This window comes from Anastrepha obliqua, chromosome 5 (genome assembly GCF_027943255.1).
Source record: "Anastrepha obliqua isolate idAnaObli1 chromosome 5, idAnaObli1_1.0, whole genome shotgun sequence".
Taxonomy (NCBI): domain Eukaryota; kingdom Metazoa; phylum Arthropoda; class Insecta; order Diptera; family Tephritidae; genus Anastrepha; species Anastrepha obliqua.
The window spans coordinates 56,039,334-56,100,281 of NC_072896.1; the positions used below are offsets into that span (position 1 = coordinate 56,039,334).

General features: G+C 37.4%; 2 protein-coding genes across 3 annotated transcripts; one reads left to right on the top strand and one right to left on the bottom strand.

The window, feature by feature from the left end:
- The first annotated feature begins 12,222 nt into the window (after positions 1–12,222).
- LOC129247075 (uncharacterized) lies at positions 12,223–45,352 on the top strand. Its single transcript, XM_054885976.1, has 8 exons — positions 12,223–12,380; positions 20,711–20,842; positions 20,905–21,207; positions 23,275–23,393; positions 34,772–34,844; positions 34,929–35,681; positions 43,932–44,456; positions 44,552–45,352. Exons 1-8 carry the CDS (start codon positions 12,375–12,377, stop codon positions 44,663–44,665), a joined length of 2,025 nt encoding a protein of 674 aa, XP_054741951.1. The 5' UTR covers positions 12,223–12,374; the 3' UTR covers positions 44,666–45,352.
- A 6,160-nt stretch (positions 45,353–51,512) lies between these two features.
- On the bottom strand, positions 51,513–57,966 carry LOC129248638 (very-long-chain (3R)-3-hydroxyacyl-CoA dehydratase). 2 transcript variants are annotated; one of them, XM_054888261.1, is made up of 7 exons: positions 57,898–57,966; positions 57,629–57,747; positions 57,369–57,540; positions 57,191–57,307; positions 56,925–57,138; positions 54,927–55,272; positions 51,513–51,932 (listed from the first exon to the last, which is right to left on the bottom strand). In XM_054888261.1, exons 3-7 carry the CDS (start codon positions 57,534–57,536, stop codon positions 51,608–51,610), a joined length of 1,170 nt encoding a protein of 389 aa, XP_054744236.1. In that variant the 5' UTR covers positions 57,537–57,540; positions 57,629–57,747; positions 57,898–57,966; the 3' UTR covers positions 51,513–51,607. The 2 variants fall into 2 exon arrangements, with proteins under 2 accessions (XP_054744236.1, XP_054744235.1); XM_054888260.1 differs by having other exon boundaries at positions 57,369–57,561; positions 57,898–57,965.
- Positions 57,967–60,948: the final 2,982 nt, after the last annotated feature.

Here is a 60,948-nt window from a genome sequence, read left to right on the forward strand (position 1 = left end):
AATTCTTAGCGTTAAGTAAACCAAATTATAATTTGTTTATTGAGGCTCTATGTTTCACCTAGAAACTGCGGGAATATATAATATATGACATATATGTAATATATATAGGGTTATTGAATAGGTGCGCTTCAACTTTTTTCCGATAGGGAGGGCGAACGACGCAATATTTTTTATTTTTCTCTTGTCATTTGTAAACTTCATTAGTATACATTTCATCATGGAACGCTACACACTTGAGCAACGATTGCAAATCGTGCAAATTTTTTATGAAAATAATCGTTCTGTTGCTGCTACTTTAAGAGCATTACGGCCATTTTACGGTCCATTTAACAAGCCGTCCCGTTTTGGGGTTATGTGAAGTCATTGGTCTACAGTAACAAGCCGGCGACGATTTGTGAGCTCAGAGCCAATATTGAACGCGAAATTGCTGGAATTTCGGCCGATTTATGCAAAAGAGTGGTCGAAAATCGGGTTCAACGATTGGACTTCGTAAAACGTGCACGCGGTGGTCATGCAAAAGAAATCGAATTTCATACTTAAATGTATATGTTCAAACTCGATAATAAAAAAAAAAAATTAGTTAAAAAAGTCAAACCGTTTGTGTTTTATTCAAAAAAGTTCAAAAGTTGAAGCGCTCTTACTGAAAAACCCTATATATATAGATAATGGTATTATATTAAATATTATATGTTTGGTGTTCGCAATTGTGCATACTTTTTCTTAAGTCGGGATACTTTTGAATTTAAAAATTATAAATTACAATTTATAATACATACATATGGAAGAGTTTAAACGAAAATTTTGAAAATATGTAATAGGACTATGAATAAGTTCGTGCGGTTTTTTTCGAAATTTGAAACTTTATTGACGTAAAATGGTTACAAATTTAATATTCAAAGTATTGTCCATCGCTTATTACTACTTTTTCCCATCTTTCTGGCAATTCACGGATTCCCTTTGTGAAAAATTCGGTCGGTTTTTGCCGCAATCCACGAATCGATCTATTTTTTGACTTCATCGTAATTACGGAAGTGCTGGTCAGCCAGGCCATGTTGCATCGATCGGAAGAGATAGTAATCGGATGGCGCAAGGTCTGGACTATACGGTGGACTATACGGCGGGTGGGGTAGGACATCCCATTTGAGCGTTTCTAAGTATGTTTTGACCACTTGTGCAACATGTGGCCGAGCATTGTCATGTTGCAAAATAACTTTGTCGTGTCTATCGGCGTATTGCGGCCGTTTTTCTCGCAGTGCTCGGCTCAAACGCATCAATTGTCGTCGGTAGACATTCCCCGTAATCGTTTCATTCGGTTTCAGTAGCTCATAATACACAACACCCAGCTGGTCCCACCAGATACACAGCATAACCTTCAGGCCATGAATATTCTGCGCCGACGTCGATGTTGAAGCATGGCCAGGGTATCCATACGTTGCCCGACGTTTTGGATTGTCGTAATGGACCCACTTTTCATCGCCAGTCACAATTCGATGCAAAAAACCCTTTCTTTTGTGCCGTTGAAGCAGTTGTTCGCATGCCATAAAACGGCGTTCAACGTCTCTTGGCTTCAATTCATACGGCACCCAATGGCCTACCTTTCGGATCATTCCCATGGCTTTTAAACGTTTGGAAATGGTTGATTGATCAACTCCCAAAGTTTTTGCAACCTCTTCTTGCGTTTGAGCCGGATCTTGATCGAGCAATTCCTCCAATTCGGTATCCATGAACTTTGGCGGCGCACCCTCGCGTTCTTCGTCTTCCAAGCCAAAATCACCACTTTTAAAGCGTGCAAACCACTTCTGGCACGTTCGCTCAGCTAGAGCATGCTCACCATAAACTTCCACCAAGATACGATGACTTTCGGCTGCTTTTTTCTTCATATTAAAATAATGAAGAAGAATTCCCCGCAAAAACACATTATTTGGCACGAAATTCGACATTTTCAAGTGTGGCAAAAATATTGTTGTTTACGCTTCAAATAAAAAACTTATACTGACGTTTGTGCCTTACGACAGTAGCTCTCCAATGAATGTTTGGAAATGTGGATCGATGGAATAATAATCAAGTTACGCCATCTGTTGTAAAACCGCACGAACTTATTCATAGTCCTAATTTAATTAATTTAAGTTTTATACTTCAAGAGTTTTAAATATGAAGAAAAATAATAGGATAATTTTAAAAATGAATTATTTAATGACGTGGTTATAGAACGCTTCATAATCTTGTTTTAGAATGACATTCTTTTTGTTTAAGCTAAAGGGCCTGGTTTTTTCTTCAGGGAAATGAAAACATGCGAGGATGAACTTTTGTAAAAACAAACAAACATTTTTTATAAATTAGTTCGATTTTAATCTAATAATGCGTTTGTCACTTTTGGGTTTGAAAGTTTTGCCAACTGTTTAAACTGCTTGTTTGATTGAAATTGTGTTTAAACTGTAATTCATATATTTCATCCATGTGCATATACACGTATATATACTCGTAAGTATATAAGTATATAATGGGCGCTTAGACCCGTTTTGGGTGTTTAGCCGAGCTCCTCCATTCAAGATTTCTCCTGGCGTAGCCCCACAGTTTGGTGCCAACTAACCTCTCTTAGCCTAAGCTTTTCACTCCTAAGTTTCACCTTTATGGTGCGTTGTCCTATAGCAAGGAAGAGCTCGGGTCCTATTAATGACGGAGCCTCTCTTGCCAATGCGTCCGCCACTTCGTTCCCAGTTATACTTCTGTGTATTGTGACTCAAATTAGTCGAATGCGATTATTCAAAATTTTGTACAATTAATTATATGTGTTATTGGTGACAAGATTGGTGGTTGCAAAAATACGAGCGGATGGAATTGGCACCATCATTTGGGTAAAAATCCCGAAGCATATGAATGATGGACCATATGGCAATCACAACCCACGATTTCCGTACATTATTCGCGGGCTACAGGCAATGATGGTTAACCCCTGTATCGTCGTCGCTCTGTTGAGGATAATGGCAGAACGATAACCTTAAAAGTTAAAATTAAGGTCGCTGTAGTCGCTAGCATCTAGATTGTTCCATATTCGTCGCTGTTTTCCGTGCCATTCAAAATGAGTCCAATTGAAAAATTAGCCACTAAAAATGAAGTGGTAGTGTTTGGTATCGCAAATCCTAATGTCAATGATGAAGTTTCACAATATCAGATAATAAGATGTGTCAGTAAAACGAGGCGGTTTGGATAATCTTTTCATTCCCCGCACACGAACGTCATCCTACTGTGGTCCATGTTGTTGTGCGTATTGAAAACCGTCAACAAAGGTAGCTCAGAGAGCTGAATTGACTATCAGCTGACAAGTTTTTTGGAAATTTTCGGGAACTCATCTTCAAACAAATTCCAACACTATAAATGCGGACTACCTGTTGTTTTATGCGTAAATGCGTATTCAACCGATGCATTGGGACCCATATATATGGTTAAACCACGCAATGACGAGTGTTTTTACTTATGCAAAATTTTACTTTAAATAAAAAACTTTATAGTTAATAGTTATCTAGTCCACGTGAGTTTTATTTCAAACGTATTTTTTTATATTACTTTAGAAAACTTTGTTTGAAATATCATATGGAATTCTAAGGTACTTTTACCTCATTTGCTTCCTATGGGTTAATGGGAGCAAACTTTGTACTAACACATATCAAATCACTTCACATTCTAATTTTCAAATAAGCGTGTTGTCAATGGCTGGCTCACTGTGTACACTGCGCTGAGACTAACTAATGAAATAAAAAAATATTTTTATCTAATAAAGTTTGCTTTTTTAGCTAACAGAACGAAATTCAAATTTTAAGGGAAATCTCTATTTTTTAATTGCAATTGTGTATAAAAGGAATAAAATTTTTTATTATACATTTTTATTAATTTTAATTACAAAAGACGATTTAAATTAACCCACAAATACAAACAAATAATACAAACTAAGGCTTTAAAAATGAATATTATATGTAGGTATTTCTTTTGTTTAAGTAAGAGCTTTCTCGTATCAGTTCCCAAATGTAGTGACTCATCATGTCTTCATTATATTGTCCTTGATACCGTTCTTCGAAGTTCATTATATCTTTGTGGAAGCGTTCCCCTTGTTCTTCAAAATATGCTCGAAGTTATCTTTACATTTATCCAGGTGACTATGTACCATGTGTACTTAAAGGGACATTATGCAACCCAGTTTGAAGCTGTCAAGCATATTAGAAACTAGCAAACCCGGCCCCCTTCGCTGGGCACACTAAAATAGAATAGATATGGTTTAGAACAGAAAATATATGCTTTTCATATTATTTATTTCTTTATTCTTTATTCAAGCGCTTTGGCATAAACAATATTTTTTGTTTTTCTATTTGTTTTTGAGTAAATATAAAATATAAATTGAAAATCAGGAAAAAAGAAGATTGTTTTTAAATTTCAAATCAACGCATATGAATAAACAATCGTCTTTTTTCCTGATCATCCATGAATTTTTCGTTTCAATTTATATGTTTTATTAAGCATTGGAGCTTTTTTAACCATTATCCATTTATATTTTTCAAAAAAAAAAAAACGAAAAAAATTGTTTTTTCCACGAACACATAATTTCATTCGGATTTCACATTAAATTCTCAAATTTCGTAAGAAATTATTCACTGTTCCAAAATCCACTCCAAAAAAATTCACAAACAATTTTTACATGTTGCACCTACGTTTTTTCCTTATGGCATCCAAATCAGAAAGAAATATTGACACATTGTAACTCACACTGTCAATTTGACAGTTCAGTTCCGCCCCAAGCGTTAAAAAAGTAAGCGACATTATGGCTGGCTCAAAAGAACGCTGTACCCGTTGCCACAGCTCCGAATTACAACCAAACTTTACAAAACCCATTTTCAATACTTACTTAACAATGCGCATAAGTTTGGTTTAATTCGGTGCAAAGACACGGCGGGTCCACGTTTTGGCATATATTTCGAGACCTTAGTCATCAATAGGTATGAAAATTACCCCGTATTAAAGCACTTATCAACAGCTTTCATTTGATACCCATATTGTACATACACAACCAAAGGTTACCCGGGTCCACGTTTTGACCTATATCTCGAGACCCCAGTCACGTAGCGGCATGAAAAATACTCTGTACTAAGGCATTCACCAACAGCTTCAATTTGATATCCATATTGTACATACACAACCAAAGGTTACCCGGGTCCACGTTTTGACCTATAGCTCGAGACCCCAGTCATGGAGCGGCATGAAAAATACTCTGTACTAAAGCATTCACCAACAGCTTCATTTTGATATCCATATTGTACAAACACATTCTAGGGTCCTCGTTTTGGTCTCTATCTCGAGACCCTAGTCCCGGAACGGCATGAAAAATACTCTGTACTAAAGCATTCACCAACAGCTTCCATTTGATACCCATATTGTACATACACATCCGAAGGTTACCCGGGTCCACGTTTTGACCTATATCTCGAGCCCTATCCACCAATAGGTATCCAAACTATACGGAAACCATCTTCAATACCTCCTTAACAATGTGTGTAAGTTTGTTTTAATTCGGTGCAGACACGGCCGGTTAGCGAACACACACAAAAAGTTGACTTTATTTTATATAGCAAACCCGGCCCCCTTCGCTGGACACACTAAAATAGAATAGATATGGTTTAGAACAGAAAATATATGCTTTTCATATTATTTATTTCTTTATTCTTTATTCAAGCGCTTTGGCATTAACAATATTTTTTGTTTTTCTATTTGTTTTTGAGTAAATATAAAATATAAATTGAAAATCAGGAAAAAAGAAGATTGTTTTTAAATTTCAAATCAACGCATATGATCATCCATGAATTTTTCGTTTCAATTTATATGTTTTATTAAGCATTGGAGCTTTTTTAACCATTATCCATTTATATTTTTCAAAAAAAAAAAACGAAAAAAATTTTTTTTCCACGAACACATAATTTCATTCGGATTTCACATTAAATTCTCAAATTTCGTAAGAAATTATTCACTGTTCCAAAATCCACTCCAAAAAAATTCACAAACAATTTTTACATGTTGCACTTACTTTTTCCTTATGGCATCCAAATCAGAAAGAAATATTGACACATTGTAACTCACACTGTCAATTTGACAGTTCAGTTCCGCCCCAAGCGTTAAAAAAGTAAGCGACATTATGGCTGGTTCAAAAGAACGATGTACCCGTTGCCAGTGCTCCGAATTACAACCACATTTTACGAAACCCATTTTCAATACTTACTTAACAATGTGCGTAAGTTTGGTTTAATTCGGTGCAAAGACACGGCGGGTCCACGTTTTGGCATATATTTCGAGACCCTAGTCATCAATAGGTATGAAAATTACCCCGTATTAAAGCACTTATCAACAGCTTTCATTTGATACCCATATTGTACATACACAACCAAAGGTTACCCGGGTCCACGTTTTGACCTATATCCCGAGACCCCAGTCACGTAGCGGCATGAAAAATACTTTGTACTAAAGTAGTCACCAACAGCTTTCATTTGATACCCATATTGTACATACACGTCCGAAGGTTACCCGGGTCCACGTTTTGACCTATATCTCGGGACCCTATCTACCAATAGGTATTCAAACTATACGGAAATCATCTTCAATACCTACTTAACAATGTGTGTAAGTTTGGTTTAATTCGGTTCAAAGACACGGCGAGTCCACGTTTTGGCATATATTTCGAGACCCTAGTCATCAATAGGTATGAAAATTACCCCGTATTAAAGCACTTATCAACAGCTTTCATTTGATACCCATATTGTACATATACAACCAAAGGTTACCCGGGTCCACGTTTTGACCTATATCTCGAGACCCCAGTCACAGAGCGGCATGAAAAATACTCTGGACTAAAGCATTCACCAACAGCTTCCATTTGATACCCATATTGTACATACACAACCAAAGGTTACTCGGGTCCACGTTTTGACCTATATCTCGAGACCCCAGTCATAGAGCGGCATGAAAAATACTCTGGACTAAAGCATTCACCAACAGCTTCCATTTGATACCCATATTGTACATACACATCCGAAGGTTACCCGGGTCCACGTTTTGACCTATATCTCGAGCCCTATTTCCAAAATAAAATATAATCCATGTTACTCGTGGATGATGTAGCTTTCGAATGGTGAAAGAATTTTTAAAATCGGTTCAGTAGTTTTTGAGCCTATTCGTAACAAACAAACAAACAAAGTTTTCCTCTTTATATATTAGTATAGATAAGCTCTTGGTAATTCTCAACCTTCCCGTTGCAAAGATAAGCATGGATCACAGCTTTAAGGCTAAGCTAGGCTGGTTTTTCGTGCCTACTCAAGAACTGTAAGAATTTTTCGCTGGCCATTATTTGCTTTATTTGTGGACCAACGAAAATATCAGGTTTAATTTTAGCCTCTGAAAATTTCGGGAAAAATGTTTTAAAATATTGAAAGGATTCAAAGTCTTGGCGAAGAGCTTCATGATACCTAATTTTATGTGCAGTGGAGACATTAAAACATGATCAGCCTCCACAATTGATTTATTTTTGACATTATGTTTTGCTATTTGAAACTTGGCCCATTGAGGCCATGACTGATGCTGATGCTGAGTTTTTTGAGAAATTATGTGCCTGTATTGTAGCTTAATTTCCTACGCGTAAGTTAAAGTAAGCTTCATTGGCTTTACAGAGTTTCATATTTGATGACAAACTAAATTTCTTGGCTCTCACTTTAATGAGTTCGGCGCAAATCTAACAAAAAAGTCAACGTCATTTTTACGCTTTTTGGGAGGCATTTTTAGGATTCGCAACACTTAAACGTGTTATGTTATTTCGAGTCGTATCTATTCAAGGTGGTGTGATTAAAGTAGTTGATTGCTTGTTTCATTTCGCCTTTAAATGAGAATGTCAGTAAAACGAAATGACGGACATTTTTGTTTATATTCAAATCTTTATTTGAAAATGAATAAGGGCTTATATTGTAATTTTGTGAATGGTTTTGTTCATTCTATGTAAATTTAAATTCAATAAAAATGCTGTGAGTAAGAAATGGAATGAGTAAGAAAAGGCGGCCGCCGTAGCCGAATGGGTTGGTGCGGGACTACCATTGGGAGTACTTAGGTTAAAAACTCTGTGAAGACCAAAATGAACATAACATTATATATCCATATATATGAAGAAATGGCAAAGTGTGCTGTGTGTTTAAAAAAATATGAACGCGGAAAAGAGCCTTTTTTTTAAATTCTAATTGGCGAAACTGAACCGCCGATCATCATTCAACCTAACCACCAGCTACCACTAAGTGTGCCATTAAGCCAACGAGCAACTGGAAAGAAATATATGTTCATCTCATTCAGGTAAAAAACGCAAACTAGAGTATCCCCAACTCTAGGAGGGACGGAGTTTCAAAACACGTTATATTTAATAGTATTTTCATGGATATACTAAATGATGTCTAAATAAATATATTATGAAAAAAAAATATAAAATTTTTTTATAATTCTTGAGTTTTAGACTGTTGCCATATGGCAACGCAAGGCACATACGAGTACTTAAATCAAAATTTTTGATGAATTATTTTGAATGAAATAAAACTTAATTTGTGTTAAGAAAACAAGTATTTATTATAGTTTAACTATTCTTATCTTGTAGTAGAGTTATTCATAGTTCATAGAGTTATACATTATTTTTATTATAATTAGTATTTCGTATGAAATTTTTCAAAACACTTGAGACACAATCCTACATTACACTTTGAACATGTGACCCTGCCTATAGTTTGACAATTTTCACCAGCACACCTTCGTTTCTTGTCAACAGACCGGGGATAATGATGTAATCCGTCAAACCTAACTCCTTCCAGTATCCTTCCTCCAAACTGAGAGGTTGATGGTCTGCCGCCCGCTTTTGGAGGATTCGCGTACTTTTTCAAATATGTTTGAGCAATTTCACGACGGAAATCTAACTGAGAAATATTCCTACCGGATTTGCGCATCAAAATCCATGAATTGTTTACTGAAACATCAATAAGCCAAGTAAAGATAGGCCACCACCATTTCTTGCTTCGAATACCAATCCTGTAATTATTTATGTGAGCATCCATGAGATCTGTGCCTCCCATTGATTGATTGTAAGCACCAATAAGATGGGGTCGAGGAATTTTGATTTTCTGTTTACAAGCCTTCGAGTATCGAGATGCTGTACCAAGCGGGTGTACTTTATGATCGGTGGAGGCGACTGTCACAACAGAGTTATCCATCCAGCGGGCTACAACGACGTCGCCTTGACTAGCATATTCATACGAACCTCTTTCTCTCTTCTTCATGGTTTCAACTTTAGCAATCGGACATTCTTTAGGTAATCGGTTTTGGCGAAGAGTACCAGTACCACCATAACCCATCTTTTTCAAGTGCATCAATAGTGGAATACCTGTGAAAAGATTATCAAAATAAAACCGCAGCTTTTGTGTCCGCATAGCTAGAGGTAACTCGTTTATCATAGTTAGCATTGGAGCTGTCGCTTTACCGAATTTCTGCTCATGTTCCAAATTAGAGCCTGGAATCGAACCTTGATACACCTCAAAATTAGCTAAATATCCACTGACAGAATTTAGGCACCAAGCTTTATATCCGAAACGAATAGGCTTATTCCGAATACATTGCTTACATCCATGTCTTCCGTAATATTCAATCATGCTTTCGTCGTAGTTTAGATCTTGTTCGATTGGAATGTGCTCAAGAAACTTATTTTTTAAAACGTTCATCAACGGTCGTAATTTACTCATTCTATCGTTCTTGTTCAATTGAGTATTATCACTCGCATGAACAAATCGCATGATTTGTATAAACTTATCTCGCCGCATAGCATTAGATACCAAAGAATTTCGCATATCATCGCCAGTTTCCCAGTACGATTTTTTACTTGGTAACTTGTTATAACCCGAGACAATCAAAATGGCAAAAAAACATTTAAGTTCCGCTATGTTTATACGGGGATCTGGGCAGTTCAAAAATAATGCGTACTTAGTGGTCTGGTCAATTAGAAACTGACAAACGCCCTCATCAAAAAATAATTCAAACATATCCGTACAAGTCTTGCCTTCGTAGTCCTGAGAAATTGTCGTTTCGAATTCGGTGGAGGGTAAATCTGGCAAGTCAGCTTTCTTCCATTTATAGCTGACTTTACGCTTTTTAGCTGGACCATGAGCTGTAACCTCATCTTCGGTTTCCTCAAAAGACGTTCTCCGCGTGACGATTTCAGCAGTAGCCAAGAGTTGTCTTCCAGTCAAGTTGTCAATGAATCCACCAGAATCCTCATCCGCTGAATCCTCGTCGGTGTATTCTGCAACCTCCGGTGGCTCAATGTAAACATCCTGAGCATCATCCCATTGTTCCAATTCATCTTCTATCTCATGCAATTTCAAGCTAACACAAAAAAGTTATTATTTAGAATAGTTGTACATCATATGGACTAGCGTTGCCATTTGGCAACGCTGAGAAATAACCTCGACAACAGAAAATTAGAAATTAGTTCACAAGAAATTGTTGTTGCTTTAGAATATTTATACATTCATAATACTAAAATATTTACAACCAAAAAAATATATGTACATTTATGAAAAATATTTCAACTTACCTTTTCCGATGCGACATTTTTTCGCGATTCACAAAATGCACTAGAAAAACCATAGACTTACTCGCCGAATTTAAGGAAAAAATAGAAACAAAATCGCTTCGTCAATGGTGAAAGCTTTCCGTTACACGAATATAATAACTTAAACAATCTAAGGTGGCTGGTTTTTGCTGTTTTGGATAACTGTAAATTCAACCTACAGTGTTGCCATATGGCAACGCTAGTACATAATGGGTTAATAGACCCGATCTACGAGTACAACAGCAACGTTGTCAATCAACTGCAAAATTCCTTTTGTACATATGAAAGATTACAAGGCCCTGAAATTGGAGGAAGCACTGATAATTTAAATGAATAACTATAATATTGTAGCACTTTGTAATTGGAATATTTTTACTACATTTACTATTTTTACACATTACTATGTATATGAAATTATGTTGAATAAAATCGTATAAATACATTATATTGAAAACATAATAAAAAATTAATAATTGTTATACATTTATTTACATATTATTGGAGTTAATATGATTGTGCATATTTTATTATACCTAGTCCATTAATTATAAAATTTTTTTCATTTACAACGCTAATATATATTATGACAAATCTGCGTGAAACAAGGTGCGTGTTACAAGTTTATACAATCTGGTACATGCAATTATATTTTAAGTTTTCAGCTACATCTAGAAAATTTTTCATTAGAGTTGTACTGCTCTGGAACTCATTGCCTAATAAATTAAAATTGGAATTAAATCCGAGGAGCTGCAAATTGGATGTGCATTCTGTTATTATTAAATAGTTAAGTTTTAAAAATATATTTAGTAATTAAGGCCTATGTTTTTCTGTTACTAAATTTTTTGGTATTGTAATTTTTGTGAAATGCGGCACTATAATATACTATGTCGTAATAGCGTTATAATAGTAAATATTACAATATATAAAAATATATAAGTGAAACATTGTGTGCTGTGCTAATATTTGTGATAAATTTTACGAAGTACTTAACCAAAAACCTCATCTTATGGAAAAATGTCATAGTGAAAAATATGATTTTAAAAATAACGGCTTAGTATTACAGTATGTAATTTTTTGGCCGGTATTCCATCCCTGCCCTTAGTCTGTGTAATGTATCGTATTGATATTTCTAAAAGTTGGTTGGCTTATTTAAGTTTAGAAATCCTATACTTATTGCCCTCGCAAAGAATATCTTCAGTTCGTACAAATTGTTGTTGTTTCTTTCTAATAATTTAATAAAAAAGCGATAATTGTGAGTATACGAGTACTTATATAAGTATGCTAATGGGGTGAAACAAAATAACTGCGAAAAATAAAGTACGTGAGCACAGATGTGTAACACACCTTAATTTGTTTGTTAATTATGATTGTTATTAGTTGTTCGTTGTCGTTTCTGTGGTAATCTATTGCTCATACTCTTATGCTCCCTCTCCTTGTTAATTTCTGATTGCAAAGAGTAAAAACCTATTGCGAAAACATTTATGCAAGCGTAGTTTTGAAAGGCTGACCAACATTTTACTCTACCCCAAAAATGTTAAATTGGACATATGCATGGCAAGAGTCTTGCGCGTTAGCTCACAATTTAGGAGTATTTAACTTTTCTTGATTTAGTTTACGATTAGTGTTCGTTTACTACAGTTGTGTGTCAATGCAAATGTAAACTCATAAGTACTAAGAAATCAAGTGCAAAAATCAAATACAAGTACTACATATGTATGTAAGTATGTGATAAAATGCCCATATAAGTATTAATATGCCGCTTTAAACGCAACCAAAATAATAAATAAATATATATATAAAGTGTAGTCCCTGTTATGCAAAAGTGAAAATGTTTATTTGGAAAATTCCTCATATAGATTTTACTTTGTCCGAAACTCTCCGACCTTACATTTTTGATCCTTTCCGTAAGATTTTCGGCGCATTCGATCTACGTTTAAGACGCTTCATCTTGATTTGGCTCCAAACATTTTCATTGGGACTAACACTGATTAATCCAAAGAAATTACGACATTTCGCTAGTTCCGCGACTGCTTGCCTTTTAGTGCGGGCTTCACTCAACAATGGGTTTTACAAAGGACTCAAATAATTGAAATTAAGCGCACGCAGACCCACGAATTGTTTTGTGATATTTTCACATATTTTTGCAGCATTTTCCAGTGGAGGTAGTACTACAAATCACTACACTCATTTTGTTAAACTAGAATCTGCATAAAGGATAACCAACCCCTTCTCAATAAAAACTCTCCGGGATATTTGCCTCTATTTCCTTTCTTACTTTCATGAATGAAAGTTTCCAAGGATATTTTTTCTCTTATGAGAACGAGCTTCGAAAAAAGGACATTGTGTTGAGGGGAAAAGGTAGTATTACGAATGCAAAAAGGGTGAATGTGATGACGTTTTGAAATAAATTTTCCGCTAATAAAATGTGAGTGAGCAGTACACAAAAAATTAGGAATTTTAACTTTTGAATAAAAAACAACAAATTTGTTTTTTGGTAAAAGTAAACTGGAGTTACTTATAAACATGATACAAAAACATTCCGGAATCGTTAGAGAATTTTTTAAAGGCAGCAGGTTCAGTTCAGCTGGACCAGCAGCTAAAAGTGTTACTAAGTGGAGTAGACAAATATTTTTTTTGAAGTATCTACAACATAAGAATATTTTAGGTGTGACCCGAACAAAAAAGAACACACTCATTTGGCAGAGGAACTTGGTTGTGGCCCTTATAGAGAATTAAATTTATCGGCCATGGAAAGTGTAATAATTTATTAGAGGCGGTAGGAGAAATAGTCCATAATGGATGTGCTGAATTTAGTAGCTAATGTTGTTGATGCAAATGAAACAAAGCTTGTGAATCAGTTGAAAAAATCGAGCTACCAGCAGAGAAAGAACAGCGTAACCCACGAAGAAGTGACACACGGATTTGGATGAAAACGAAAATGAAAACTCGAACCTGCCTCTTCACGAAAGGAAGTGCCAGTGCAAAAAACATTGCTTTGATGTCATAGTTGAAGAGCTTAAAACTCTACTCGAAGAATGCCATACCGTTAAGGATACCGTAGTTGAACACCAGCGGCACTTGACGGAGGGTACTTGATATCCTGTTTGTTGATCAAAAACAGTACGCTACAGCAATGGGACTATGTAGCAAGTTAGTCAGAAATTGAAAATCTAAAGGTGAAATTAAGAGCTTTAAGCAACTAAAAATTTATAATACCTTATCTTTGAACATATTGTTAGGAATAATTTTATGAGTAATACTTATATTTTTGTAAAATAATTTGTATTTTGCAATAACGCAAAAAAATAATTTTAGTTGAACAACTTTTTTATTAATTTTAAATATTGTTAAAGTTAAAAAGGAGGAAAAAAATTCGAGTTCGAAAAGAGTCAAATTTAAGCCAAAAACTGAAGGAATCGAAGCTAATGATATCGTTTTGAAAATTGGGAATATGTCAGAGAGGTAAGCATCTCGACCATAAGCAAGTTCTCTTTCTGATTTTTTCAGCACAAAAGTGTGCCGCCAAATTATTTGGGCGGCCTTAAAACGAAGTGGAAACATAGGACGGGAAAATAAAGTTTTTAGCGTGGACTTTTGTAGGAGAGATTTTTTCGTGTTATTTCATTTCATATAGTTAAAGAGATTTTGCTCTTATCGAATGTCATTCTTTCTTAATTAAACATATGTATGTAGTACATATATTTAGGGAGCTTTGTTGTTACAGCCCTATTTATAGATGGGAAAATAAAAAGTTGCCAGGACTTAAAACTCATGATTGCAACAATCAATATTCGAGCGGTCTTATAGAATGGCAACAAAGTGTGCAATATTTTGTTTCTAATGCCTTGGATCCCAGTTAAGTATGGGGGTTTTAAGTACCTTTAACAATTTTGTAAAACGGATTCGTTTAGTCTATAGTACTTCTCGCCCCTGAAAAGGTGGGAAATTAGTGGAAATTTAAAGGGAAGATATTATTAGTGCCCATAAGGACCGCGGCAATTAAAACGGGCTGGTTGTATCGTGAAAATGCCTGAATAAAGCTTTTTGTGTCTGTGCTTGTTTCTCCAACTCATAGATTTCTTTCGGTGCTACTATTCGGAAAGCTACATGGAGTATTTACTTTTTCTTTCTTTTTTTTAATTTTCACACAATTCACACCATTTAGAACTACGGCCAAATTTCGGGGGAAATTTTCACATGGAAGATTTAGAATTGAAGTACTTTTTCCTGAGAAAAAATAAATCCGCGGGCTAAATACTTTCCTCTACATGAGAGAGCGATTGCATTGTTTCGCAATAAGTTTGGATGAGTTCTGTCAAATTGCTGTCAAGATACCCCTATTTATCGGAAAGAGAGCGTGACACCACTAATGTTTTAAAAATGTTGCTTGCGTCACATTTATTTTTTTGAGTTCATCATATTTGAGACATTTTATTGATTGATCTCTCCCTTTTTCAATACCAAACTACCTTTGACAAAGAGTAATAAGTGTACCCAGTTTCCATGAAATATATGGTACATATTTATTTATGATCGAGTTATAGTACGCGCCCTAGGAAGAACGAGCGGGCAGATACGGTTAAATCTACTCCTCTCATAATTCTGAGCAGTTCCATTGCCACTGTGATTTTAAATATGCTCTCCAGCCTCTACCTTCTTCACCAAACTTGCTCCTACTTCTGTATATATTCCAAGGAGTTTCTCGGCGAAAAAATGGCTGAGAAACTGAGGTTCAACGATGCCGTCATTCAATTACTACGGTTGGATATCACTGGAAAAGTGAACTTCAAAATGTATTTTTGAATTATTTTTAATTTTTATTTTTCTTTGATTTTTTTATTGAAATAAGCTCAAATGTTATAGTTCTAATATATTATAATGAAGGCAATGTACTGAAATATTAGAGTTCCTGTATTTAAATAAAATAAAAAATTGTTGTAATATTTGAGTTAAAGTTTAATAAAATTTTGTGTTTACATTGAATTATACTCTTACAAATACTCGAAAAATAAATCACTTCGATTGTGAAATAATTTCTTCCGATTGCAAATTTGTTTCATACCAAGCAATTGCCAAGCTGAAAAACTATTATTGGGTTGCTTATATATTATAACATACATGCAATTTTTTTTCCTTGGAGGTACACTCTGCTACCAGAATGTGGTATTCCATCCCCTGATATGAAGAATACGAGCTTGTGCTCGAATGAAGCCGTTTAAATTGCTTCCACGCTTGCACTTCCACTCGAATTATTGGTTGCCCCAAACGCAGGAAATCAAAACAGCAGGAAATCTGAAATAAGAAGATTACTAATATGGCCCCATAATATGGAATCCGTTATATAACGTTCACAATAAAATACTTGAACGTGTTCAAAAATATTTTTTTGGAATACTGTTTATCAGATCTAAATTTTTATTTGCTCTTTTTTTAGTCCAGGGTGCAGACTAATAAGCCTAAATGCACTTCAAAGCAGAAGAGTGATATCAGCAATATCTTTTGTGTATGATGTTATTAATAGTAACTTTGATTGCCCACAACTTCTTTAATTGGCAAACATTTATGTTCCTGCTAAAAGTCTTATGGTACACGGCACCACACTTTTAAAGTTAATTACGCTATGAATGAACGATTTACTCGGACTCTAATTGAATTTAATAACCTAGTATTAGGCGAATATATTCCCTTTAATTTTACTTTTGGCCGATTCGGCTCTAGAAATGCATTACTTTCTACACCTATTAAATAAACAAATTTATATCTGGTCTGTGAGGTTACCAAATCAGTGACTCAATTAAATAAAAACACAAATACAGACATATCGAATAATCTTGAATAAAATTATTTTGAATTTAATTATTCAACAAATTGCTTTAAAATTTTATTCTTTGTGTACTGTCAAATCATATGCATTGTTGGAAAGAAAGTAGAAATATACAAGATTGTGTTTGCAGATACTCATTTGCGAATGGAACATATGTATAATATATCGAGGTCTCAGGAAAGTCGTCTTAGATGCTTAACAACATCATTATCTAGGCCATTTATGATTGGTTGTATAATATGATGTGTAAAACTTAACCATTTTGGAGATATTCAATTATAAAGATTATTTAAACAATATCTCTTTCTTTGTAAATATCCGATTTTTTTCTGTTTATGTCAATTAATAAGAATCATTAATAAAATGATAACTAAACCCTGACAGTAAAAAAATTTTGAATTTACGATTTTTCACTAAGTGTTTCATCGTTTTGCATCAATAAAAAAACTTTTCTGTGGAAACTGCTGAGTAAATTATTTAAAAACCTTGTATTAGTAGAGGTTGGTTCGTTTACTTAGGAACCAGCATTAACACCGATAACAATGCCAGCCTGGAAATCCAACGTAGAATCTGTCTTGCCAATAAGTGCTACTTTGGACTATGTAGGCAATTGAGTAGTAAAGTCATCTCTCAAGTGAAGTCCTGTGCCCGTCTTAAATGGCGCAGAAGCGTGTACGATGACAATATCCCATGAAGCGTCGCTTGGAGTGTTTGAGAGAAAGATTCTGCGGAAGATTTTTGGACCTTTGCACATTGGTGACGGCGAATATTGTAGGCACAGAACGACATAGTTATAGCACAGCGAAAAAGATCCAGCGCAAACGTCCCGGCTCTGAAAGTATTCGATGCGGTACCAGTAAGTGGTAGCAGAGGAAAAGGAAGGCCTACTTTGCGTTGGAAAGATCTGGGGAGGAAGGACGTGGTTTCATTTGGTGTGTCCAACTGGCGCCGGTTAGCACGAGAAAGAAACTACTGGTGCGCTTTGTCAAACTCGGCCAAAATCGCGTAAGCGGTTATCGCGCTAATTAAGAAGAAGAAGAAGTATTTTTTTTAGCTTATCCAAAAAGGTGTAACATTTAAATTAAAAGAGTAACCCAATACGGGTTACTAAAACCAAATTTCATTGCAATTCGTTCTTGACTTGACCGCCACTATTCCTTTTCCTTAAACTACTTTCCTTGACACTTGTTATTTGATGCTGTCTAATTTCATCAGCCGCGTTAAGTATCTTTTGTTTTAGGACATTCACTTCATCCATCGAGCAATGTCACAGTATACGAGGCGTTTCATTTGGCCTCACGCTTGAAAGTCTATCGGCATTAATCGGCGTCATGGTATAACCCACCTCTTCCAATCTATTTAATGGGATTATAAAAAGCAAGGCGGCCGCTGTAGCTAAATGAGTTGGTGCGTGAGTACCATTCGGAATTCACAGAGAGAACGTAGGTTCGAATCTTGTTGAAAAAAAAACACCAAAATTAAGAAAAAGATTTTTCTAATAGCGGTGGCCCCTCGGCAGGCAATGGCAAGCCTCCGAGTGTATATCTGCCATGAAAAAGCTCCTCATAAAAATATCTGCCGTTCGGAGTCGGCTTGAAACTGTAGGTCCCTCCATTTGTGGAACAACATCAAGACGCACGCCACAGGAGGAGGAGCTCGGCCAGATACCCAAAAAATGGTGTACATGCCAATTGTATATAATGGGTTATTCAATAGGTGCGCTTCAACTTTTTTCCGATAGGGAGGGCGAACGACGCAATATTTTTTATTTTTCGCTTGTCATTTGTAAACTTCATTAGTATACATTTCATCATGGAACGCTACACACTTGAGCAACGATTGCAAATCGTGCAAATTTTTTATGAAAATAATCGTTCTGTTGCTGCTACTTTAAGAGCATTACGGCCATTTTACGGTCCATTTAACAAGCCGTCCCGTTATGGGGTTATGTGAAGTCATTGGTCTACAGTAACAAGCTGGCGACGATTTGTGAGCTCAGAGCCAATATTGAACGCGAAATTGCTGGAATTTCGGCCGATTTATGCAAAAGAGTGGTCGAAAATTGGGTTCAACGATTGGACTTCGTAAAATGTGCACGCGGTGGTCATGCAAAAGAAATCGAATTTCATACTTAAATGTATATGTTCAAACTCGATAATAAAAAAAAATTAGTTAAAAAAGTCAAACCGTTTGTGTTTTATTCAAAAAAGTTCAAAAGTTGAAGCGCTCTTACTGAAAAACCCTATATATATATATATACTCGAAGTCTTCCATTAATTCGAGTAAATTGGTCCTTAAGAAATTTTCGTAGTTCTCGCCATTCAATCAACCAGGCAAAATGACTCAATCACACATTGACGCTCTGTGACTCTTTCATTCCCTTTATATTTGGGTTGTCTTTGCCTTTTGTAGCTCAATAGTGGACATTATGGTAGTTAGTAATACAAAGGTCATCGAATTACGACTCATCTGTCCCCAAGATTTTCTGGAAGAAAGACGAATATTCGACGTAGGCAGCAATCATAACTATGAAGAAGTCTAGTCGGCTCAATGGATCCGCTTCACCTATCACTTACACAGACGTAGTCGAGAACTGTCCAGTAGTATGCATTACAAACTACATATATATATATAATTGGCGCATACACCCTTTTTGGGTGTTTGGCCGAGCTCCTCCTCCTATTTGTGGTGTGCGTCTTGATGTTGTTCCACAAATGGACGGAACTACAGTTTCAACCATCTACAATAATACGGAACGGAGTATGGTGAGAATTCATTTATATGCGACTCTCATTAATTTCATCGTGTCAGCTGACACGGGCGTACGTTTTGTTTTTTTTTTTTACGAGGAGGAACCATCGAAAGCTTGTACCCCGTCACTGTATGACTTTAACCCCAACTAAACCTCCTACCGTCAAAGTACTGATCCCCTGCTGGTACAACAGTTAAGTAAATCGTCGGTAAGGTGGTTGAGCCCTAAGTTCTACGTTAGTTACTCTTCACATGCAGTCCGTCAAAAGTTGCATGTACTTTAATCCTCCCCTAGTTTCGTTTATTCTCGAAGGAAACCACCCTGTCCACCCCCTTCCACCATACGTACGTTTACGTGTGTGAGTGTGAGGACCATTACCCACGTCAACGATCTACAATACTACGGAACGGGCCGGTGGTGAAAATACATTTATATGGGGCTCTCATTAGTTTCATCGTGCCAGCTGGGCGTACGCTTACGTTGGTGAGTGTGAGCTCCATTACATGAAGCTCTTATGTGTGTGAGCATCATTAGTTCTTATTCTTCTTAATTGGCGCGATAACCGCTTACGCGATTTAAGCCGAGTTTAACAAAGCGCGCCAGTCGTTTCTTTCTCGTGCAAACCGGCGCCAATTGGACACACCAAGTGAAGCTAAGTCCTTCTCCACCTGATCTTTCCAACGCAGAGGAGGCCTTCCTCTTCCTCTGCTACCACTAGCTGGTACCGCATCGAATACTTTCAAAGCCGGAGCGTTTGTATCCATTCGGACGACATGACTCAGCCAACGTAGCCGCTGGATCTTTATTCGCTGCGCTATGTCTATGTCGGCGTAAAGCTCATACAGCTCATCGTTCCATCGGCTGCGATATTCGCCGTTGCCAACGAGCAAAGGTCAAAATATCTTACGCAGAATCTTTCTCTCGAACACTCCAAGCGTCGTTTCATCGGATGTTGTCATCGTCCACGCTTCTGGGCCATACGTTAGGACGGGCATGATGAGAGCCTTGTAGAGTGTTAGTTTTGTTCGTCGAGAGAGGATTTTACTGATCAGTTGCCTACTTAGTCCAAAGTAGCACTTATTGGCAAAAGAGATTGTACGTTGGATTTCAAGGATGATATTGTTATCGGTGTTAATGCTGGTTCCTAAATGAACGAAGTATTTTACAACCTCGAAATTGTAACTGTCAACAGTGACGTGAGTGCCGATACGCGAGTGCGCCGACTGGTTGTTTGATGACAGGAGGTACTTCGTTTTGTCCTCGTTCACCACCAGACTCATTCGCTTTGCCTCTTTATCCAATTTGGAGAAGGCAAATATCAATATCATCGGCATACGCCAATAATTGCACGCTCTTATGAAAAATTGTGCCTGAGCGATTAAGTTCTGCGACTTGCACGATCTTAGTTATAGCTAGTAAAATACGTGCTATTTTTTTAAGTTATCGTCATAAGTTTCTTCTACTTTCATAGGACGAAATGGATCAGTGGGTTTCAGATTCATTTTACTCATACTTTCCTGGTTTCACCGATGAGTATCAGAAACGCCAAGATTATTTGCGCAATCCGCAGCACGAGAACCAACAAAACCTTCTAAAGCACCAGGTAACTGCGCTGTTTAAGTAATTTGTTACGAAGCTTCTATTTTTATATTAAATTTTAAACAGAAGTTACAAATATCTTTAACGAAACCACCTGCTGATGTTTCTACGCAGAGTCCGAATAATCAGATCGACTCATCTTTAAATAATACCTACTCTCGATCCTCCATCAACCTGTCTTCTCAATCTGCATCAATACCCAACATCAAAACTGATTTGGAAATTATAGTTACAAATCCTAATTATCAACCTTCAAAATATATAATTTCTCGGCCAAATACAAATCGTCATAAAAAGCTCGAAAACTTGAGACATACAGCTTTATCATCGACTGAAGACGTTAACACAAATCGCTATAAAAGGTCCGAGGTATGTACATATGTATGTAAGCATATTTACAGTTATTACACCTGCTCAATGGTGTCAAAGGGTGATGATTTTGTTCACATAACGGTTGAATGTAACAGCATAAGGAAATAGAGAAAGATTTAGTCATATGTACTCGAAATTATGAGTTTGGTACAAATAATGAACCCGAAGAAAATAATTATGGCTTTGATGATGTAACTTGGTTGATTGAATTATTATTTTTAGACAGGCGGCTTTAGATTTAGGGGTTATGCAAACAAATAAGACGACAGAACGATGACTAATCATAGATGTGTTAGCCGCTTCATACTCCTGGTGAAACTGATCACATGGTTAGGCCTGCTATATCTGCCGGCGTTGCTCAAAAGCTAGAGATAAGAAGCATGAATCGGGAGAACAGAAGAAATAAGGAGAAGGTGCTGACATGTCAGTTGCTGCAAAAAGGATTTAAAGTCATGCCGAGTCTTGCAGCATACATACCTAGTGGATAACGTTTAATAAGAGCTCCCAAAAAATTCGAGAACTGAAGCTTTGTTAAAATTAGAAGTTCCCTTAGGGGCCTCTGATCCGTCGTGGTCAGAACGACCATTTTTGTTATTTGTTTATTTTGTTTCGGCAAGAGTCTTAAGAGTTCCGCAATCAGCAGAATCAGCACACTTTCCCGTTATGTGTAGGTGGTTTCGGGTTGTAGTAGAGTAAGATTTCCTCCATTTCTTCTGAAGTAGAAGGCTCGGTAGGGAGCCAGACACTGACCCGCGGACGCAGAAGAAAATCCTTCTTGTTCATCGCATCCAGCTTGGCTCCCTTCCTTACCTCACCTATCAAGGCACCAACTGCCTGATCACCAAGTTGCTTATAAATAACATAGTGCCACTCGCCACTCTCGCATCAATGAAGAGGTCAAGGGTTCTCCCTGACTTGCTCTCTGCTCGTATAGTAACTTCGCTAAGCGGTTGTGCCCCACCAATCCTGCATTTGTTTTCCTCCTCCTGACAGCGTTGACTTTTAACCACCCGATTGTGGGCGCATTCCCTCTCTTCCCGCTACCTTTCTCCGCACGCTGGTTATCAACTGGTCCACTCAAGCATTCGATAATACTTCTCAGAAAGCTGACATTTTGACTCTCGTACCACTCCAGGCCTCTATTACTTATGACAGGCAGTTTAAATATTAAAATAAAAAAGGGTAAGGATTAAAAAGCCTCCGTTGTTTGATGAAGGGCTAAAAATTTAAAGTAAAAGGTTTATATTAACAAGCTAAGGGCTCTGTTTCCTGAACGATGTATTACCATATTACAGTAATCACACTTTGTTCGGTTTACCAAAAGTAATTCCGGAAACTAATAAAGCCATCGAACGAGAGCTTCGGAAAACGAGAGCAATATATATATATATATATATATATATATATACAATATATGCATAAGTACATATACAATATATACACGGCGCTAACACCCTTTATTTGGTGTTTGGTTGAGCTTTTCCTCCTAATTGTGGTGTGCGTGTTTAAGTTTTTCACAAATGGAGGAACCTGCAGTAGTAAGCAGCCGCAGTGCAGTTAGTTTTTATGAAGAGCTTTTTCATGGCAGAAATACTCCCGGAGATTTGCCATTGCCTGTCAAGGGGGGACCATCATTACAAAAACATTTTCTACCATTTGGTGTTCCATGCCCGGGGCTTCCGAATGGTAGTCACGCTCCAACGTATTCTGCTACGGTGGCCGCTTTCTGTGTTATTTTCTACATACATATATTCGCTCTTACAATCTACCGTAAAAGGAAAATATTTTATTTTAATAAATTAAGATAATTATACATTTATTTTTGAAAGTAAATTAAAAGAGTCCTGACTTCTCTTTCGCTCTTTTATTTCATTTGATATTATTCAAATCGATCGAAAAACGCCGTTCTAAAATGAATAAAGTTCCATAGATAGAAAAGAGGAAGTTTTATATTAGGCAATAGATAAAAAGAAGTAGGAAGAAAATCTAATAATATTTTTTTGCATCAAGTCGTATGTAACTTTTAGAGCACTTCAACGACTTTAATAAAAATTAATTTTACAGCTTGAAACAGATCGGAGAAAACAATATCAATGCGACCTGATGCAACAAATTGAGGAAAAAAGACATTCGGTGAATCTTTTGCGCGAAAAAGAGCGTTTGGAGGAGGAGGCCCTAACCAGGTTTTTATAATTCTCTGGACTTTAAAACACAACCCGTTCAACCATTTTGTATTTTATTTAAATTCTAAAACGTATTTAACTCTTCGTTTTTGTATTAGTGACTCGGAGACTATTCGCTTTTATATTGCAAATATTTTTAAGCTTTAATTTAGACATAATGGTGAGATTTTGGGGCTTTGCCGTGAATTAAAATCAGGAAATGTAAGACAATTTTTTATGAGGGACAGTAAATTTAAATAAAATTGAGTTAGTTATTGGGTTTACACAGCAACCATATATTTAGAGAAAATTACCAAAACACAAAATTGCAAATTGCGAAAAATTGGATTACCAATCCTTGCAAGTTACTTCCTTTTCTACTTCCTAACACTAAAAACTAACTGAAAGCCGCTTATTTCGCTTAAATATTTGTGTTGACAGACCCACCTAAAATAATAAAAATATTTCAATAGAAACGACGATTTATACACTCTGTTGAGACGAAAGGTATTTTGTGTTTGCATAAACTTCATCCGCCCTCAAATTTTGCATAGCTGAACTCAGATTGTTGATACTCAACTTCATCATCCACAAGCTCTTCGATTTCGACTCCATTGCCCCATTCTTCCTCTGAAGAGCATCCTTGAGGCAGATATTAAACTTCGATATCTTCGAATTGATTATTCTTTTAATGCCATGGTGGCCACCGTAGCCAAATGGGTTGGTTCGTGACTACCATTCGGAATTCAGAAAGAACGGTGAAACACTAAAATTAAGGAAAAGTTTTTTCTAATAGCAGTCGTCCCTCGGCAGGTTTTGGTAAGCCTCCGAGTGTATTTCTGGCATAAAAAAGCTCCTCATAAAAATACCTGCCGTTCGGAGTTGGCTTTAAACTGTAGGTCCCTCCATTTGTGGAACAACATCAAGACGCACACCACAAATAGGAGGAGGAGCTCGGCAAAACATCCAAAAGGAGTGTACGCGTGAATTATGTATATATGTATGTAATGCCATGAAGAAGAGACAAAAATGTCTCGAATATGAAATCATTTTCCTGTTCTTTCTTCTTCTTTTTCAGACAAGAATGAACAATAGCAATGAAAATTTATATAATTATGTTCATGCATATATTTATTTATTTATTAATAAACAAACAGGATGCTTTCAGACTATAAGATAGATAGATACAAACATAGACTTTATGACAAGAGTCTTATGAGTAACTTCTTAAAAGTAGACTTAGATTAGAAAAACCAAAGTACTCGTATAAGGAAGAAGAATAGGCATTAAATTAAACTAGTGCCCTCCTAAAAGGAGCATTATTTTTTATATAGGGTGGGCCATGTAAAAATGGGCTATAAAAACTAATCAATATTTTTTCAAATTTTTTTTTTTATTTTGAAGATTGAACATTGTCATTTATGAATGAAAAATAATATCGTTCAAATGACTGCCACGACTGGCTTTACAGAAGGCCATTCGATCAATCCAATTTTTAAGCACATTCGCGATTGTTTGGGCTCCAATTTCATGAATGGCAACTTCGATTTCGTGTGTTAAATCATCAATCGTCTCTGGATGGTTCGCATAGCATTTGTCCTTAACGGCTCCCCACAAAAAAATAGTCCAACAGGCTTAAATCACAGCTCCGAGGCGGCCAATTGAAACCAAATGTCGTCCATGTCATCCTCTTCAATTTTTAGAAAAAACTCGTTGAGCATGTCACGGTAACGCTCGTCATTTACTGTAACCGCGGCTCCTCGCTCATTTTCGAAAAAAAATAGGTTGTCTGTAAAGTCGGTTTACTGACGATAGTTTAACGTGACAACGTCATAAGAAAATACTGATGTAATGGCTGCAATTTTCAAAACAAAATTTTAATTTTATTTGTTTGATAGATATTTTGTATGGATATAGAGAAGGAGGCAAATGGAATCGCAATGGAATTGATCAAGTTACATTTACACAAACGTGAAAAATGACGAAACATTTATCAAATTTATGAAAGATATGTTCAGTTTCGATTGTGCATCAGACGTTAATAAGTCAACAACACTAAGAGGCACCATCATCGATTTGACTTTTTCAATACACATTACACTCGAAACACTCCCATTCATTTCCTACTTTTCCTATCATCGTCCTATTCTCAACAGAGAAATGGTTCATTACCATGCACACACGAAGAAGGCATATGCAAATACAAATATGTGAATTTATATACATACATATGAGCATATACATACATATATAATATATGCTCAATCAATAGGAGGGAGCCAGATGTCGAACGTTGCCGAAGGCGGAGGCCGATTGTGCGTCTTTGTCGTTCGTTCCGAGCTCTCGCTTGCAGTTCAAGCATTAGCTTACATTTGCTTGCGCACAGAATAGATTCGTACATTTGATATGTCCATATGATTTGTATGCATCTTTACACATAGGTTTGTTCTTTTTGTTTGCAAATTGCGCGAAATTGTATATGCATGTTTATATGTATAGGCATAGGAAATATGTATATTATATATATATATATAATTGTTGCGTACATATGTATATATATTAGTCTATGAAAATTTCACCAAAGCATATGTATGTATTAGGGCGGGTCGATTTAAAAATCGCTCATTGCTCTGTGAAAATCGTATTCTAGGGATCAAAATAAGAAACTTTGCCGAAGGAACCATACATCTAAAACGAATTCTGATGTCCCCCAATTTGGGTCGAACTTTTAGGTAGGGGCAAATTTTGAAAAATCCCACTTTGACCCATTTAGAGTGCTCCAATCGAGTCCAAATGTATGACCGACCCCCACTAACTTTGGACGGCTGATCCACCCATGCCAGTGGCACACCCCCTGGAACTTCCCTGGGGCGTTCCCCATACAATCATTTCAAAATATCACCATTTTTGGACTTTATATGAAAAAATCAGCTAAATGGCTATGTTTTTTCTTTATTTTTATTTATTTATAATAATATCTATTTTTTCTCTTAAGAAATTTATTTAGTCAGAACATATGTAAATGAAAAAAATAATTTAAGTGAGTTATAGAAAAGAAAGTCTTGAAGTCTTTTTTACTTTCAAGTCTGGGCAATTTCGCACGGCTCTCTAATGTCGTCGCCATAACAGCCTCTACATTTTCCGGTATAACCCGTTTGGAAGCGCTAGCTAGCAATTGAACATGTCGTTCCGTTCCTTGTATGTGTGATGGAATTTTTGGATCATTAAACGGTGGATCATCTTGATTTAAATATTCTTTCAATGTATCGTACGGAATGCTTCGCGTGAATGGTGGTTCAAATACGATATTTATATCATTCAAATTGATCATTTCCGTATAACTTTTAAAGTTTATATCTGGTTTTTTATAAACTCTAAGTTCCATTGGCTTGTCAACATCGGTTCGATAGCGTAGAATTTTCTTGATGGCACATTCGCGCTTTTCTTTGCTTGGTTTGTTTGATAGATATTTTGTATGGATATAGAGAAGGAGGCAAATGGAATCGCAATGGAATTGATCAAGTTACATTTACACAAACGTGAAAAATGACGAAACATTTATCAAATTTATGAAAGATATGTTCAGTTTCGATTGTGCATCAGACGTTAATAAGTCAACAACACTAAGAGGCACCATCATCGATTTGACTTTTTCAATACACATTACACTCGAAACACTCCCATTCATTTCCTACTTTTCCTATCATCGTCCTATTCTCAACAGAGAAATGGTTCATTACCATGCACACACGAAGAAGGCATATGCAAATACAAATATGTGAATTTATATACATACATATGAGCATATACATACATATATAATATATGCTCAATCAATAGGAGGGAGCCAGATGTCGAACGTTGCCGAAGGCGGAGGCCGATTGTGCGTCTTTGTCGTTCGTTCCGAGCTCTCGCTTGCAGTTCAAGCATTAGCTTACATTTGCTTGCGCACAGAATAGATTCGTACATTTGATATGTCCATATGATTTGTATGCATCTTTACACATAGGTTTGTTCTTTTTGTTTGCAAATTGCGCGAAATTGTATATGCATGTTTATATGTATAGGCATAGGACATATGTATATTATATATATATATATAATTGTTGCGTACATATGTATATATATTAGTCTATGAAAATTTCACCAAAGCATATGTATGTATTAGGGCGGGTCGATTTAAAAATCGCTCATTGCTCTGTGAAAATCGTATTCTAGGGATCAAAATAAGAAACTTTGCCGAAGGAACCATACATCTAAAACGAATTCTGATGTCCCCCAATTTGGGTCGAACTTTTAGGTAGGGGCAAATTTTGAAAAATCCCACTTTGACCCATTTAGAGTGCTCCAATCGAGTCCAAATGTATGACCGACCCCCACTAACTTTGGACGGCTGATCCACCCATGCCAGTGGCACACCCCCTGGAACTTCCCTGGGGCGTTCCCCATACAATCATTTCAAAATATCACCATTTTTGGACTTTATATGAAAAAATCAGCTAAATGGCTATGTTTTTTCTTTATTTTTATTTATTTATAATAATATCTATTTTTTCTCTTAAGAAATTTATTTAGTCAGAACATATGTAAATGAAAAAATTAATTTAAGTGAGTTATAGAAAAGAAAGTCTTGAAGTCTTTTTTACTTTCAAGTCTGGGCAATTTCGCACGGCTCTCTAATGTCGTCGCCATAACAGCCTCTACATTTTCCGGTATAACCCGTTTGGAAGCGCTAGCTAGCAATTGAACATGTCGTTCCGTTCCTTGTATGTGTGATGGAATTTTTGGATCATTAAACGGTGGATCATCTTGATTTAAATATTCTTTCAATGTATCGTACGGAATGCTTCGCGTGAATGGTGGTTCAAATACGATATTTATATCATTCAAATTGATCATTTCCGTATAACTTTTAAAGTTTATATCTGGTTTTTTATAAACTCTAAGTTCCATTGGCTTGTCAACATCGGTTCGATAGCGTAGAATTTTCTTGATGGCACATTCGCGCTTTTCTTTGCTATCATCAAACAACATTGATAACAAGATATTTTCCGAATGCGCATAATATGAATTATCTTTAATTACTTGATTGACAATTTTGCGTAAACGAGGTTCTAGAAATCGTGACCAACCAATGAACTTGAAAAATAATGCACTGCCGTACAGAGCTGTAATACTTGATATTGAAGTACATTGGTACATAACATTTAATTATAAATTCAACCAGAATTCTTAAATTTGCATCTGGATTTTCCGCTGTCACATAGGTATAATCGCAATAATCTAGCGGCCTTGGTGAGCGACCTAGCATGTACAATTTTCCCTGGTTTGATGTTAGCCAGATTCACCGGAGCCACGCCGCTAGAAATTGCATGGGCCATGTCGTATAAGTACTTCGAAGGCATATTTTGCAACTCAATTTTCTGGAAGCCGTCCACCACCTGAAAATATATAATAATAAAATAATTAAAAATGGTTGACAATTATAATAAATGAGTGATAGCAATAACTTACCGGAAGAGTTTCATAAGTTTCGATTTGACGGCTCAGTTTTCCGGTTGCCGATCTTCGTCCAGTGCTGGTTGATTTATCCAAAGCTTCAAACAAATGCCGAAACGGAAGTTCGTTGAAGTGTAGAAGGCAAATGAAGAAGGCAATGGTATTTTTAACAGCAATTCGAATCGTCGTATAATTCCACCGTGTGGGCCAGTATTTGTTGGCTCACCGTCAGTGCATATTCCAATTAATGCATCCAGTGATATATTTTTATCGTTGAAAAAACCATTTAATTTGGTTGTTTTGTATTCAGCGGTTTCATGTTCCAGTCTTACGTAACCAATCAATTCAGAATTGGGTTCTCTCAAAATAACAAGATGAGGTTCTTTTACCATCCTAGTATGATACTTCTCATCAATTCTATCTATCGTTAAAGTATCATCTTTTCTGCCATCGAATGAAAACGCTAACAAATTGGTATCATCTAACCGTTTGCGAAGCACTTCTTGTCTGCATTTATCTTTTTCTCTGCGAACTTTCGATTTATCCATGATGAGAGGTTTCCCATGCTTATCTTAAATCTTGCAAAAGAGCGGTTCCCAATGCTGATGCTACTCTGTCAGGCACACCAAATCTGTCACATACCAAGGCAAAGTTAAAACAATCGTATCTCTCTGTGTATTGTGAACTTGTGCTTCTATCCATATCTTCTTGAACCGGTGGCGGTGCGTATGTTGAATCATCGGGATCTTGGTATGTTGGCATTGATGACATAGACGTTGCTCCTTGCTCTTCAGTTTCCATCACAAATGCATCCATTGTTAGTCTTCTCTGATTATGTTGATCGTGCATGAACTCTTTGAGGTGTTCGGGAACCCAGCCGCATGCACATGGAGCTGCCTTCAAATCGCATATTCCAATGTAAAAAGTTGTTTCCAGAGATTTTACATACTCTGTAAATTGTTGGGTGTTGTTTCTTCTCTTGATTTGCTCTTGATACTTGTCAAGCAATTTATTCAATTTACTAAATACACTTTTTTTCAGCATTATTTCCATACCAAGTTTTTCCCAAATTCCAATTAACTTATCTTGTACTTGTATAGTGAATGATTTATGGGAAAACTTTTTTTGTTCTGTTTTAGCACGTTCGCTTAAGTAAAAATAATATCTGAAGATATCCAGATGGGTTGGTAAATTAAGATCAGTTAATTTAGTAGACACACCAAAAACAGTAACATCATGCTTGGGTATAAGACTCATTGGGTTTTCGATAGTTGTTGATGTAGTTGCTTCATCTTGCGGTGTAGAGGATGGTGGATTCATTGTAAACTTTTCACTTATTATTTTTTTTGAAATATTTTTTTATCTGAAATTAGCACTTCACACTTTGAGTTCTTCACAACGACTTAATACATTCACAAAAACTGTTGCGTTATGTATATATGGTCTACGAGACGGGGTAATAAGAATGAAATGGTAATTTCAATTCTACCTGCTGTGTCTTGTGGTTGCTTAAAAAAACCAACACAAGCAATTTTACGATCTGCAATTGTGATACCTTCATTGTTTAAAAGGGTTGCGGTGCATTCCAGTGATACCTTAATTGTTGAAATGGTTGCAAAAACGCGCATTTCTTAAGAACGCCCCTACCCAAAAGTTCGACCCAAATTGGGGGACATCAGAATTCGTTTTAGAGGTATGGTTTCTTTGGCAAAGTTTCTTATTTTGATCCCTCGAATATGATTTTCACAGAGCAATGGGCGATTTTTTTGCCTCTCCACAAATCGACCCGGCCTAATATGTATGTATGCATGTTTATATACATATATAAGTATACAACATATCTTATAAGGTATGTGGTAAATATTACTATACATTTTTTCCTTCATATATGTAAATATAATACTAAATTAATAATAAAAACATTTAAACAACAGTTATTATTAACAACTAGTCGTCACTAATTATAAATTCGGTAAGGATGATGATGCTACATTTGGTTTTATTTTCAATTCTTCAAGTAAATTAAATTAATAACAATCAATAAGAAGCCGTATGCAAATACAAATATGTGAATTTATATACATATGCGCATATACATACATATATTATATATGCTCACTCAAGTAGGAGAGAGCCAGATGTCGAACGTTCCCAAATACGGGGGCCGATTGTGCTCTTTGTCGTTCGTTCCGCGCTCTCGCTTGCAGTTAAACCAAGGTAACGAAGCATGAGGAAGATAACGACAATTGAGCAAGATAACAACAAATTTTTTCGTGCGTGCAGCCGGCTAATTCGAATAAGACGTTATCACGTCAAAAGGCCCGATGATGCCGCCAGACCAAAAACCGCACCAAACAGTGACTCGTGGTGGATGCATTTGCTTCTCTACAATAACGTGTGGATTATCTGAGCCCCAAATCCGAAAATTTTGCTTATTGACGTAGCCACCGATGTGAAAATGAGCTTCATCAGAAAAGAAGAAGAAGACTCACCAATTTGGGAATAGGTTTTCAATATTTCACAATTTTGTTCAAGCGTATAGCGTCCTATTTCGTAAATGTCAAAGCTTTAAGTAAATTATGAATACATTTGACATGTCATTTGTGTTACCATTCTCAAAAAATAGGTGGTTCAAAAAGCAAACGCTATATGGCCCACCCTGTATAATAGAAAAAACTCCCTCAATGTCTGCCTTTGAGGGGCAATGAGTTTGTTTACATTTTGAAATTCGTAGTCATGTTTAAAGTTTTTATATTGTAAAGTGTCATACCACAGTTTATCAATAGGGATATTTCTGAAATTGCCTGTTTTTTACATCAATAACTAAAACTCCTTTTACTCAAGGGAAATTTTATTGTATTTTTTGCAATTAAAGATATTTTAGTAATCGAGCTTCTGGAAACGACATGTACATGTGTGTCGAATTTACCTTTAAAACATTCGGACATAGCTCAATAGGCATTAGTTATAGGGTCCAAACGGACTATATGACTCCGAAATGCAATTGGGTGAAGAAATTCCGAACAACAATAGAAGAAGAGGGGTGGAAAAAAGAGATAAATCTAACCCAAATACTCTTAATATATTTACCGATGGCTCGAAAATGGTAGACGGAGTAGGGACAGGGATCTATTGCGTAGAGCTAGGCATCAGGCAGCCATTTAAGCTTCCTGACCACTGTAGTATCTTTCAAGCAGAAGTCTTTGCGGTAGGAAAGGCTGCAGAAATACATAGCAATCGCAAACACATCAACAACTCCAAAATAAATATATACGTTGACAGCCAAGCTGCGATAAAGGCAATAAACTCATATGAAATTTCATCTAAAAATGTTCTAAAAAGCAGGGAAGCCATAGAGAGATTAGCCGCAGACAGACGGTTGCATATCTATTGGGTACCCGGACATAAGGACATTGCAGGAAACGAAATTGCAGATGAGATTGCCAAAAGCGTTGTTTACAGAAAATTCGAACAAGAAAACGACATACTGAAACCTTTAAATACGGTGTACAAAGACATCGCTGCGGACATGAAAATACGGATAGACAGGAGGTGGCGAAAATCATGTGTACACAGAGTGCAGATAAATACGTCCGATTCGTACTAGCTCTGCCAAGAAAAGAAAGCAGAACTATCGTAGGTATGCTGACAGGCCACAATTTGCTAGCGGCGCACGCATACAAGATAGGAATTACAAACAATAAAGCAGCAGATTTTGCAATGAACTGGAAGAGAGGGAAACGCTAGAACACCTTCTATGTTCCTGTCCTGCATTAGCTAGAACCAGATAAAAATGGTTAGGAGCTTTACAATGTGAGAAGTAAGAAAACCTCTCGGGGATAGAGCTCCAAAGTTTACTTACATTTGCAAAAAACGCAGACGTATTACAAGATGTCTACTACAAAGAAATGTAAGGGCCTAGCTCCATCTGGTAAGAATTAATAGGTCTATGTCATGGCTTTCAGCCAGCCAGGCCAACCTAACCTAACCTTGTTTAGTTTTTTACGCGCGGGCGCTGGGTGATCATTTGTATTTCCCCCCTTCCTATACTGTGCAAGCATGGAAGATACTTTTAAAGGTGTGCTCTTTAGCAGACTGTTATTCGGCTTTGAGCGAATTTGACAAAATCAGCTGATGGGCTGACAACACTTGGGAATGTGATTACACAAAAACTGAGGTTGTGTTGGTAATATATGAGAAAAAAAAAAAATCAACCAATGACACTTCGTGGCCGTCTGAACGACTGATTGGACGGATGTGTGAATATATGGATGTAAAATAATTGTGCAATTGTGTTAGTGCCATGCGGAAAAAATCAACACAATTTCCACTCATATTGCTTCGTTGCCATCTGGATAACGACTGCTTGGACCAACCACCAACACCATCTCAGTTTGTTTGTAAACGCATCCGAAAGTGACGTAAGGCCAGAGACGAATAACAGTCTGCTAAAGAGCACACCTTCAAATGTAGGGTCCGCCATATAACTTTACGGAATTAAAAATGCTATAAAAAAGAAACTGCTCAATATTTTTCCAAACTGTTTTTTTTATTTTGAAGTACAATCCTTCCGGTTAATGATGGAACACAACTTCATTCATATGGCTGCTGGTTTGTTGGCATAACACTGGTCTTTGACGGCACCCCGAAGATAATAATCCAACGGCGGCAAATCGCAGCTCTGAGGCGGCCAGCAACCATTGATGCACTGAAGACCAACATACGCGATGTCAAAGCTGAAATACAGCCGCATACAATCGAAAATGTGTTGAAAAATTGGACCGATCGTATGGGATGGTGCATGGCTAGCCGAGGCAGCCATATGAATGAAGTGGTGTTCCATCATTAACCGGAAGGATTGTACTTCAAAATAAAAAAAAAACAGTTTGGAAAAATATAGAGTAGTTTCTTTTTTATAGCATTTTTAGTTCCGTAAAGTTATATGGCAGACCCTATATAAAGGATGGATTTAATTACCTTAAAAATGAATTCTTAAAGATAATTTCAGGCTTCTATATTTATATATTTAAAAATGATTTGTTATATTTAATTCAAAATTAGAAGATTAATACATTTTAACTTAACATTTTGGTTAAATTCTAATTGAAATGTTAATTAAAAAACTAGCTAAGAAATTTAAGTGAATTATATAAGTACTATAGTAAAAGCTTAATTCTTCAATATAATCTTTAACTTTCAAATTATTCACATAATAAAAATTCAAATTCGTTGTCAAAATCAAAGCAAATTTATTAAAGGTGATATCAGTAGGCTAGCTTTTTTTTCTTACCGTGTACATTACACTTCTTTTCTACTTTATTTTCTGATATTTTAATGTAAAAAACTTTGTTGTTGGTCTAGTGCCACCATATTTAATGAATGCGGCTTGGCCAAAACTGTGTGCATCCGACCCATGAGCGAATTGTTCTCTTCATTATCTCAACATTTAATTACATAATGATTGTGTGAGTTTTGGTCAGCTCTAATGCCTTTAAAATTTTGTTAAGCCTGGTGCCCATTATGTTTTTAATCCAAACCGTTTTCCCTACAGATAGATTTTAGTAGCACGTTCCGCAGAATTCAATTATATTTATCATTTTATTGAAACCGAGTCAGTTCGTCTTTGCTTCTTTCATTAAAACCGAGGGAAATTTATCAAAAAATCCAATTGGCGCTTAATTGTTGTACCCTTACTTACTTTTACGCAAACTTCCTAAAAATCTTGTAGATGGATATCTGCCAACTACGTTTTCTTCCCCATTCACGCTTGTTTATGATTGAAAGAATAGTAGGCGAATTCCCTATGAGCTTTTATGCAGAATTGTGCTGTAAATATTTTATTTAAAGAATCTAAAATAGTTGAGGTCAAATACTTACTTTACTTTACTTTAATTTTACAGGCGCCTAGAAGAGAAACTTAGAACAATTGATTTGGAGGAAAAATTAGCAAAGAAGAATATACTCAACAAAAAGGTAAACCCATTAATTGTTGAAATAAATATATTTAAGTTCTTAATTTGTAATTCTGTATCTTATATCCTATTCATGATAATTTAGATTCAAAAATACACAGAAAAAAATCGTCTGATGAAGGCACAATTCCTTGCCAAGATGGAAAATGATACTATTATGTTTTGTGAAAAGAAAAATTACCCAGAAGCTGAGATAAAGGAGGAAAATGGTGATGTAAAAAATGCAAAATCTAGCGGTGAAACACATATCAATAAAAATAAAGTTTATAAATACTTTAGTAATTCAGCTCGCCATAAGCATGAAAAAGATTTATGCTTAAATTTGGATCCTTCAGATAGATATATGGAGGAGAAAGAATGCTTTCATCTCAGTGAAAAAGTTTGCCCAAAGTGCGATGCTCCACTAAAACTATATCAGAGCTATTGTCTTAACTGCCAGCAGCTACTGCGGACAAAATACATGGTTAGCCGAGCTCCTAAAAAAGAGGAAAAAGAAAATATATATAGTGATGAGATGAATGAAAGTATGCACAGTTTTGATGAAAAATCCAAAGAAGACGGATCCGTGGACTGCGCGCTTAGGGAGCAATCACTGCCTGCTGCTAATGGCAAGGAAAAATATGCAGATAGCTCTGTGCTAGCATGTCATAAATGTGCACGAATGTATACACTTTGCAACCTTTGTGTTACAAAAAACGCAGTTTGCAGAGCTTGCCATCGTAAACTTAATGTTTGTATGAGCTGTAGACGTAATTTGTGCAATTTCTGCTTAAATGAAATCGCGACCGGTCACAATACAGAACGAACTCATAGGAACGATACTCAACTTAGCAAAGAGGTTTGACTATATATGTATTTATATGTAGAAATGTATTATTGACTGTGGCATTTTCTCGCAATTTTCCCACGCTTTCGAAATTCGGGGGATTAGCATCACTAATTCCGAAGTAAAAAAAACAAAAAAAAAAAAAAAATTCTGGCTGAACTGGCTGACTTTGATTTGGCTATTCTTAAAATATCCAGTAATTAATCTAATGTTTTGTTAAATTTCCTTTGGGTTAGCGTTAGGGTTACTTAAGTTTGTTAGTTTATTAAGACAGTTTGTTTTGACTAATTTGGAGTGATGCAGAAAAAAGCTAATGTGTTTTTTTGTATACCATTAGCTTATTTTCTGTTGGCTGATGCTTATAATTTTTCAAGGCTCTTTGTTTTTTAGAATGTTGCTATTCCACTGATATACTGATGGTTTGTTAGGTTTGCTTTAAATAAATTGCATACATTTTTTGCTGTTTTCTGATTTGGCCCAATCGGCTTTGTTGGTGATGCATTTGGTACCATAATTGTGCCTGTAGAAGTCAGTAGAATTATCAATCGGGAAGTGGTTGCTTCCGTAAAGGTCTTTTAGTATTTCGCAAGAACGTTTTGGTGACAAATTGGCACAATAAAAGGTAATCTTGTAAAGGTTTGGTGATCTGTCACTTTCGGTAGTAATGGGCTTCAAGAGTTGAGATTCCCCTATGAATGAATCTATGGAGTAATTGAGTAAAGTTGGATGGACCTGGGGTAAATGAAATGTAATGTTTCGGTGGGGGAGCGGATAATTTTGCTTGATTTATTGCTTTGTTCGATTGGGTTGTTGATGTAAATGGTTTGCTTTTGGAGAGTTTTTTTACTAGACAACGAATCGATGTGAGAGTTATTAGTATTTTATTGATCATAGGAATTTGATATGATAGTAGAAAAGAAAGGAAAGTTTGCGGTGAGTTTTTTGGGATTTTTATTTTGAATAATGTGCGTGAAAGTTTGCAAAATTTGAACGTGTGCCCAAGCATTTAACAAATTTTGCACCACACGAGGCTTGAAATATATTGTCTTAGATCCACTTTGCGCCAAGTGATGCCCATTTTTGTGGTATGTAGAGGAGGCGATACCTATTGGGAAAAGTACATCGTTGCTTGATTTCCGTAGAAACTTATATGCTGCTATAGCTCCTTGCGAGCTTTATTCAGAGTCGGGTTTTTCTTCGGAAGCATTGTAGACAGCCCCTTTATTGTATCATAATTTAAATTTTCGTGGTATTTTGCTTTGGCACAAATGCCAGGTAGTGGTTTTAGAGCTAGGAATCGTTCAATAACATTTTTATTGTTTGCTTGTAGTAGCAAATTATCATCGCGCAACTCTGATACTGGCCCAATTTTACGGTTTTATAGTTTTTTTTTTCACATTGTAGTTTTTTCTGCTGATGCCATCGCCTGGGAACTGTTGTTTTTGTTGTTGTTGTAGCAGTACCTTTGTCCTGTCAGTGTAGTGCAATCACCGGTCGTCTTCGTCTAGCTCATCTAACGGTAGGCCCAGGAAACCTGCTGTTTCGACAGGTTGGGTCCAGAGGCAGAGGGGTGTTAGATGAGTGGGTTTGATGGGGCATGTGAAAAGGTGGTTAGTGTCGTGCGGGTGCCTTCACATGCCGGACATATGTTTAGTATGTCGGGGTCGTTTCTGGATAAGTAGAAGTTTAACATGCTACAGTATCAAGAACGTAGTTGTGCCAAAGTTTCGCGGGACTTTTGGGGAAGTTGGAGCTCTTCGTCTGCAATGGGTTGTGGTTGGACTCCGATGACGGCATTCGGGGGGCGGGAGCTTAAGAAGGTGACAAGGTTTTCCCGATGAATGTCGTTGATTATCTGTCTCTACATTGTCCGATCCAGTAGCTGTATGTCTATTTTGTCTTGGATCTAGTCCGCATAATTAAGGAAGCGCCTCCTGACATGCCTGGGAGGTGGCTCAGGATCAAGCAGGTATCTGCTAGGGTGAGACCTGCGGTAACACCCTAGCAGAAACTGCTTGCTGAGCAGTTTGTTATGCTCCTTCACAGGTAGTATATTGGCTTCGTCGTGAAGATGGTGTATTGGGGACATCAGTAGATATCCTGTCGCGGTCCTTATGGCAGTGTTTTGGAAGGTCTGTAGCTTTGTCCACTGCGATTCACTGGTTCAGCATAGTTCCCAGCATAGTTTAGTACCGGTCGGCCTATTGCCTTGAAAGTCGATGGCAACATTTCTTTGTCTTTGCCCCAAGCGCTGCCGCCAAACGATTTGAGGACCTTGTTGCGATTCTGTACTTTAGTGGCAATGGCGGTTGTGTGCGCTGAAAAGGAGAGCAAACTGTCGAAGCTAGCTCCCAATATTCTGGGGTTGTTCACAGTCGGAATTGGTGTATCAACGATTTTCACCTTAAGTTGCAGCTTGACCTCCTTTGTCCAGGTGGTGAAAAGGGTCGCCGTGGATTTAGTGGGGGAAAGTTGAAGGTTCCTCGCACTGAAGAAGCGAGAAAGGCAGGCGAGGTAGTTGTTTACCTTGGCGCACAAGCCATCAATGCCATTGCTCGACGCCATTATCGTGCAGTCGTCGGGAGACTCCCTCTGGTGGATGGGGGAGTCTCGAGATGTAGAATTTAAAAAGCAAGGGTGAAAGGACACCACCTGCGCTTGGATCTGTCGGTCGGAGGATGCAGAATGAATTGCCGGCTAAAATATAATAGCTCGCCATCTCTTCGGATTCGACGGGTTCGACAGGGACCTTACGGTGGACAAGAACTTGCTCATACCAGAGGTTGCAGGACTTCAAGTGCTCTTCCCATTTGGTCCGCTTGTGTTGGGTTACCAGTTGCCGGATCTCCAAGCTGACATGCTTTATGCGGGGATCTCCGGGATCGGCCTGGCGTAGGTGAACACGCTCGTTTGCCAGAACATCTGCTTCAGTTGGGAAAATAGGACGTATGTCCCGGATCCTTCCAGCAGGTACGAAGCGAGTCGCGGCTTCTGTGTTCTGTCAATTGATGTCCTCTACGATCATTTGGTAGGCTTGAGAGCCAAAGATCGTAATACGCATTAAAGTCACCTACTACCAATCGGTTTTCACTCCTGATGAGCGCACCTATATCAGGGTGATATCCTGCCGGGCAGCAGGTGACAGGGGGTATGTATATATTACAAATTTCGAGTTCGGCATTGCCTGACCGGTAATCAGGGAGTTCAATGGTCGTAACACGGGGGGTGAGGGACGTGTGATGTTGTTTGCGTTGGTCCTGCTGTGTGTTCCGCAATAGTTGTTGCGGCCTGATGATGACGGACGGCCGCGCCACGGGGGGCGGTTGCGGGTGCAGAGCTTTACAGCAGGGGGCAACAGTCAGTTGTCCACTCACGGGTGGTGCGTAGGCCAAAGCACCTTCGAAAGTGGCACCAGCCATTGCAAGAATTGCTCTTGACTGTTGTCAGGTTCCGAGGAATTCTGGTCTGACACACGGAGCAGACTGTGCGGTGGTCCAAGAGCGGCTGGTTTGTCCCCGCCATGGGATGGGAGCAGGAGGGTAATGGGTCGATGGGGGAGTTATGTTGCATCTGTGGGCTCCTTACATTCGGCACATTGGACAATATAGCTGTTGAGGCAGGGGCCGCCTGGTGGCGGGAGCAACACTTGGCCACATACCTTGTGGACCACTCCCTGTGTGTCTTAAGGCATGAACAGGAACTCAAACCCATTGGTTTCTTTGGTAGGTAGCCTAAGGGCAATTTTGGGCTTTTTATATAGTTTTAAGGAAATTTAGATCACTTAAAGAAAGAAGGGTGAAAATGCAAACCACGTGGGGTAGCATTGATGATCGCTAGTCTAAAGCAAACACCTCAAGAACTGTTTTCCAAAGCAAGAATATAAAAAAGGTAATGAATGAACACAACATTGAAATCTCTTCCAAAATAGGAAGGTAGAAAGAAACATAATGGAATATTATGAACGTGTATGTGCACATACATACCTATATTACATTTCACAAAAATTAAACTGGTTTGCTTCCAAAATTTTAGATCATTACAATGGATAATTCTTGTAGCCAAAAATACAATATATCAAATACAATCTTAGCGTTCTATTCTTATCTCTCACTGTAACACTTTTCTTGTCAACGAAAAACTTTTTCTGATAATTTTCAATGATTATTACAATGTATGCACATAATAAATTATTGTGTTAACGAACAAATGTAATATAGCCTAACGAAGTCTGCTTTTCGCATCTTTCATACCAGTTACAGCGTCCCAGTAGGACATCGGGAACTGGATGCCCACTGTTAATTCCTTTAGTATGTAATGATGTGATGACAGTTTTAGATAGGAAGAAAATTTATATCTTTACGCTGGAAATCAGAACACATTTAAATTTAGTTCAAAAACCCATTCGTTATTTTTATCAAAACAAAATAATAGGTTCTTAAACTTTCGTAGTTAAAAAAAATGCTTTGCCAACATCGTCTTAATTCTTCACACTGCCAAAACCTACCAAAAGCCATACCAGCCGACCAACCAAACTAGAAGCTTGCAAATTCTAGCATCCTTCTAAAAATTACAATACCGACCAAAAGCATCTCATAACATTTTGCACTCTATTCTGAAACAACTAATTTATATTGTTATTTGTTTCTTCTGCTGTGCATAATCTTGCTGTCGAAATGCATTTTTTTAACAAAATTATATATCATATAGGCAAGTTTAACTCATGGTGGAAATATACAGGTGAAGTAATAGTACGAGTGATTTGACGACCTTATAGAAAGCGCCTGCGTCTTAGATTTTCAACTATCATACTTGTATTTAGTTTGTATTTAGTACAGCTGACGCTAACAAAGGTCTTCAAAGCTTTTACAGCAAATGTTATAAAATATAATTTGTACAAACTTTCACACTATTAAAAGTAATGTGATATTCTAAATCCATGGAATAATTATGCCAATGTAAAAAATTATATTTACACAAAGAGAATCAATTGCAGATGATTAGAACTTTTGCAGGTGAAGACAGTTAAGAGTTGAAAGAATTTATATCCTCACACCCTAGATAAAAGGTCCAACTACGGATTAAAAAATACACCCCAAACGCATTACGTAAATATCACCTATCAAAGTGGTGAAATTAGTAAACAAGATTTTGCACAAGAACTCACCGAATGCAAATATCTAGATAATTTCGAGAAATCCATATCACGAAAGTCGATAACGTGATTACGACAAATGCAAGACGTGAGATTAGTGTCTATAATGTTTTAAATGACTAGAGCTTATCAGTATGGTTTTAGACTAGGAAAATCCACCGTCGACCAGATATTCACAAAGCGCAAAGTCTTTGAAAAGACCCATGAGAGGAGAATCGACACAAACTATCTTTTTGTCCATTTCAAAGCTGTATTCGACAGTACGAAACGGAGTTGCTTACAAACTCCAATGTCTGAATTGGTATTCTCCCAAAACTAATACGGCTATGCAAAACCACGTTGATCAATACCTGCAGCGCCGTCAGAATTGGGAAGGACCTCTCCGAGCAGGTCGATACCAAACGAGGCCTCAGACAGGGTGACTCTCTGTCATGTGACTTCTTTAATCTGATGCTGGAAAAGATCGTACGAGTCGCAGAACTTAATCGCTAAGGCACAATTTTTTATAAGAGCGTACAATTGCTGGCGTATGCCGATGATATTGACATCATCGGCCTTAACAACCCGCGCTGTTAGTTCTGCCTTCTCTAAACTGGATAAAGAGGCAAAGCGAATGGGTCTGGTGGTGAGAGAGGACAAAACGAAGTACCTCTTGTCATCAAACAAACAGTCGGCGCACTCGCGTATCGGCACCCACGTCACTGTTGACAGTTATGATTTCGAGTTTGTAAAGGACTTCGTTTATTAGGAACCAACATCAATACCGATAACAATGTCAGCCTTGAAATCCAACGTAGAATCTCTCTTGCTAACAAGTGCTACTTTGGACTAAGTAGGCAATTGAGTAGTAAAGTCCTCTCTCGACGAACAAAACTAACACTCTACAAGACTCTCATCTTGCCCGTCCTAACGTATGGCACAGAAGCGTGGACGATGACAATATTCTTTGAGGGGCTCCTTGGAGTGTTTGAGAGAAAGATTCTGCGGAAGATTTTTGAACCTCTGCACGTTGGCGACGGCGAATATCGCAGGCAATGGAACGCTGAGCTGTATGAGCTTTAAGACGACATAGACATAGTGTAGCGAATAAAGATCCAGCAGCTACGTTTGCTGGGTCATGTCATCCGAATGGATACAAATGCTCCGACTCTGAAAGTGTTCGATGCGGTACCAGTTGGTGGTAGCAGAGGAAGAGGAAGGCCTCGTCTGCGTTGGAAAGATCAGGTGGAGAAGGACTAAGCTTCACTTGGTGTTTCCATATGGCGCCTGTTAGCACGAGATTTGATATTGCTCTTCAATCCCTTACTTAAAGACTTCATGCGGGGAATGCATTCGGTACTCGAAAAATAGTTATTTTACATATATTGGTAGGTATACTTCTAGGCTGTGGGATAATAGATAGATATAAAATATAAAAATTAAAACATCTCTAGAAGAATGAAAATTCTCTATAAGAATAAAAATTCTCTAGAAGAATAACAATTCTCTAGTAGAATGAAAATTCTGAAGAATTCTGGGTAAGTGGCGCACCGCTGATACATGGAACAAACCTACGCCTTCATTAGTCTACATTTTGCTGCTAATTTCACATTCTGACTTAGACATTATTATTTTTTTCACTAAAATTCAAACGAAAACTTGAAAAAAAGCAATGATGCAAGTAATTAATATTTTGAAAATAATACTCATAACAAAATTGCTCCTAAATATATGCACATTCCCAACCCAACCCAAAGAAGTAACGTATGAAACATCGAACGAATAAAGGCAACAATGTAAAATGAAAGGCAGCCGAACGTTAGAAAATGAACAGAAAAAAGTGGCTTATTACTAAACCTTTATTATTCCACCATGCGCATGCGCACTGATACTAATTTCCCACATTCGTTCGTAATCAATGCTTGTGCTGTACATGTTTAACCTTTTGATATGAATTTAATTTAAAAAATTACTCTCAAATCCAAAGTAGAAAATGTATGAAAATAGTACCACTTTTTGCCTTTATTATGGCTTTGAGACGGTCCAGAAACGAATCGCAAGCTGCTCGAAAGTGACTTGCAGGTATTTTGGCCCACTCGCGGACAATGGCTTTTTTCAGCGCCTCCAGACTGCTGAAACTTTTAATTCGGACCTTGCTCTCCAAAACGGTTCAAAATAACCCATCGGAATCACGTCTGGTGAATTTGAGAGCCATTGTGTGGACGTTATGAAGTTCGGAACGTTGTTTTTAGCCACTCTTGATACACTTGACCTTTGTGAAACGGTGGCGAGTCCTGTTGAAACGTTCATGGTCCGAAATTTTTGTCTGCCCACGGCTTCAAAGCAACCTCCAGATGAAATGATTGGAGAGCGTCCATCTGCGGTTACAGCGGCCCAAACCATTACTTGTGGCGGGTGCTGCCTCCAGGTGGCCAATCGATGGCTCAAATTCTTGAATTGCTCAATTTGAAAAATTGTCTCATCAGAAAACACAATGTTCGGAAATTGACCACTTTCGGCCAAGCGAAGCCACTCCTTCGCTCTCTCAAGTCTGACTTGTTGCTGCTTTGGCCACGGTAAGATATTTCAGTTCTTTCGCCATTTGATTGGCACTTCGTCGGGGATTGCACTCAAGTCACTTCTTAACTTTTTGAACCATTTCTCGTGTCGTTGTAGTATTTTGATGACCACCTCCATGACGTTTCGCGATGCTACCGGTATCATTGTAAGGAGTAATGGTGCGATAAACAAAAACTTTATTTACTTTAAGGTGCTCGAGCTCACGAACAATCTCTCATTGTGATTTTCCAGCCAAATATAATGCAATCACACTATTAAGTTTGAAATCCATTACTGATTATCTTTTTTCGCGTTTACTCTCAGCAAAATGTTTCCTCGCGCTTCTAAACAATACTCTGGATTGTCGCCCGTACATCGGCTACGTGAGCGGTCTGAAGTTGGTTACACTTCGAGTGCCGGACCTTGTACATGTATCCGTGCGGAGTGTGTACGACCAAAATAATATTTTTACGAGTTCTTGGTCTCACATGGGAACGCTAACTATATAAAATGTTTTTAATATAGTTTTCCAGTTAATTTGTATATTTTTTAACTTATCTTTTTTCGTATAGAGTGAAGAAACTTATTCAAATCCTTCAGACCAACGTGAGCATTCGTTTTATGTACTTGAGGTTATCCCCACAGCACTAGAAAACCATCGCGCTGATTGTATCAAATCGGCTTTTAACTCCATGGATCACGAGAAGTATTCTGGTTGCCACCACGTAAAAACTGATTTTCATACTCTTGGTAAAAGTGAAAAGAGCTTTGAAAATATTGATAAATCCTTTTACTTTGGGAATGATGCAAATGTATCCATCGACAACGTGCGCCGTACAGTAGATAAAAAGATATATCAATACCTAAAAAACTACGACGAGAAGGAACGTAATAAAAATGAGTCACGTCATCGCGGCACACAAACCAACAATGAGAACATGAATCGTCGTGATATTATGTTACATGAGGAACATAATTTGTCAATGCCATTATTACAAGAAATGCCAAAAATGACACGCCTGGAATACATAAACTATGCTAAATTAAGCACTAAACAACGAAAACGAAAACTTGACTGCCTTAAACAAAAATGTCAGGTGGGTTACCAAACATTACCAAAATTATTTCTCATATTTAACTGTAACAACAGAAAAAGTAAACGTTGTAACATAACTCTTAGTTAATATTCCAGATACCAGATGTACAAAAGTGTATCATGACTCAGAATTTACCACTTATGGTAACCCAAGTTGGCGCTATTCGAAAGCAGTTGCAGACTGATCACCTTCCGAGTGATACGCAATAAATGGCTTCCACTTGCCAATCAAACCAAATGACTTGAAAATGATATGCATCAGTTTTTTGGATCTTAGCGGCATCGATGGTAAACCGAGCACAAATAACTCCAATGAGCAGATAAATCAAAGTTTGAGCGCAAAAATACTCGTATAAGGTTTAAAATTACAGTATATGTGATTAATACTGGTATACTTTAAGAACATTTTTATACAATGTATTTTTATTAATGTTACGTGCCACGAAAAATCTCGTTACGAACCTAAAACCTGAAAATTGGCTTACAAATTGAGCCAGTATCTTTTCTGCACTAAGTCGAATTTGCTGTCTTTGCATGTACATTTTTTATCTGTCCCTGGAGAATGTACTACAGGAACTAAGCTAATTTAATTGAAATATTTTAAGGCTATAATCAGTGTGTGATTTTATTTCGTTGATCCAGTGACAGTCTTTTAAGTATGAAAGTAATCAAATGAGTTGTAAAATTTCGCCACAATTTAGATCAGCTGTTTTGAAATTGTCAGTTTTAGATATGTTATATAGAGAAAATTTCACCCCGTATTTATCACATATCTCATTCTCACGTCATTATCCTCATACGTGTTTTTGGGTTTTCCATTCCGGTATCATCCGCAGTCAGATGTGATTGGAAAATTAGGCGGTTCCACTGTGTGTCTAAAAAGTTGCGTTTCAAAATGCGTTCAAAAGTGGCATCAAAATGTAAGCCAGTTTTTAATAGAATTTCAATATTGTTAATTATTGCTATTGATATTAAAGTTAATGTGTGTTGTAAAAAAATTTAAGTTTCACACACTTAATAGATGTCTTTAAAGTGCCTCCTCATCATACAGAACACAAAAAAATTCAACATTTCCACAAATTATATTTATACTAATTGTATAAATGTGTTTATATGAAGAATGTATGTTACAAGTAAACTTAAAATGAAATTGTATGAATCATTTTTATTTTTAAATAAAGCATTTTCTTTCAAGAACCGAATATCATATTAATATATGTATATTTTTTTATTTCATTTCAAAAATGTAGTTTTTTAGGTTGAAATTTTTGGGAAATCTAAAATAATGCAATCGGCACCCACATCACTGTTGACAGTTATGATTTCGAGGTTGTAAAGGAGTTCGTATACTTAGGAACCAGCATTAACGCCGATAACAATGTCAGCCTTGAAATCCAACGTAGAATCTCTTTTGCCAACAAGTGCTACTTTGGACTAAGTAGGCAATTGAGTAGTAAAGTCCTCTCTCGACGAACAAAACTAACACACTACAAGACTCTCGCACAAAGCCTTTTGGTTGCCAAACCTTAGCTGCATCGAAGCACGCTTTGCTGCTTCATTTGCCAGACAAAGTTCATTGCAATCAGAAGTTGCATAGACTACGAATAGTGAAAATTGTCCAAAATGAAGTCGAACGGCGAAGCCTAGCCCCCATGGGGAAATTATACAAGGATGATAGGATTACCAGGTTTGGCCAATCTTCTTCTTAATTTTCGCGTTAACCGCTTACGTTAGTTAGCGATAGTTAGTTTTGTTCGTCGAGAGAGGACTTTACTACTCGATTGCCTCCTTAGCAAGAGAAATTTTTCGTTGGATTTCCAGGTTGACATTGTTATCGGTGTTAATGCTGGTTCCTAGATAAACGAAGTATTTTACAACCTCAAAATCATAACTGTCAACAGTGACATATGTGCTGACTGTTTGATTGATGGCAGGAGGTACTTCGTTTTGTTCTTGTTCACTACCAGAATCATTCGCTTTGCCTCTTTATCCAATTTGGAGAAGGCAGAACTAACAGCGGGATTGTTAAGACCGATGATATCAATATTATCGGCATACACCATCAAAATTATGAGAGAAATTTCGGCTGCCACGTCACCGGGTACTCAGCAGCATTTACGTGCCTGCTCATTTCACAAGTATTCACCCTCGTCCAATCAATTGTTGTTTAGACGGCAGGGGACTGTGTTGAAATTTTTCCAATAACTGAACTTTCCATCCAGGGTTCTATGAATTCCATATTCTCACAGATGTTGACAATTTCCTTTATGTGAGCTTAAGCTTACCATCCTCGAGACTTTGAAATCAAGTTAAGTGTATGGATTAGCTGTCTCTTCAAAATATGTAGATATCTCGAAATTTCTAAACTCCTTTAGAAGAGGAGTCATTGCATCACACTTCGCTACTCCCATATGTCCAGTGAAATTTCCGATCGCGTCACTTCCAAATACTAGCTAGGTATAGTGTAATCTATTGCGAATATGCACAAAATTGTTTCGCGATGAGTACACTATTTAAAAATTTGTGAATCCTTAATTTGTATATTGGTATATTGGGATTTTTTTGTAGAAACAAGCATGCCATACACTCGAATGATTGTCGTAATTTTCGCGTCTCGGTTCAGCGTTTACAATTTTATTTCGCGGATCAAATATTTATGGGAACTAACATTTACTCGTTTGTTGCTCTCAATGCTAATTGTGCACTTTCTTGAAACGAATATGAAACGGTCGACATCGCACACTAGTACGTAGAAAACGTCCTCGTTTCTAAGGTGAACAACGACAAGAACGTGGACATACCAGGACCGAGTACAGAAACTGGAGTTAGCGTTCCAGATATCCGTCCGCTACAAGAGAAGAGGGCAGCAACGCCAATCATATCGATAGATAAGATTAAGGAAAACGAGGCGCAAAATTGACAACCTAAACTAGCGTTACAAAGCCATGCGTTGCCAACACCCGCTTCATCTGTAAATGCCTAGCACTGTACCGTTGCCGGAACAAGCTATAGAGTTACCCTTTACCACGATGAGAACACCGCAATACACTACATTAGTTATATCGGCCACGATTGTTGTGCTGCCGCCAACTGTGACGCTGCGCCATTCAAGATTGCGCAGAGCTCTGTTCCTGTTTGTTCTGTTGCTTCACTTATCGCGCTGGTGGGCCCTACTACTGCCTTTGGGGCCACCATTATTTCATTTGGTACTGCGCTAAGGATGGTTCCATATGTAGAACTCTACGTAAGTGGGGAAAGTTACTGATCGCCATTCACTTGGGAGTGGCCAGGACGATTGTTCTGCATATGGTTCAAGCAGCTCACAACTCCCGGGATTAGCCCACGTATCCTCTGGGTAGCTTCCAAACACCCGTTTGGGAGTGAGCTAAAGTGAGAAGGCGAAACATTCCAGTATAGCTGGTTGTGCGCTGGGTTTGGGACCCGCCACTTAAAAACCTTCCCCAATGAAAACATACACAAAGCCTCGGATGAGAACTTCCAACACTGATGACGACCCCTGCAAACGAACTAAGGACTAACACTTCTCGAACCTACTAAATAGTGACAGCTGCGCATGTCACAGAGAATGTGAAGATCTCGATACCCCAATCGTTGACGACGGAATTGATGTTCCGTTACCCGACCATGACGAGGTGAGAATAGCGATAACGCGGCTAAAGAGCAATAAAGCCGCGGGCGCCGACGGACTGCTGGCTGAGCTATTCAAACATGGCGGCGAGGAGCTGGTAAGGTGCATGCATCAGCTCCTATGCAAAATATGGTCGGATGAAAGCATGCCTGCCGATTGGAATTTAAGTGTGCTCTGCCCAATCCATGAAAAGGGCGATCCTGCAATTTATGCCAATTACCGCGGGATTAGTCTTCTAAATATCGCCTATAAGGTTCTAGTGAGCGTATTGTGTGAAAGGCTGAAGCCCACCGTCAACCAACTGATTGGACCTTATCAGTGTGGCTTCAGACCGGGAAAGTCTACCATCGACCAAATATTCACAATACGGCAAATCTTGAAAAATACCCATGAAAGGAGAATCGACAAACACCATCTTTTCGTCGACTTCAAAGCTGCATTCGACAGTACGAAAAGGAGTTTCCTGTATGTCGCGATGTCTGAATTTGGTATCTCCGCAAAACTAATACGGCTATGCAAGACGACGTTGCTCAACACCAGCAGTGCCGTCAGAATTGGGAAGGACCTCTCCGAGCCGTTTGATACCAAATGAGGTTTGAGACAGGGTGACTCGTTGTCGTGTGACTTCTTTAACCTGATGTTGGAGAGGATCGTACGAGCCGCAGAACTTAATCGCTAAGGCACAATTTTTTATAAGAGCGTACAATTGTTGGCGTATGCCGATCATATCGACATCATCGGCCTTAACAACCCGCGCTGTTAGTTCTGCCTTCTCCAAACTGGATAAAGAAGCAAAGCGAATGAGTCTGGTGGTGAGCGAGGACAAAACAGTCGGCGCACTTGCGTATCGGCACCCACATCACTGTTGACAGTTATGATTTCGAGGTTGTAAAGGAGTTCGTATACTTAGGAACCAGCATTAACGCCGATAACAATGTCAGCCTTGAAATCCAACGTAGAATCTCTTTTGCCAACAAGTGCTACTTTGGACTAAGTAGGCAATTGAGTAGTAAAGTCCTCTCTCGACGAACAAAACTAACACACTACAAGACTCTCATCATGCCCGTCCTAACGTATGGTGCAGAAGCGTGGACGATGACAACATCCGATGAAGCGACACTTGGAGTGTAGGAGAGAAAGATTCTGCGGAAGATTTTTGGACCTTTGCTCGTTGGCAACGGCGAATATCGCAGGCGATGGAACGATGAGCTGTATGAGCTTTACGACGATATAGACATAGTGCAGCGAATAAAGATCCAGCGGCTACATTGGCTGGGTCATGTAGTCCGAATGGATACAAACGCTCCGGTTCTGAAAGTATTTGATGCGGTACCATTGCTGGTAGTAGAGGAAGAGGAAGGCCTCCTCTGCGTTGGAAAGATCAGGTGGAGAAGGACTTGGCTTCACTTGGTGTGCCCATCTGGCGCCGGTTAGCACGAGAAAGAAATGACTGGCGCGCTTTGTTAAACTTGGCCAAAATCGCGTAAGCGGTTAGCGCACTAATTAAGAAGAAGAAGACTACGCTAAATACCACGGCTACCACAGCCATTATTAATGTTATTATTATGCGCGGATTTAGCACTGTGACCTGAAAGATCTATTGTGAATTAAGGAATCTCTCTGAGCTCAAGTTCTCAAATATATATATATATTGGTGCTTATACCCTTTTTGGGATTTTGCCCTGCTCCTCCTCCAATTTATGGAGTGCGTCTTGATATATTTCCATAAATGGAGGGGCCTACAACCGACTCCGAACGGCAGATATTTTTTATGAGGAGCTTTTTCATGGCAGAAATACACTCAGAGGTTTGCCATTGCTTGCCGAGGGGCGACCGCTTTTAGAAAAAAACCGTTTATTAATTTTGGTGTTTCACGGAGGTTCGAACCTACGTTCCCCAATTCTGAAGGGTAGTGACGCACCAACGCATTCGGTTATGGCGGCCGCCAAATAAACTTATATAAAAGTTTTCACCCTGTTTTATTGGTGACGATACCAGCACATATGTATTTAGCGATTTCCTTCCTCTTCCTCCCTACAGAAACTATGAGTTCCATTGGAGTATTTTCCCAGGTTATTATGATAAAATTCCTTCTAAATTCATATGATATTTCAATCTACAATATTCTATTAGAATTCTTGTTATTCTTATATATATTGAATTCTCTATTCTTGTGTTATTCTTATTTATTCTCTCATAATTTAAATCAATTTAGGCTTAAACTACCTATCACTAATTTTGATCGAGATAAACTCAGAAGATTTCCCCAATATGATCGTCATTACCTTTCCTAGACCACAAGATGGTTCTGGGTCTATAAGTGGGCATGTCCCAACTGAAACCCACACATGATTCTTTTTATGCATATAAGTACATACGCAAGTCTTTGTAATCTTGTTAGTGTGTTTATTACTGATTGTTTCATAGAGCAAATTCCCCCTACCACCGTCCCAGCACCATTCTCCACCGCAGATCTTCCGCCGTCGCTGTTGAAAGGAAGCCTCTAAGAGTTTTTACTATAGATGAAGCTATAGAGGCATTTCGTAACGAGCTTATGGAAAAGGAAGCTGATATTGGAGGAACTTTCGAAGCAAAACAAGCATTTTACCGTCATTCTAAACTGGAATATGACAATTTTGATATACCAATTCGTTACACATATTATATGATGGTAGATATATGGAAAAAATGTTGAGCATCAAATATTTTGAATATCGTGAGATCTAAACTGATCGAGTTCTAAGTAATGGTAAAAGTGAAGAAGTTCGAGTCCAAAATACGTCATATAAAAGGCCAAATGTAGAAATAATGTTACCATCTATAGGCAAACATATAAAATGGTTATTGGATAATGAGTGTTACGCGTGTATAGTATTTAAAAATCGATATGAAATTAACTAACCTAATAACAATTCTACTATTCAACCAGTTTTATTTACATTATGAAACAAGCCAAACCCTAAATATAAGCAGCTTCAAAATTTTTGAAAATAGTAAACAAGCTAGTTTCGAGTACAATATTCCAAATACTTCATTACGTTTAAAAATAAATGTGACAATTCAATTATTTCATCAAAGTTTGCCTAAGCTGAAGCCACCATCACCACCAACAACAAAGGTCATGCCTATAAAAATGAACATAGTGGATTGACGAGGTGGCGGTCGGAATCCAGCTTCGGGCGGGAGGATATTATAAGGGAGAAATTCCTCGAATTTTCAACAAGGCAACCAGGATTTCATCAATCGACGGATCAGGATATATTATGCGCTACCGGACCTGGCGGACGTTGAGGCTTGTTTGCTTGTTTTCACTTAAATGGCACCTGTTGCCACTGTATAAGACTAGGCATAAGTTCTAAAAACAAAATCGTAATATTTTTCTTGAGCTACATAACAACAATGAATATGTTAGATTATTTCATATGTAATTTTATTCTTATATAACCCGAATGATAGAAGATTATTTCGAACAAAACGTTTGAACGTATAAACATATTTGCGTCTTAATCACAATAACTTCGAGCAGGTTTTCCATTAAGTTTTTTGGCTCGTGTTCTGGCCATATGTGACATAACCAAATAAGTTCCCGGTAATATTAATAACATTAAATAGATTTTCATAAAACCAGTCATGTCAAAAATGAAGTTCCATTTGTTTGGCATTTCAACTGACATCTTTTTCGTTTCCTCAAAGTAGGGTAGATTACGTAGAATTATAATGCCTTCGCAGAGTATTCCCATAGGGTACAGCGGTATCCAAAGAGTGTATCGCAACCAGGTGAGTATACCTATTTCGTATTTCAAAATTTGTGTTATATAGTATGGGTACCTGAAAAAGTAAGAGTATTTATATGTAAGAAATTATTGGTACATAAATTAAATTAATAACTTATTCATAATTAGGTAACCATTCATCAAAGAGAATACAGATATTCAAATAATTTAATATCACGACTGGGATGGCCCCACTCATTAAAAATTTGAAAATTTAACAGCACATAATTTGTCAATTATTCGATTTTACTCATCCAAGGAAGCTCCTTCGTCTTGCTTGTATTGTTTTCATTTTATCTTTTTCTGATTTAAATCTATTTGTAGGAAGCTCAAATGCTCATCTTTAATCAACACGTCTTCAACAAAAGGCCACTTCTAACTGGAGTAAAAAGTAAGGTTTGTCAATAAAACTTAGGATGTAAATTCATAGAAGATCAAGAATGGATAGCATAGAAACTGAGCGAAATCGAATAATAACCACTTTTCATATATAACAATAATTCTCAGGAATATGAAATCTAAGATAATTTAAAATTCGGTTAAATTATTGCCTATTTATAAATTTATTTATTATGGAGGATGATTCCATATGTAGAAATCCAGGCAAGGCAAGAAAACCATAGTACCTTGCGACGACTACTACAGCTGCCATGTAAAGCAGCGCAAATCCGGTGTCGGATTTGTTGTGGGAGAGAGACTTCGTCGCCAAGTACTGTCGTTCACTCCGGTGGACGAGCTTCTCGCAACAATCCGCATCAAAACGCGTTTTTTTAACATATCGCTGATTTGCGCCCACGCCCCGACGGAAGAGAAGGACGATGCGACCAAAGATTCCTTCTATGAGCGCCTGGAACGTTCCTATGAGCGCTTCCCCCGCCACAACATAAAAATCGTGCTTGGCGACTTCAACGCCAGGGTGGGCAAGGAGGGAATTTTTGGTACCACAGTCGGAAAATTCAGCCTGCACAACGAAACATCCGGTAACGGATAGAGGCTGATCGACTTCGCCGGGGCCCGAAACATGGTAGTCCGCAGAACTAGATTCCAGCATAAAACGATGCACCAAGCTACCTGGCTGTCTCCTGATCGAAAAACGCGAAACCAGATCATGTTGTGAATGATGGAAGACACGCTTCCAGTGATTTAGATGTATGTACGATCCGAGGACCCAACATCGACTCGGACAGCGGAAAGCGTCCATCTAACTACGAAAAGAATGTTCGACATCGAAAAGCTGCAATTACAACAAACAGAAGATTCGCCACTCGACTCTCACTCCTGCTCTCAGAGAGTACTGCCCAACAAACCGGCATGCACGAGCAATGGAGCAACATTTCCAAAGAAATCGGATTTCGGCGAGCCCGAAAAAACAGTTGGTACGACGAGGAATGTCATGCTGCCTATAGAGCCACGCTGCGATCGGACGCAACGCGAGCCATATGGGATCGCTACAGAGAGCTAAAAAAAGAAGAGAGACGTATTATCCGACAGAAGAAACGAGAGGCCGAAATACGTGAGTACGAGGAACATGAGAAGCTGGCCAACAGGAACAACGCCCGAAAATTCTACTAGGAAGTTCGGCGGCTTACAGAAGGTTTTAAGACCGGGGCGTTTTCCTGTAAGAACAAAGACGGCGAACTGGAGACTGACATCCAGAGCAATCTTAAATTAACAGCGCCGTCAGAATTGGGAAGGACCTCTCCGAGCCGTTTGATACCAATGCCTTCTCTAAACTGGATAAAGAGGCAAATCGAATGGGTCTGGTGGAGAACGAGGACAAAACGAAGTACCTCCTGTCATCAAACAAACAGTCGGCGCACTTGCGTATCGGCACCCACGACACTGTTGACAGTTATGATTTCGAGGTTGTAAAGGACTTCGTTTATTAGGAACCAACATCAATACCGATAACAATGTCAGCCTTGAAATCCAACGTAGAATCTCTCTTGCCAACAAGTGCTACTTTGGACTAAGTAGGCAATTGAGTAGTAAAGTCCTCTTTCGACGAAAAAAACCAACTTTTGCTAATTGTTATTTCTGTGAAATGACACTGTAAAGTTGGTATACTCACTTTTGAACAAAGGTATTATAATTTTGTTTATCAAATGGTTAAATGTAATATCATAAAGAACATATACCGAAATGCGTATGTGAAGAGAAAAGTTGATTTGGACATGTCGGTTGGCCGTCCGTCTGTTGGTGCCCACCATGACCCGAGCAAAAATTAATATATTTCAAAGACACTGGGTAAATATTATACTCTTTGTCCAAAGTTGTTGGGTATCGAAAATGGGCGGAATGGTCAATAATTACGCTCAGCAGCCATACAATGGCAATTTGGATAGTTCCATAACGAGTTAATAAAACTCATTCAGATCCGACATAAATATTATAAAGGGTATATATAAATCTGGTATATAGCAGTTCTGTCGAAAGTCATCACCATCAATACTATCGATAGTTCCATAGATAGTTTGTTAGCACAACTGCACATCCTGTCAGTGCCCTTATTTTCACTAGCGAAGAGTGGCCCTCAAGAAGTATAAGGCCATTTACATCGATGGAATAGCATGTTGATGTTAAAAAACTTAAGTCCAACGAGAGTAAACTATCTTGCCAAGGTAGAGCAAGGCACTCCTCAGGGTGGTATTCTTTCCACCTGCTTTTCAATTTTTGATTTTTTAGAATAACATTGGTGTCTTCGAAAAAGAAACAAGAAAATTCTTTTAAATATAGTATATAAAGCCCTATCGAGCATATTATGTGAAATATTGAAGCCCATCATCAATGAACTGATCAATGTAAACTAATCATATACCAGATATTCAATATATGCAATATGTTTGCCGATTTCAAAGCTAAAAAGTCAGAGCTAATAGAACGGTTTCTGAATCCGAGGACACCAGTACCGTTGTAAATTAATTAATTCCTGTACTGGTGGGAATTCGAGTAGTGTATTTTTATATAGTCATACAAATGCGATCGTACTTCTTTGTTGAACCATTATTGATTAGAAACTTAATTTAAATATGTTTTATTCTGTACTTACCGAACTATTTCAATGCATGACCAAATCCCAAAAACATAAAAAACTACTGGCTTTGTCTGCATGCGAGGCTCTAACTCTAGCATAGCAAATAGTATAAAATTCCGACCCGTAACTTGGAAGAATGGTATCAATGCACCACCTTTTGTGTATCCGAAAATGGGATGAAGTACTTCAAGATACTGCAGCAGTTGGCAAAATTTCATTGCGTCGCCTACAGATTCGTATGCTTTCGGAATTGATTTCATACCATTGCGGTAATACATCACACTCATCGCGCTGAGAATGTATAAATATCCGATAAACTGGGCAAAGTTGTAAAGCAACATATATGCTTGTTTAGCACGTTCTGGAATATATTAAAAAAAAATTATAGTCGTTGATCTCCCAAATAAAAGTACTTATAAGAATGTGTGAATGATCAAAAAAAAAAATGTTGATGTAAGATATTTGGGGATGTTGCGAAATGTATATAACCATTTTCACAGTGAAAAAACGAATCTGTTATTGTAGCTTTTCATTGTGGAACACCTTTTTGGTTGAAAGAAGTGATAATTTCTATGCGAAAACCCCTCCATCTACCCAATTCTTGAGCAGCGTTTGGTAATTTCGTGATATTTTAGTTCTTTAAAGTTAGAGGTATTGGACAATACGGATCATAGAGTTGTGTTCTCTTCCTGCTTTTATTTAATTTTAATGTTTCGTTATTCCCCCACACTCTGTGGGTTTCTTCTCTAATATTTGAAGGTAAACGATTATCTCTCCGACTTTTCTCGTTTCTTCAACGTTCGCAGCCTAACAATCTGTTCTGCAAAATCCCCGGCTAGTCAATTTATAGTCATACTCCCTCTTATGCCTCAAGTCTAATAAGACCTGTACAATAAGATCTTCAAGACTCTAGTCGATAGGGGAATGTTTATGCTGATACAACAACAACATTCTTTAACCACCGTCATGATCTCTTGTTCCTTAAGCTATCGAAGAATAAGAAATGTGCAGGTGAGATATTGGGGGAGATATTAAAGGCCAAAGGTTAAACTTGGGCTCTTGAAAAATCTTAATAACTCGAAAAATAATTGACGAATTGAAATAGGAAATATGCCATTGTAAAGCTAATTATGCGGTCGTCATACCTGAAAAAATCGGTATTGCCCGGTTCGCACAGAGAGCGCATGAAACATCAAATTATAGAAAAGTTTTTGTTCCAATATCGGTCGTCCTCTGTCAGGCAATGGCAACGTTACGAGTGCATTTCTGACATGAAAAAGTTCCTTATAAGAGGTGGGCTTGATTATTTATCAAATTGGCCCATTTGCAATATCTTGTGTACCAAGTTTCTTTGTAATATACCTATTACTTATGCTGTCACATACAACCGTTACTTGAGAAAAATTTTAGCAATTTTTAGTTGCGCAATCATATTTCTATAAGATTGAAATCAGTGTGATTCCCTCTATCGAGTGCCTATTTGAATTTTCGATAGATTAAGAGGAAATATTCTTCACGTAACAATTTAGATAATACAAATAAATAACTAACCAACTTATTCTGTGCACTTGACAAATTTAAGGACTTGCTTATTTACCCAGATGGATATTTATCAAGATTTCGGTATTCTGTCTCTTATATAAAATACTCATTTCTTTCTAAATTGTTAAGATGCCATATGTTCATGACATATATGTATTTTATAAAGATTTGTAAGCCATTTTATGGAAATTTGTATTCCCATTGTTAAATGAAAATGAAAATCACGGATATAGATATCGTGCGTGCGACATTTTAAATTTGCTTCCGCTTCACAGTAAACAGCTTTACCACAATGTGGGGAAAAGCGTTTTGCACTAAGCTTTCAGATTTATTTATTATCTATTTATAAATAACAAAAAAACTGTTTGATAAAAATATTTACTAATTGTAAAAGTTTTGTTATTTTGTCAAGTGACAGAACAGAGTTGTAAATGTGTACATTAGGCATCCATGTTTACTTATTTATCAAACCTTTTATGTATCCAAACTCTTTTTCAGGATTGCCTTCCATGGCATTGCATGGCTTTTCGTTCTCAATCGTTTCATCATCAGTCCGCCAACGCTCAAAATCTATTTTCAGCCAATGTGGTTTCCGAAGAGTTGAAATTAAACGAGGCCACCAAGTAACATCATTTTTTTTAATGAAGAACTCAACTTTGTTATCAAAAACTCGATAGGTGCAGCTCTAGAAGAGTCCTCAAGAATGAAAAAGTGTTTTCTTTAAATTGATATTTTACCTCTTCGTTGACAGCAGCATAAAAGTGTAATTCGAATGTGTAATCATTGAAACCACGGGCACCATAGCCTTTGGAAGAAAATGTAAATAAGTTTGGCGTGAGATTGACCACAGGTGGCTAGAGAAATTTATGATATCGATTTTTCAAATGCGAAAGCTCTAAGTACAAGATTCTATACCTCTGAGTCTTTTATGTCCACTTTTAGGGATATCTTCTCTTTTGTCTGTGCCCAATACACTAAAGGATGAAGAGTATGTGAAATAAAGCCGGATTTGCACTTTTCATTTTCGCTAGCAGAATAATTGTTTTCTGGTATCTCGTTGATTTGATTTTTCATGTTAACCATTTTGCTATAAGCGTAATAAGGTCATCTATGGTAATAAGAACAGCAGCCTTTAATAGCTATGCAACACAAACACTTCTCACATAAAAACTCACTTATTATTATCCAACACAGTAGTTTTGTTTACTAACTAGACAGAAGTTGCCAGAATTTACCCAGCAAGCATTCTAATAAACGATTCTCTGGCAAATAGACCTTTTTGCATTAGATCGAACTGCATGAAATGAGATAAAAATAAAATTTGTATACTTATAGGGTCTATAATATCAGATGTTTGAGTGCAACCCTGCAGTGAATGTAGTTGGTTCTGAACTAGAGACTTTATTAAACGTAGGTGTTCATCACTAGTGCCTAGCCAACCTACTTGATTTGCAATCAACTGATGCTGAAAACAGTCACCGACGTATCGTAGTCCCTTATCCTGCAAACAGTCACCGACGTAAACGCAGTCCCCTGTCAGCTGTTACGATCAAACTAATGAGATCCCATGTAAATGAAAAATTACTTCCCTTCCATATCGTAATATCGTAGATTTTGCCGCAGGATTTTTTAATATTCCTATCAGGATTGCTCTCTCATCACACAGTGTTGCCAAACAGTACATTTCGAAATCATTTACAAAATAAACTTGGAAAAATTTTAATTTTTGTTAAAATAACTTAATAACCATGTTGAATAATTTTAATTATAGATAAATGAACTATTTGCATTTGTTGGTTTTTGGCTTTGGTTTATTAAACAATGAAAAATTGTAACTGATAACGCGGATGTGTGAAAAAGTGTGTAAGCAAAAATATCAATGATAACATTGTGTAGATACAACCAAACACATACGCACACAAACTGATGTATTGTGTAAATTTGTAATTAAAAGAACGCAGTTGTTCTCGGGGGTGAGTTTTTGTGCACGGTAAGAGACTGCGGTAAGGGACTGCGTACGGTGTTCACTGTTTTCAGCATAAGTGGTGAAAAACGCGTAACGTTAATCCAGGTGATTCCATTAGCGCACTGTGGTCGCGAACAAATATTTAGAATAGTAGCTAAACCATCAACTGCTAAAAAGCTAAAAGATACATTATTAAAACAGTTTGTACGTAAATTTGGCTCCATCGAACAATAATTTTTGCTAGCAGCATCAGCACTACTCGACCCGAGATTCAAACAAATTTATTTCAAAGATTCATTCTCGTTGACCTCGATCATTAAGTTTCTACGTACCGAAATAACAGTTGCAGATGATATAGAAACATGTAGCGAGTCACCAGTGGAATCGTTGGAGAATGAGTCTGACCTTTGGGCTTTAGAAGGATGATGATCTTTCACATCCAAAACATGAGATGAGTTTTTATTTAAATTGTCAAGTCGTAGAATTAAATCGAAACATTATTGACGTTTAGGAAGAAATTAAAACTGTTTATCCAAAATTTCACGGGCCTTCAAAAAAATGTTGCCACTTAATTGGTAACTCAGTACCAGCCGAACGAATTTTATCAAAAGCTGGTGCAACGGCGAGTGAAAATCTCAACAACAAAATGGTTTTCAAAGTTACGATTTCTGCAAAAGTGTTCGAACAATAAATAATTATTATTGACAATTATAATTCACAATCCTAGTTTTATTTTAGTTGGCGCCAATTTGTACGGAATGAACTCTAAATAAAACGTAAATTTTATATAAGGAAGTTTTCGAAAATATTAATTGTGCAAATTTTTTTATCTCGCGATTAACTATATAATTAATGAATCGATTAAAATATATTTTTTGCCATCCCTAGCTGTAACCGAATGGTTGATCCGTGACTACGATTCGGAAATGCACAGGTTCGATTCTCCATTCATGAAACATCAAATGACAGAAAAAGTTTTTTCTAACGCGGTCGTGCCTTGGCAGGCTATGGCAAACGTCCGCTAGTATTTCTGCCGTGAAAAGGACTTCTCATAAATAACCATCGCCGTTCGGCGTAAAATTTTAGGTCTCTCCATTTGTGGAAATATGCCAAAACGCATACCACAAATTGGGGGATGATCTCGCCAAACACCAAATAAAGGGTGTATATGTATAATACATTTAACATTTTACTAGACCTAACCAACTAACTGATGCCTAAGTACAAATACTTCGCTAGTTCAAATATGCCTATCGAATGATTCTGAAAGAGAAATGTAGATAGATATGTACATATATACCTATACGATAAGTAGAGAACGACAGCACTTATGTTTTTCCACAAATGGAGGGACCTGCAGACACCCATTATACAATAAGAAACATTCGAAGACAATAAATCCTGTTGACTGTTGACTATTGGAGTGTTAAAAGCTCTTTTTTTCAGCGCAAATGAAATTAACAGTCGCAAAATTTTGACAAATATGGCGAAGCGAACAGTGAAAATGCGCCAGTGAGGATACCTAAAATTTATTTTCGACGCTCGTTCGATGCTTTTTGGCGAATGAATGTTCGCTTTACTACTCTTAATAAAAATAGTCAAATTTGTGTGAAGGCGACCGACCATAACACAGCTGACAGATGTGACGAAATTCGTCCAAAGCGAGTTTGTTTACATTACGATTTTCATGTCCGTTCTTTTTGGAAAAAAATACTATAGGATATTTCAAGTTAAAAGTGTTTGATTCATATTAAAAAATGTAGTGTGTGGTGACTGATAATCATAACAGATTGAAGTGGATTGACTTTCCAGATTCAATGGTGTTAAGCTGGGAGTGGTTCTTACTGTGAATAAGCGCAAAATACTACTACAGACCGTTGAAGAACAAGGATTTTCCTCCCAATCTACGCCCACTTTACAACGCCAATATAATCCTATCTCAATAGTCGTGAAATTTAAATAAAGACAAAATATAGGAGTGTATGACACATTTGAGCTGGAAACGTCAATTCATTCACTTTTTGTTTTTTTTTTTTCCTTGTTCACTCCTCTCGGGAGCATAGAGCCTCGACCAGACTTGTCTTGCGTTGGTTCCGTTAATCTATTTGATATCTGACAGGGTAGGTGATTAGCCTGCCGCTATCAGTCCTAAGCAGTGGGAATACCCACTTGTCGTTGCCTAGGAACAACGCCTTCTTAATGCTTGGAGCGCCATCTGTGTGTCAAAATTTTCTGGCAGAAGGGTATCGCACAGATGGTTGAGGACTTCGCTAAATTTGGTGTGTCTGCGCTATTATCGCGATTGCCCGCTTCCTCTTGCTGGCGCCACTGATGCATGGTGTAACTGTGTGTTTTTCTTTGTTTTAGCAGCCCCAATGCAAATAATGCGCTGACCATTGTGCGGGAGTAAGGATGGGAAGGATACTTGTTTTTGGGGTTGAGGAATGATTTTTTTTTTTTGTTTTAGAAATAGGGAAAGTAGGTAACTTTGGAAAAGTGCGAGGACCGTGCTTTACGTAGGATTTGAGC

Coding starts and splice junctions, on each gene's coding strand:
- LOC129247075 (XM_054885976.1), top strand. Junction 23,394..34,771: donor GAGGAGGAGGCCCTAACCAG/GTTTTTATAATT, acceptor TTAATTTTACAG/GCGCCTAGAAGAGAAACTTA. Junction 44,457..44,551: donor GCCTTAAACAAAAATGTCAG/GTGGGTTACCAA, acceptor TTAATATTCCAG/ATACCAGATGTACAAAAGTG.
- LOC129248638 (XM_054888261.1), bottom strand. CDS start 57,536: ATGGTTAACATGAAAAATCAAATCAACGAGATACCAGAAAACAATTAT. Junction 55,273..56,924: donor AGAGTTTGGATACATAAAAG/GTTTGATAAATA, acceptor AATATATTCCAG/AACGTGCTAAACAAGCATAT. Junction 51,933..54,926: donor TCATGCATTGAAATAGTTCG/GTAAGTACAGAA, acceptor TTACTTTTTCAG/GTACCCATACTATATAACAC.